Source organism: Xenopus laevis, chromosome 8S (assembly GCF_017654675.1).
Source record: "Xenopus laevis strain J_2021 chromosome 8S, Xenopus_laevis_v10.1, whole genome shotgun sequence".
In the NCBI taxonomy this organism is placed as follows: domain Eukaryota; kingdom Metazoa; phylum Chordata; class Amphibia; order Anura; family Pipidae; genus Xenopus; species Xenopus laevis.
In genome coordinates this window covers 27,803,006-27,868,296 of record NC_054386.1, presented here as the reverse complement: position 1 = coordinate 27,868,296, position 65,291 = coordinate 27,803,006, and the positions used below count along the sequence as shown (strand labels likewise).

At 43.6% G+C, this 65,291-nt stretch overlaps 2 protein-coding genes across 5 annotated transcripts in view; both read right to left on the bottom strand.

The window, feature by feature from the left end:
* Positions 1-5,258: 5,258 nt before the first annotated feature.
* Positions 5,259-50,522, bottom strand: ehmt1.S (euchromatic histone-lysine N-methyltransferase 1 S homeolog). 4 transcript variants are annotated; one of them, XM_018232549.2, is made up of 28 exons: positions 50,375-50,480; positions 46,757-47,003; positions 27,077-27,164; positions 26,447-26,979; positions 24,314-24,485; positions 23,843-23,979; positions 23,584-23,766; positions 23,290-23,376; positions 22,983-23,124; positions 22,532-22,633; positions 21,842-21,999; positions 21,586-21,729; positions 21,156-21,385; positions 20,421-20,594; positions 17,682-17,764; positions 16,883-16,989; positions 16,475-16,597; positions 14,392-14,493; positions 14,153-14,257; positions 13,568-13,722; positions 12,802-12,957; positions 12,549-12,693; positions 12,390-12,467; positions 12,178-12,293; positions 12,000-12,086; positions 10,764-10,842; positions 7,636-7,811; positions 5,259-7,027 (listed from the first exon to the last, which is right to left on the bottom strand). In XM_018232549.2, the coding sequence occupies exons 2-28, from the start codon at positions 46,763-46,765 to the stop codon at positions 6,835-6,837; spliced, it is 3,864 nt and encodes a 1,287-aa protein (XP_018088038.1). In that variant the 5' UTR covers positions 46,766-47,003; positions 50,375-50,480; the 3' UTR covers positions 5,259-6,834. The 4 variants fall into 4 exon arrangements, with proteins under 4 accessions (XP_018088038.1, XP_018088037.1, XP_018088034.1 ...); XM_018232548.2 differs by lacking the exon at positions 46,757-47,003 and having other exon boundaries at positions 50,375-50,522; XM_018232545.2 differs by lacking the exons at positions 46,757-47,003; positions 50,375-50,480 and adding an exon at positions 29,886-30,004.
* Positions 50,523-54,017: 3,495 nt separating this feature from the next.
* The window catches only part of arrdc1.S (arrestin domain containing 1 S homeolog), a 12,113-nt gene continuing 839 nt past the window's right edge, over positions 54,018-65,291 (bottom strand). Inside the window, 7 exon segments of the mRNA NM_001093349.1 lie at positions 54,018-55,920; positions 56,359-56,782; positions 57,791-57,967; positions 58,049-58,231; positions 58,638-58,792; positions 58,897-58,947; positions 59,337-59,447. Coding sequence (NP_001086818.1) covers positions 55,862-55,920; positions 56,359-56,782; positions 57,791-57,967; positions 58,049-58,231; positions 58,638-58,792; positions 58,897-58,947; positions 59,337-59,447 — 1,160 coding nt within the window. The 3' untranslated portion in view covers positions 54,018-55,861.

Below are 65,291 nucleotides of genomic sequence, written 5' to 3'. Positions count from 1 at the left end.
ACAGACTGGAACTTCCTCTATGACCTTCCTCTGAAGATAATCCCGAATTGATCCTTCTAAAAACAGTTGCCTTGGAAGAGAAGAACTTTCTCGGGTGATTAGAAACCGAGGAGGTGGTTCCTGGAAAAACTCTATTCTGTACCCCCTCTCTTATCAATTGCAGAACCAAGGGATCTGCCATTAAAGGGGTTGTTTATCTTTCAGTTAACTTTTAGTATGTTATAGAATTGCCAATTCTAAGCAACTTTTCAATTGGTCTTCAGTATTTTTTATTATAGATTTTTAATTATTTGACTTTTTTGTCTGACTCTTTCCAGGTTTCAAATGGGGGTCACTGACCCCATCTAAAAACAAATGCTCTGTAAGGCTACACAGTTTTGTTATTGCTACTTTTTATAACTCATCTTTCTATTCAGACCCTCTCCTATTCATATTCCAGTCTCTTATTTAAATCAATACATTGTTGCTATGGTAGGTTGGACCCTAGCAACCAGATTGCCAACACTGAAAACTGGAGAGCTGCTGAATAAATATCTAAACTCAAAAACCACAAATAATAAAAAATGAAAACCAGTTGCAAATTATCTCAGAATATCACTCTCACTCAAAGTTAACTAAAAGTTGAACAACCCCTTTAATTTTTTCCACTGAAGGTAGAACAGATAAAGCCTTCTCCCCACCTCCAAACTTCTGGCAACAGAAATTTGTCTGCTACCAAATTGCTGTTTTGCTCTTACTCTTGAAGCCCTTTTAGCTCCTTGACCTCTAAAGGGCTGTGTTCTCTCTCTCTTTTTCGTAAAAAACCTGTACTGTCTTTTTCTTGTCTACGAAAAAAGGATCCTTTCCAGTTCCTCTGTCTTGTGGAAGCAATTTTCCTGTCACCAGAGTTTTTTCCATTAAGGAATCCAGCTTGGATCCAAAAAGTTGACCTGGCTCAAAATCCATGTTACAAAGGTTAATTTTTGAGGTTGAATTCGCTCTCCAAGGTTTTAACCAAATTGCCATTATGGCTGTGGAAGAGAGGGCCAAATTTTTAGAAGCAAGTTTTAATGATTCAATAGAAGAATTAAATTGATTCAGATGCTAATTTCACAGTCTTTAGACTTTTCAGCAAATCCTCCCTCGGAATTTGTTTTGAATGTGTTCTTCCAACTGAACTAACCAGTTTCTTAAAGGGAAGCTGACACCAAAAAAACTTCTTTTAAAAAAATGATTCTTCATTTGAAGTTACCTATATGTCATGCTGACTGTTTTCTCCTTAAAGCTTTCTTTCACTTAATAAACCCAGTTCTGCATCCGACTGTGGCCGACTGTGGCAGCCAGACTCCTGCTTCCTGTCAGAATGTGAGCTCGATGATGTCACAAAGGGGGCGGAGCTTCCCCCTCCTCTCTGCTATATCTCTCTGGCGTCTGTGAACCACGTGTGCTTTAGTAACTGATTTGCTAAGTACTGTAACTTGGTCATCAGTTATATAGTTTCTTTATTATTATATAATGAAGTATAAATGCATATTCATTCTCTTTCTCACAGTGTCACACTGTTTCGGTGACTTGCGGCTGCCGCTGCGGAACTGTTATGTCCTCCTCCTCCTGGGGCTTCTCCGATCCAGCCGGCAAGACTGTGGCAGCAGCTGAGGCCAAACACAGGCCCCTGTCCTGGAGTCGGAAGGGCTCTCCTCCTGACGGGCGAGTTTTGGCGCAGAGAAGATGCGCACGGAACTAGCACGTCTCTTAGCGCCGAAGACAGTCTGCTCGCCGGGCCTTGATACATCACGCGGTGCACTGGTTAGAGGATCTAAGAATACTGTGTTCAAATGATAAGGACAGCAAACAGCCCGAGATGGAAATAGTGTGTGAACTACAGATGTGGGACTTCTCTTCTCATACCGGCTGTTACATCAGCGCGCAAATGACGTCACCAAATCCATCCGCCCTCCACCCAGTGCACCGCGTGATGTATCGAGGCCCGGCGAGCAGACTGTCTTCGGCGCTAAGAGACGTGCTAGTTCCGTGCGCATCTTCTCTGCGCCAAAACTCGCCCGTCAGGAGGAGAGTCCTTCCGACTCCAGGACAGGGGCCTGTGTTTGGCCTCAGCTGCTGCCACAGTCTTGCCGGCTGGATCGGAGAAGCCCCAGGAGGAGGAGGACATAACAGTTTCGCAGCGGCAGCCGCAAGTCACCGAAACAGTGTGACACTGTGAGAAAGAGAATGAATATGCATTTATACTTCATTATATAATAATAAAGAAACTATATAAATGATGACCAAGTTACAGTACTTAGCAAATCAGTTACTAAAGCACACATGGTTCACAGACGCCAGAGAGATATAGCGGAGAGGAGGAGGAAGCTCCGCCCCCTTTGTGACATCATCGAGCTCACATTCTGACAGGAAGCAGGAGTCTGGCTGCCACAGTCGGCCACAGTCGGATGCAGAACTGGGTTTATTAAGTGAAAGAAAGCTTTAAGGAGAAAACAGTCAGCATGACATATAGGTAACTTCAAATGAAAAATCATTTTTTTAAAAGAAGTTTTTTTGGTGTCAGCTTCCCTTTAAGGTCACTGAAACTTTAGAGGCCGCAATCAATGGCTTACATTGCAGAAGCCATATAAATTCTCTTTCAAGATGTGTCCACCTTCCTGTCCATCACATCCTTTAGGCCTGAACCATCTTCCTCAGGAATTGTGGTTCTCTTTGAAAGTAGCCCCACCACAATATCAACTTTTGGAGGATCTTCCCATTTTTTGGATTCTTCAGATGTAGGAAAAATAGTTTTCAAACGTTTGTTAATCGCAGGTGGTCTGTCAGGATTCTTCCTTTCAAATTCCATGAGATCTTTGATCACTGGGTGTAAGGGGAATGTTTTAGGTATTTTCATTGACCAGCCTTTCTCCTGTTCTGGTTTAGAACTCTTCCCCTCCTGATCTTCCATTGCCCCCTTAACTGCTTTTATTAGCTTAGATATAGATTCAGATTGGAACACTGCCATGTCCACTTCATCCTCTGATGAAGAATGAATTTCAATAACAGTATAATCCTGTTCATCCACTGATATAGGCGACTTGTTGGCAAGATTAATCGGGTCCTGAGATAAAGAACCCCTGATTTCTGAAAATTAAGCTGAATAAAGTCCTTAAACCATCTCATTGCCATCTCAGCAGACTGAGGGGGTTCGTTAGCTTTTGCCAGGCACAGCGACCTCTCTTATAGTTATCCCGGAGAGGGACATCACACTGTCTGCAGACCACATAGCTGGTTTTAGACCGCCTTTTTCCTTGTCTAGCTTCCAGACTGGACATCTGTAGAGACAATAAGAAAATATAACCTTTCCATTCTGCATTGGGACACATTGCAATACCTTAATTGCTTCCCCAGGCAACACAGCCCTTGTTCGCAGCATGACCGCTCATATAGAACTCTTTTTGGGCGCCTGCGAAAATACACAACAGCCTTTTAAATCCAGTGCCTCGACAAATCGCGCTCAACGCGCCCCTCCTGAAACCCGCGATCCCAGAAGTGCACACCTGCTGGTTTCTTTGCTGCCTAACTTACTGTTCAAGCGGTTAGCTGAATCCAGACGGATATGAAGCTCTGTTCCCTTCCATCCACAAGGACCACCACCCAAAGCTGGCTCCCTGCTTGTCCCTGAGCTCACTACCGAGACCTCCATGGCAAAAAAGAAAAATCATCCCACTGTCCGCACGTAGGACAGAAAAAAACACGATGTAAGAGGGGAAGGAGTGGGTTCTTATAAATTCTGAAACTCGGTTATTGATCCTACTGTCCTAATTAGGGAAATCTCAGTGTGTGCTGCTGTTGGACGTTAAGGAAACTTTAATTATCTACAGTGATGCAGAGTCTTCGCTACATTTGATCTTGTGATTCAGCCCAATGCTTGCATGGAATGTGGCCACTAGGACAGAAAGGCAATATTCCATTAAATGTATCCATTTAGTTCTGGGGTCATTGAGGGTCCTAACTCGCCCATGGATTCGGCAGCCAAATATCATCGATAGCAGTTCTTTTCGAAATAATGTGCCCAAGATTCTCTGCAAAGTTTGGCATTCCTTGAATGGAGCAGGCCAATGGGATGGACAATCACTATCACTTGCTATTAAGGGTGCCTCCAATCTTCAGGGTTTGGAGTCAGTTTATGTGATGTCACAAATATCAGCAACGGAGGCTGACAAAATATTCTTCAAAAATTCACACTTTTCATCCAAATCTTATTTTAATCTAAAATTTAATTTGGTCTGATTTGGTCAGGTATTTCACCAAGTATTTTATGGGGGAGTCGGTATTCAGTAAGATCCAAAAATTTGGACTGATCTTCATTTTGAATCATTAGATTCTGGTGAAGTGGGAAGATAATTTTCAACTGAAATAGTTTTTGTTTTCCAAACTGAATTTTTTGTGTGTCTTCTTTTAAGTATATATATTTTTAAATAGAAAAACCATGCTGGACAAAAACATTGCTTATATTATTTTTGCCTATATTTAGTGTGATATTTGGCCAAATATTTTTGGAGGATTCAGTATTTAGCCAAATACATGAATTATTGATTTGATTTCATGCTGGAATTGATCTTTTTTTAACTATTTTTATTTTATGCATTCCAAGTTCAGCTCTAGTGAAGAGTCAAGAAGTTAAAAGTGAAGATAATTTCACACTAGAACTATTTTTTTTCTTTAAACCATTTCTTATTGTATTTTTTTTTTTTTTTGAAAAAAATTAAGCAGAACAAAAATGTACCGGTAGTTTAAAATCGCTAAATTTTTTTGGTGAAATCCAGTATTCAGCCAAATCCATACATTATTGATTTGATTCATTCTTACTTGGATGGATCTACGTGACACGTTCAGCTCTAGTGCAGTTGAGAAATTGAAAGTAAAGATAACTTCACGCTGGAATTTTTCTTGTTTTAACCATTTTCATTTTAGTCCATCCAAGTTTGGCTCTAGCGAAGAGTCAAGAAGTTAAAAGCGAAGATAATTTCACACTGGATGTTTTTTTTTGTTTTAACTTTTTATTTTATTTATTAAGGTTTTTTATGGAAAAAAAAGTTAAACTAGGCAGAACAAAAAAGTAAAAATGCTTTAAGTGAGAAATAAAAAAGGCTTGTGCAACATTAATCATCTAAAATGCAAAATATGAAAGCAAACAGCTCTAAAAATTCATGATTCACAAACTGAATACTTTTTTTAAACATATTGAAGGACCTAAAAACAAAAATGAAACACAGAATAAGTCCCATAAAAAAATTGCAATCAGCCATTTTATTTTAGGCAACGGAAAAAAAACAAATAAAATACAAAAGAAATTTTATTCACACTACGATAATACTAACAATTTAAAAAAAAAGTTTCTTCTGGTACTTTATCCTAAAATCAGTTTATGGTACAATTGATAACATTAGATCTGTTCAGCATAAAAATCAGAAGCATTGTCAGCACCTTATTACTCCAAAATGTTTCTTTTTTTTCTGTAAAAAGATAAGTGTAGGAATTTTTTTTTTAGTTTTGAAATTTTTTTTTAGAATTGAATTTTCCACCGTGAAAAATGTGTACTGGAACTGACTTTTTTTCTGCCCCCTTTACAATGTCTCCTCTTATGTAGAGCTTGAGAATAACCATCTTCTGGGGGATCAGAAGTAGCATTAAACAACTTAAAATTGAGAAAATCTTTATGGTTGTAGAAGCAACCATTTAACCTTGGGGCTGCTTATGGTGCCTTTTTGGATCGAACTAGCAGATGGAGAGGCCTGGAAGCTAAGGGAATATCACAATGTCCCACAAATTGTTGATGCTAATGTCTCCAGAAAAAATGAACCAACTGTAACTGGATCTTTAACACAAATTTCTAGAATGAAGAATGGCTCTGACAAGGGCTGCTCATGTCTGGGGCTCTTCAGAACAGAGGTGCCATACTGGTGATGGCATGTACGTCCATGCTCAACTAATCGGGAGGTCTTCATCAGTCAATGGAGCTTCAGCTTTCGACTCAAATGAGCTTGCTTTACAGCCCCCATAGCCTATAGTTTTGCATCCACTGCCACCCTTCTCTAGAAAATAACGAAAGAAGAGTCCAAAGACTGGAGGCCCAGCACACCTGTGACGATATATGACTAGTTTCTTTTTTCGGAATATCTTTTGTGCCACCAAAACCATTGGCTGTAACTGTTTTCAGTCCTGAGATTTTTGGATGATTACAAAATAAAAGGAAACCGATGTTCAATGTTACGGTGTTGTCTTTAGATATTTCTTTGTCCCTAAAAGAATAATACAAAAAAAAAACCCTTTCCAGTGAAACCGATCTACATGTTGTAAGACCTTGTATTATCTGAGGAGAGTGGTCATCCTGCATTTGCCTTCTTCCCCTTCAGTGAATTCTTTTATGCTCGGTAGAAATGTCAATAGATCTTTTCTTTCCTCTTCCGATCTCCACCTTGCCCAAGGCTGACTCCATGCCGAATAAGAGAATAAACACATTACATTTCATTTGCTTGTGTGTAAGTATGAGTGACAAAAGAGAGACGGGGGCTTAATACAATTGTTCCCCCTTGGGGGCAAAAATACTTTTACTTGATAACCTCTTTGCAGCCAGAGCACTGGACTTTGATTTGCTCCAACTGCTTAGTGCATCTTTGCAGAGTCTCTCCGGCAGGGAATGAGTGAATCAGGACAGAAGTTTATTAGAAAAGTCTCCTCTCTGCCAGCGGTTTCTCCATAAGAGTTAAAAATCATGAAGAGAGTGGTGGGTGGTGGAAAGATGTCTGTGTCCAAGTCTGATGCTTTCTTTGATGCTTACAGATTTTCAAAAAAGGGTCCTGTATGTCACTGTGTCTGCGAGGGGCTTGGGGGGGTGCCAAAGCTAATGTCAGGCAAGCCACTCTCCAACTGACTTCCTGCGGTGGTGAATGACTGGCACTCGGAAAGGACTTTGATTGGGTGCTTACACTTGGGGGAACCGCACTGACAGCTGAAGAGTTTGCCCTTAACGTCCCAGAATCGGTCACCGTAATCGAACCTGGGAATAGACAAGCAGTGAACAGTATACCGTTATCAGATGGTGCATTTCCTCCAGTTTTGTTAGGCCATCTCTTATGAATCAGTGGCACTGCACATGCTCAGTGCACTCTAGGCTTTTGCAGAGAAGCTGAGCTTAGTGGTCATTGTAAATCTAGCAGAAAATAAGTAGGGATGCACCAAATCAACTATTTTGGGATTTGCCGAATTCCATTAAGGATTCATTCTAATCCCAAAATCAATCCATAGGAAGGGTCAGACAGAACTGCGTATGTAGCTCACCAAAAAAAAATTCCCTGCTATTTTCTTGTTCGTGCGATGAAAAAGTCATTTGACTTAAAGGATATAGTTTAGCGAGGCACTCAGATTCAGCCAAATCCTGGATTTGGTGCATCCCTAAAAATAAGGCTAGTTACTTAAGGAGAAAAGATTTGACTCCAGTACAGTTGCTACGGAACCTGCCCATACTATCTGACAAGTGGAAATAGAACACTTCTATGCCAAATAGCATCAAACTGTATTTCTATTTTAATGAGGGAGAGTTGGGTAAAGCAATGGGAGGAATAGGGGAGAAGAGGGGGCCCCTGTAAAGAGATTTAATGTTCTCACCCAATCTCTTCTCCAGCAGTGATGTGCCGGCTGCTGAAAAAGCCAATACGGGGAAAGCGCAGATCCTGGTGGGACATGAAAACTCGCACAGGAAGCAGGTTCGGCTCACAGAGATGGTTGATAAAGCGACTGATGTTGCCGTAGAAACGGGCGTCAATGCAATAAACCTCTCTGTCCTGTGATAAAAACAGAAGAGAAAAATATTATAAATACACATAGCAGTGTGTTTAAAAAGTGAACAAAGCTGAAAATCCTTCTAATATGTTTTATTTCCATCCAGGTAAATGTATTGGGAACAATGCACATTCTATTCCAAATCAAAACATGAAGAAAAATGGATGAAATTTGTGTTATTCAGTTATTCCAAGTGAAGAAAATGGAATATTAGGCAGCAGTCCCTGCATTATTCTTTCCCAACTCATTGACTGTATCAAGTGAAACATGTTTCAAGCCAACCAAGATGTTGCTGTTTTACTGGTGTGTTTGGGCTCATTGTCGTGTCGAATCCCCCATTTCAAGGGCATTTCCTCTTCAGCATAAGGCAACATGACCTCTTCAAGTATTTGGACTGAAACTGATCCACGATCTCTGGTATGGGATAAATAGGCCCAACACCATAGTATGAGAAACATCCCCATATCATGATGCTTGTGCCACACACTTCACTCTGAACTATAGCTTGAATTCAGTGTTTGGGGGGTGTTTGACAAACTGTCTGTGGCCCCTACACCCAAAAAGAACTTGCTGAGTCCATAAATGTTGGGCCATTTCTCTTTAGGCCAGTCACTGTGTTCTTTGGCAAACTGTAAGCTCTTAAACACATCTTTTTTTCAACAATGGGACTTTGCAGGGGCTTCTTGTCGACAGCTTGGCTAAAATAGGCGCCTTCTAATTGTAACAGTATCACAGGTAACTTTAATCCTTTCATCTTCCTGGAGCTGATCATCGGCTGAGTATTTGCCATTTTGGATATTCTATCCATTCCAATGGTTTTCAGGTTTTGGTGCCATTTTTAAGCATTTGAGATCATTTCTAGCTGAGCAGCCTATCATTTTCTGTACTTCTTGATATGTTTTCCCCCTCTCTAATCAACTTTTGAATTAAAGTTAGCTGTTCTTTTGAAAAATGTGCGGAAGGAGCCATTTGAGTGAGTTTCAGAGGGAAATGCATTATAACCAGCATGCACAACATTAGCTCCTTCCTTAAATAAGGGTCGGAAATTGACTTGTTTTTTCCCAGAATTAATGAGCTCACTAATTGAACCCCACAATGCTATTATTTGGAACAAGCTATTATTTGAAAGAAGCCTCAATGAATGATTCAACGACACAGAATCAGCAGCATGGCATGCCTGTTGGGTTTATATTACTCTACTACACCTACTAGTAAATTATTTGCCATTTTTAAAATATAATTTCTACCAAAAACAGTGATTGATCAAGTTAATGGTGTCAGACTGCAATTATTCTGAACAAAACAAGCTTTATGACAATGGGTAGTAAAGCACAATTATGCAGGATCGGTCTGGGCCACCGGTTAAATATTCAACCCTAAGCACCACGGGGAGACCGGGAAATTATAATGAAATTCTCAAAGATTTAAAAAAAGACATCAAATGATGCTGAATAACTGGGGCAGGAAACAGTGACTTCCACAAACTTTGCAGCACCAAAGCTTGAAGAATGTCCCACCTGGCATATGAACCCCCAATGCATAAACATTGAAATGCAAAACAAAGGGGAGCTGAAACAGAAAGGGGTCCCAACATTTTTACGATCGACTTGATGTAGCAAAAGCCATACTGTTTTACATCATAACCCAATTATTTGTGGCACAATGGAAGTATAACACATAAAAGCTTTGGTTGGTTTATTCTATCCATGGAGAAAAAGTACAAGAACTGCCTCTGGAAACAGACCCCTCATATCCCGGGGAATGGGAAGAACCTTGCAAGGATTCTCCTTTCTTCTTCAGCAGCAAAAAATCTAGCAGGGCAACGTTAATTACTCAAGCTCAGCGGGGCCCCAAGCGCAAAGATGCATTAAAGGAGCAGACTGTACCTTCTGGGGACAGTCATAATGATGTTTAATGGATGGCCAATGCCGAGGTTGCACAATTAAGGAGGTCGGTGAAGAGTGCACGTTAAATCGACTTCGTCTGCCAACTCCTGTGCTCTGTCAGGCAAACAGATTCTCTTCTCTGCCCAATCTGGGTGCTTTGCTCGCTTCACTAAGTGCTTCTCTGTTCTCAAATTCAGCTCAAGGACCGCCCTCTACCAGGAATAACACAGTGACGTTCTGCTCTCTCCCTCACTGCAATAAATCCACCCTCCAAACTGACCACCAAGGTGCTTGAGATAAAAAGTTACTGTTTTGGAAGTCAAACAACATAGAATGGTCTTCTCCTTGTTTCATGTATGCACATTGGAGGCACTATTAGATCTAGTCAAGGTCAAGGTGGCAACAGCTGTCTTCTGCTTCCAAACCCTCTCCTAAAGTCAGCTCCAATGGATATTTCTAACCATAAGAAATGCTGTTTTCAGGACCACCTCATCTAAGCCCTTTACATCAATCCTTGCTGCTTATCCTTGACTTGGCATCTGCTGGGAAAGGGTCATAGCTACCAACTAAAAAAAGCTGCTCAATCACTTTGATTGGTGATTTGTCTTGATATGTTTGCAATGTACATTTGCTTTACCCGAGGTCTGTTTTTATTGGCACCCCTGTCACCGTGACAATTTTATCTTACAGTAGACTTCGGCCATAATGTGGTCGGCCAGTTTAGCATGTTTTGACCATACTGCCAGACCATTTAGACATGTATCCCAGGCCAGGAGACCCTTTTCAGAGATCAAAATTCCATCATGTTTGATCACACATGATTGGACATGTCTGAAAATGTTCCAGTGCACCATGTTGGCATATGAGGAAGTCAGAAGGAGCTACACTTCCGGTATACAGTATGTCTGACCAATCATCTAGTATCCACCCTTTCAAAGAGACAATTTCCTTTTAAAAACAAAAAATACCACTAACCATGGTTAAAGTACTTTAGATACACCTTTAGATCTTATTTATCTTTATGGACTTCTCTTCAATAGGCTAAGCTCAATATCACCCCCCACATACCTTGTTATCAAGATCAAACAGGTAGGTGTCATCTTCTCGAACATCAGCCTCTGTGTCTGAAATCAGCTCCCCCACATACCTGGGAAGATAATCCAGATGAACATTAGGACTCTGGTGCAATGTAGGGTTCTAGAGAAGGCCAGACATAGTTCAGTTCTCTACATCTCCCATAATTCTTAGCCAAGGTGGCTGGGAATGCTGGGAGTTCATGAGTTTGGTGCCCAAACCCTCTACACTCTAAACCTGAGATTTAGCCTCTTCACTTTCTCAAGTAGAGACTTCTGATGAGCGGATACATGGAAGCAGAGCCGCCATCAGGGGGGGACAAGTGTCCCGGGCCCAGGCATGAAGGGGGGCCCGGCAGTGCTGCAGTTTAGAAAGAGCCAGGCCCCCCTTGCCAGCGCCGAAGATCTGTGGCCAGCCGAACAGCCGAACTCCCGAAGACCCACAAAAGGAGGTGAAGTCCACGAGTTCAATTCTACTGAACACCAATTTGTGGTTTGTTTTTTTTATCCCCTGGCCACCAATGTATTATTTTAATATTCTATAGGCCCCTGCCACCAATGTTTTTTTAAAAATATTTTTTTGGGGCCCCAATTTTTTTTTACTTGTAAGGGGGGCCCAGGCACCAATGCTTTTTTTAAAAAAAACTTTTATGGGCGGCCCTGGCACCAATGTTTTTTTTTAAACTTATAAGGGGGCCCTGACCATCAATAGCTTTTTATAACTTGTGTGTGGGGGGGGGGTTATTTTTTTAGCGCTGATGTCTGTGTGGTCTATTAACTGTAATGTGGAGTGGGCGGGGCTTGGACGCCAGGGTGGGTGGGGCCTAGGGGGCGCCGAAAATGTTGTTGTACGGGGTCCCGTGATTTCTATTGGTGGCCCTGCATGGAAGTCAAAGGCTCAGATATAATTTGCAAAGAAAATGTTTAATATTCCAATGGCCCCACCTTGTGGATAAAAAGGGAGCATTTCTGCATAAAAGGAAGTTATACACAGCTAGGTTACTATGCTTTATACCATGCATAGAAACGGAAGTTGCAGATGGACAACAGGCCTGTCTTTCAAAAACAAGATGGCTCAAGTTGGAAGTTGCACTTTGTGATTGGATATTGGGAAATTATGTGGACCCGTCTGCTGGCTACACAGGGGAGCTTGGGAACTGCAAAACTACACAGGAAACCTTAGCACAAGGAAGTGGCCCAATCAGAGTGCAAATTTATAAGGAGCACTTACTCGCATACAAATGTTCCCTGGGGAATGTCTTCCAGGGATCGTACCCCCCAGCCCTTGCTTTTTGTGCGGAACAGTTGTAATCGGATCCTGGAAACAGAAAAAAGTATTAGGGTGTGTTACTGTGGAAAGGTTACACAAGGAAAGAAGTGAATTGTGAAGGAAAGGTCGCCACACTCACTTCAAGCCATTTTGAACAACACGATTGCGACAGTTTCGCCAGCAGGAGCAGGCATGGTTACATTCAAAGATAAGCGGAGGCTCCACCATATTAAATTCCGGTAACAAACGTCCGTTCTGAAGGAGAGTTGGAAAGATTGGAAACTCATATATGAACCAAAATGGCTGCCCACATGTCTTGACCTCAGGACTGGAGCAAAAAAAAGAGCTTACCTTGTCATACCAGCATCTCATGCTCAGCTGGTTGCACATACAGTTACTAGATGAACAGTCGTCGATGCACACACAGTACTGAAAGTGCAAGAGAACAAAATCAGTCTGGTAAAACCAACTGCTGGCACAGCTCCTGGCACAGCAATAGGTCCCTCTCACCTGTAGATGGGTAATGTTTCTGTCTATGTTCAGGGGGGAGGTCACACAGTTCTGAGAGACATATTTGTAGTTGGTGGGACACGGTTCAGAGTCTTCGGCGTTTACACAGGGAATGGGAATATTCTCATATCCACGGGATATATCCCTGTTGTAAACATACATTGTATGGGAGTTACAATTCCACCATACTGCAGATACTGCCATGATAAGCTCCTGCTGCAGCTAACACCCAACCATGCTTCTGCTGCCCTACCTGTCCACCACTATCTCCTGCAGCGTGGGTTTCTCCTGCAAAGCCTGGCACTCATTAAGAGCAGTCCAAACGGTGGAGTTTGGAGCCGAGCATTCCAGTGGCGTCTCTCCCTCTTTGTTTTTCAATCCTACTTCTGAGCCGTGAGCGAGAAAGAGCCTGAACAAAGAGGAGAAGGAAAAAAAAGTGTTGGCATAATTATCGGCACAAGGTTAATGAGCCGCAGAGAACAATTTGTAGAAGGGAAACTTTCTTAAAGGAGAAGAGCGACTGGAGGGATTAGAGCACAGAGCCTAATTGGACCGGGGCAGAGCGGGAGCAATGTATAACAAGCCTGCTTAACAGAGCGTACCCTTGTTATTGGTGTATACATTTATTTATCCAACCTTAGGATATACAGTGTTATACATCACAGGCACACAATGCAGGGGCAGTAAGAAAACCGGAGACCAAGAGGCCATGTCCAGACAAGCGTCCAGCCTAATTGGGGCATGAGACAAACAGCCATTCATTTCAAGGGACACTGTCCAATTAAGGATAAGATGGCTTCACTTGTAAAGTAAAGAGCACTCAACAAGCCTCACTTATGGCTCACAAAATCCTGAACAAAAACTGGGTGCTGCTGCATCAGGATGAGGGCACCATGTCTCAGCAAACATGGCTGCTCCCACTGATACAAATAAATTGTTAATATGCAGTTCATGGGATGCCCAGTTTAGGACACACTATGGCAGTAACAGCAAACTGGAAAAAAGTGCTCATCACTCACACGACACAATTGTAACGGTTCTCACGGGCGGCAATATGGAGTGGGGAGTCCCCATGGATATTCACAGCTCGAAGGTCACATTTGGAAGCCAAGAGGATTTCCGCAATCTCAACAGAGCCGGCAAAGGCAGCCCAGTGCAGGCAAATGTTCTCCTCCTGTGATAGGCACAAGGAATGTTATGCAAAACACCTACACATATTTATTCATATATATATATAATATATATATATATATATATATATATATATATATATATATATATATATATATATATATATATATATATATATATATATATATATATATATATATATATATATATAATATATATACATCTATATATATATATACATCTAATATATATATACATCTATTATATATACACATCTATATATATATATATATATAATATAATATATAACATCTATATATATACACATATATATATACATATATATACACTATATAATACATATATATACATCTATATATATATATATATATATATATATATATATATATATATAGATATATATATATATAGATATATATATAGATATATATATATACACACACACAACTTACATTATCACGGATATTGACGTCTGCATGGGCGAAATGTAACAGTTTGACTATTTCCACATGTTTGTACTCAGTAGCCCAGATCATTGGGGTCCAGCCTCCATCATCCTTAAGGAGAAGCACAAGACAGGTTAGGATACTAGGTTCAGGCACCGATTCACTGGATCAACCATACTCCTCACCTATCATGAGCGATATATTGGGCAGTCAGGGTAACTTTTGGATTCCTTTTAAAGACTCACCTGACAGTTGACATCTGTTCTCTCAGAGGAGAGGAGATATTTCACCACCTCGTAATGACCCTTCTTGGCTGCCAGATGCAGACAAGTGGAGCCCTCTGAATCCTGGGGAATAAGAGACAAAATGGAAGTGGGGAGGTAAATATAATTACAAGGAAGTTAAAGATTAAAGGAGAACTAAACCCTACAAATAGATATGGTTAAAAATGCCATATTCCAGGACTTCAAACTTGTCACAGAGGGTAACCATCTTGGAAAGTATCTGCGACACTCACTTACTCAGTGGGCTCTGAGCAGCTGTTGAAAAGCTAAGCTTAGGGGTCATCATAAATTATCCAGCAGAAAATGAGGTTGGCTTGTAATATAAGATGATGCTACAGGGCTGATTATTAAATTCTGATGCTAATTGCACTGGTTTCTGTGCTGCCATGTAATAATTATCTGTATTATATACATACAAAAGACAACATCTATCAAGTTCAACCCCTCCAAATGAAAACCCAGCATCCATACAGACACCTCTCCATACTTTCACAAATCATATATACCCATATCTATACTAACTATAGAGTTTAGTATCACAATAGCGTTTGATATTATGTCTGTCCAAGAAATCATCTAAGCCCCTCTTAAAGGCATTAACTGAATCAGCCATCACAACATCACCCGGAAGTGCATTCCACAACCTCACTGTCCTGACTGTGAAGAACCCCCTACGTTGCTTCAAATGAAAGTTCTTTTCTTCTAGTCTAAAGGGGTGGCCTCTGGTACGGTGATCCACTTTATGGGTAAAAAGGTCCCCTGCTATTTGTCTATAATGTCCTCTAATGTACTTGTAAAGTGTAATTATGTCCCTTCGCAACCGCCTTTTTTTTCCCAGCGAAAAAAACCCGAACCTTGACAGTCTACCCTCATAATTTAAGTCTTCAATCCCTCCAATCAGTTTAGTTGCACTTAGTCTCTGCACTCCAGCTCATTTATATCCCTCTTAAGGACTGGAGTCCAAAACTGCACTGCATACTCCAGATGATGCCTTACCAGGGACCTATAAAGATGCATAATTATGTTTTCATCCCTTGAGTTAATGCCCTTTTTTATGCAAGACAGAACTTTATTTGCTTTAGTAGCCACAGAATGACAATGCTGAGAATTAGACAACTTGTTATCTACAAAAACCCCTAGATCCTTCTCATTTAAGGAAACTCCCAACACACTGCCATTTAGTGTATAACTTGCATTTATATTATTCCTGCCAAAGTGCATAACCTGCATTTATCAACATTGAACCTCATTTTCCAGTTTGCTGCCCAGTTTCCCAACTTAGACAAATCACCCTGCAGGTGCAAGTGGCAGCATCCTGCATGGAAACTATAGTTCTGCTCAATTTAGTATCATCTGCAAAAATAGAAACAGTACTTTCAATGCCCACCTCCAGGTCAAATAAACAAGTTGAAAAGCAAGGGACCTAGTACAGAGCCCTAACACCACTAACAACACTGGTCCAATTAGTAAATGTTCCATTTACCACCACTCTTTTAGCCAGTTCTCTATCCAGGTACAAATACTATGTTCCAGGCCAACATTCCTTAATTTAACCAGTAACCTTTTGTGTGGCACTGTATCAAATGCTTTAGCAAAGTCTAAGCAAAGTCACATCCACTGCCATCCCAGAATCGAGGTCCCTACTTACCTTATCATAAAAAGAAATTAATTACTAATCAGCCTTATATCGTGACATTTATATTCTATATATACTGTATTTTGTGACTGGGTCCCTAAGCTCAGTACGTGACAGCAGCACAGAACATGTGCAATGAATCAGCAGAAAAGAAGATGGGGAGCTACTGGGACATCATTGGGGGCACAAATCTTCCCTGCTAAAGGGTTGCCCAAGGTTGCCTTGTGCTGGTACAAAAGCCAGCAGCTACTTCTTTAGTTAGGCTTTAGTTCTCCTTAAAAAGAAAGACCCCAAGATGATAAATTTTAGGTCTAGAGCAGAGGGTAGAGATACATGGCACTTCCTACCAATTATAAGAGGAATGTGTTTGCAGTGGAGATTATTTCCCAACGGTGCATTCGTCTTTACCTTGGGGTCAAGCAGGGCCCCTGCCTTCACTAGGTATTTCACAGTATCTAGATGATTATTTTCAGATGCCTCCATCAGGGGGGTTCGTTGATCCTCTGAGCAGCTGTCTAGGTTGGCTCCAGCCTAAACACAGGAAATACTTTTGATGATAAAGTGATGCAACATTACCTTTTCCATATAAGAAAGTAACACAAATCTTAAACTAAGCTGCCCTATCCATGAAATCTGCCATCAGTGTTTTAGACCCACCCACTGCTTAAATCAAAGACGACCTGCCCCCTTGTTAACTATTAGTGTTCTGGTCTAGCCAGCTGCTTCAGTTAGATACTCCTTGCCTCATCCCCTGTAAGCCAGCATCATAGCTTCCTAGTCCCACCCATTGCTTCAGTCACAGACTCCCTTGCTCACCTGTATAAGCATGTGGCAGATGTCTGTGTAACCCATCTCAGCTGCTGCATGAAGTGGCGTTCTCCGACTATGTTGCTCCATTTTGTAGTTGGGGTCAATGCCATCCACTGAAAGGGAAACAGATTGTCTCAATACAAAACCCATATATACACATTGAAATGGGGCTTCCTGGCTCGGTTTGGTAAGATGGGTAGCACTGCAGTGCATGTGGTAAGCATATTTAACAGTATCACAACTACAGGACATTCTACTTTCACTGGAAGATTGCATGGCATTCTTGCATCAGTGGGGACACATTTTGCAGCACATTATTAGGAGAGCTGTTGTTGTAGACAACATAAGAACCCACATGGTTTTACTGTGGTTCCAAATGACGCTCGGTCAGTGATTCTGGCAGCTCTGAAAGCCGGAGAGGAAATGTTTTCGTAAAGTTGCATCGCTTCGGAGATTAATTCCTTGGGAATAATGTTTGGCCAGCTTTTACCAATGTCAGGAATAAAATCGTGTTGTGCTCCCCCCCCACCAATTTCGGCAGCTTCAGAAAGAAAAGCAAATTCTGCTGCCTTCAGCATTTCCCTGGGCAGTTACAGGACTAACAGGAGACGCACATCAGTAGTTTAACGACTAATACCGTTTACCCAGTAGAAACTGATCAGAAAACATCCGAAGAGATGAATTGGCAACTATAGTGCCCAGGAACCAGCACGCTGGTATGTCTCTGAATGCTAAAAAACTGACGAATAAACACAATCTTATGTAATATAAACCCTATGGAGCCAGAGACTAAACAAAGGCTTACCCAGCATCATCAGAACTTTCTGCAACTCTCCTTGCCGAGCAGAAAAGTACAGCTGCTTTGGGTGAAAACGAAGTTTCTTGGGTCTATAGGATAGAGAGATTGTTATGGTTTGGGTGATATATGCATGGCAGTGATCCTTATTTACATTAGGGAGTATATTATCCCTTAAAATAGTAAGAGTTCCCTGTATAACTCAGCCTGCAGCCTTGTGCCTTTATATGGCCACAGAACCCCGCAGTGACTTCTAATATCCTTTTCATTTACAGTACGGAGTACATTATTCCTTATAATACGTGAGTGATACCCAGATTTTCCTGTATAACTCAGCCTGCAGCCTTGTGCCTTTATATGGTCACAGAACAACCCCTCAGTGACTTCTAATATCCTTATCATTTACAGTAGGGGATACATGATCCCTAATAATACATGAGTGATACTCAGAGTTATCCAGAAGCAAAAGTAAACATAAATAATTATATTGAGAGCAAATTTTATATTTTTTGTTTAAAGGAGACATTTCATTTGATCTTCATATTCAGATATACTCATCCTTCCTCAAAACATGTAATGATGCAGAAAGAAAAACTTTTTGAAAGCATTTTACCTCCTAAAACTGTCATTATATCGGACCTGCAGAGAGATCTTTACACGTCACAAGCTAAGCTGAACTGAGTAGTAGGAGGGTCTCTTCAATCTCCCACAGAAAGTGGTCACAGCACTGACTGACAGGCTGAACTCTGCAGGGAAACCCCTCCCCCTCCCACCCTCTATCCTGTATGTTCCCAGCCTGCACATAACGGTCTTATGCTGCTGCCTGATCATTCACTTATAACAATATACCTTAAATGCTCAAAATAAAGCAATAATTGTGAAGGTTAATACAAAATGTAGTAGCATTTTTTCTTTTATTTAAAGTACAACAGTATGCCCCTGTGTTCCACTGCAAATAAGCATTATTCACAAATATACATGCCCATCTGGACCTAATCTATAGTCCATAATGCATTGTTATACATTGTGCAACTCTCTGCCTCTATTACATTATAAAAGTTATACAAAGTGTACTTTAGTATTTACTGTTAGGATATTCCAGAACAGCAGCTGTAGGTTTGTTTTCCTGCATATTGATATATGATCAGTGCAGGGAGTTGCAACGGAATAAATTCAGCAGTTCTGGAAGCATTTGCGATCAGGTGCAGGGAGTTGCAAGGGAATATATGCAGCTGTTTTGGACATTTTATGACCAGGTGCTGGGAGTTGCAAGGGATAAAAATGCAGCTGTCGTCGAACAGTTTATGGTCAGGCACAGGGAGTTGCAAGGGAATACATGCAGCAGTTCTAGAACTATTTTTTATCAGGTGATGGGACTTGCAAAGAAAAATGCAGCTGTTCTTTTAGAACAGTTTATGGTAAGGTGAAGGGAGTTGCAAGGGAATAAATGCAGCTGTTCTGAAACAATTTATGATCAGGTGCTGGGAGTTGCAAGGGAATAAATACAGCTGTTCTGGAACAATTTATGATCAGGTTCAGGGAGTTACAAGGTAAAAATGCAGCTGTTATTGGGGCAATTTATGTTTAGGTGCAAGGAGTTACAAGGGAATAAATGCAGCTGATGCAGTGAGTTACAAAGGAAAACCCAAAAGATGTTGTTTTTTGTATACAACATAATACGGTGTAAAAAAAATGACTATGGTATTAACACTAACTCCTGATACACTCCCAGAAAAGAATAAAATACTTTTAGTTGCAGATTATGCGTTATTTATACAGCAGTTTGCTTTTATTTTTTTCCCAGTCATAGCAGGGTAAGGGAGGGGAACAAGCAGTGAAGGGAAGGGGGAGGAGGATGGACAACTAACAGGGCAGAGGGGTTAGATGAACAGGGCAGAGAGGGGGTTAAATGAACAGGGCAGAGAGGGAGAGAAATGAACAGTACAGGGAGGGGGGAAACAGAACAGAGAGGGATAGAAAGGAGCAGTTCAGGGAAAGGGTGATCTGATGTCTGTAAAGAATGACTGAGTGTGACATCACAAACACGCCCACTCCTCCCTCATTGGCTGCTGCTCTGTAACTATCGCCAATGTCGCCAAAAATCTGATTGAGATCTGGTCGACTTTCGGCCAGATCTCGATCGGTAAAACCTGTCGGGGGGCCCCATACACGGGCCAATAAGCTGCCGACTCGGTCTGTCGGCAGCTTCTATCGGCCCATGTATGGTGCAGACGGCTTTAAAGCCTGATACTGGAGACTGCTGGACAGGAAGTTGCAAAGGGGTGAGCACAGTTTTCTAATACAGACGTTTTTGACCCAAAGGTATTAAAATAAAAACTATTACTTTTATTTTAAATTATTTTACATGGTTTGACGCATTGTGAAAATGTATGCTATATGTCCCCTTTAATTCATGAGTTTATGGCAAGTCTTTAAATTGGATTATTTTGAAATGTTTCCAGTTCACATTGTTAGAATGTACTTTGTGGGGGGGGGGGGAACAAACCTTTATGAAATCCATTCGGTAGTATTGTCCATAGAAATTATGCGAAAAGACAAATGTACACACAGTGTATAATATGAAAAATGCCCAACAATATAAGGGTATAAGGAGACCTGATTAGTGTCTATGCACACATTCACTGCAATGGACCAAATAACTGGATTAAATTCTCTATTTGTAACATTGAGAAGTGGCATGTAGTGAATCAAGGTGTCCCTAAGAAGCAGATCACCCCCTAAACTTACTTTTCAGAGTCCAAAGCAAGTAGAGCACTTTCCAAGGTCTCCTTGACAGGCCCCTGAGAGAGAGCAGGAGGTTTCCCTAAACTGGGGGTCTCTATGGGCTCAGGAGTTCCTCCAGGGTGGGAAGGTGGTGCTTCATGTTTATTCTCCTCTAGTGTCTTTTGACCTGTGACCTCACTATGGAAAAACAATGCAAATAGTTAGATTGGCATCAGCGCCTTGGCTCATACACCCCTTCCCCGATCAGAATTTATATTCAAGCTTGGGGTTATATGAAATTAAATCTAAACTATAAACCCCACTTCTGGCACTTGTATAACATTTCATAATATGCACATACTTTCAAATGCTCTAATAAAGCCAATAAGCCTATACATTTACAGTTGGGGGGGGGGGTCTTCCCATTCCATAGGTCATAGACTGAGCAGTCAGATGAAATTAAATCTAAACTATAAACCCCACTTCTGGCACTTGTATAACATTTCATAATATGCACATACTTTCAAATGCTCTAATAAAGCCAATAAGCCTATACATTTACAGTTGGGGGGGGGGGTCTTCCCATTCCATAGGTCATAGACTGAGCAGTCAGAAGAACCAAGGTCAAGAATTGACTGCAAGCTTAAGCTATCTACTAGTGCAACCCAACGTAGCTCTCAGTCAACTGCATTCCTTTATATCCCTATTAAGATGACACTGCCACTGACTGGGGAATAATATACAGGGAGGTACAGCTACCTCTCCGTTGTAGTGTCTGCTTGGCCATCTGTCATGCTGCCTTTCTCCTGTTCGTAGGTCACCAAAGACATGGTGGACGTGGTATCTGCCTTTGCGATGGTCACTTCCTTTGCTTTGGAGGCCTCCTCCCCGCAGTGTGGGCAGTAGCTAGAGTTGTTGACCCGAGTGGCACAGTCCTTGTGAAATCTGTGGGAGATTGTGCTGTCCGGCTGGCATTCCATGAAGGTCCCCTAAATGGGCAACAAAATGAGTTTGTAAAGTGCATTTCACAATGTTCTATAAACACTAAGGAGCTGCCGTGTATGAGCGCAGAGGGGGGGGGGGGTCTGGTTCATCTGCTCTTTGAAAGGTTTGGTCGTATCGGACTGCAAATGTCTATGCTTGTAAAGAGACACCTCAAGATTAGTGTGAGGGCACCTAAGCAACTTACTGCCGTGCAGAAGTAACCGCAGCCAGGACAACACTGGTGTTTGACCATCTTGCCCCTGTGATCCTCGCACAGCACCAAATGCCACACCTTGTTAGAAGGCCTCATCAACTCATACTTTGCCACCCTGTTCGCACACCGACCCAGCTGTGGAAAGGAGGGAGGTGATCACTAAATAGAATGATATTTAGACATTGCCAGTGGTCTCTGCTGGTGAGAAACAATTTCAGACAGGATTTCCCACTTCCATCTCCCTCACCTCTTGGCCTGTGCTCTCAACGGCCATGCAATGGTCGCCAGCCTTTGCAGACACTTCTTCTTCTTTGGGGGTTTCCATCCGGCAGCTGCAGAGGGGGATCCCCTGAAGGCCATCCATTTCCATGGTTTCTGAACCATTAGAGAGGTCTGTAAAAACGGCTGCACGTCGGAAGACCATTATTAACGAAATCTCTAAATGTCTGCATTTAAAAGCAATGACGACTATATGCAATCTTGAAAATATGTAATTCATGCATGTTAGCTGTTTAGAATTCTAGTTCCACTTTAAACCCTCCATCACAAACAGATCTGCTTCTTGTTGGAATGAAAACAGATCCCCAACCAATTACAGGGATTAATTGCTAACATGGAAATTGGCCACCAGGGGGCTCTGTGCTGAATGAGGTAAGCAATCAAATGGCACAATGTGGAGAAAAGGACCATGCATGTAATTATGCAGGCACACTCAGGTGGCACTTTTGGGGACCGGCAGACTGTTCTTCTACAAACAAATATTTAGGACCATTAGAAAGAAAAAAAATCTCCTAGATACAAATTAGGCTTATGGAAGCTTTTATTGGAGAGGGGAAACTCAAGCAGGTCCCAGAATTTTAATTGTTACAAAGCTATGCCATGAGTTATTTCCTACTGCTCACATGGCCATTGCTTCGGGCCCTTTGGGCGCACTCACCATTAGACTGTGGAGATAGCATGTTTTTAACACGCAGGTCCAAGGAGTCTAGGGACACTTCTGTGTATTCCATGTTGGCTTCCAGATTCTCTCTTGATGAAGCTGTAGAGAATGACGCACAGTTATTTTCAACCCAGACAATTTGGCTTTCAAAGGGATTCTAAGAGCACCCTCACGTATTCCCAACTCTTTACTTCCCCTTTACAGAGAAGGAAGCAGAACAAGGGAGTATTATGCTAGGCTGAAGCTGGGCCGTTAACTCACACCAGTAAGCAGATAAAGAACAAGAGGGAAATTATAAGTACGCCTAGTTATGTTGCCTTTAGAGAAACGTGAAATAAAAGATGAATGTGTGCGGCTTTAGGTCTACAGTAAATGACTCTTGTTATAAGCTTTGAAATATTTGCATAAAGTTACCCATAACCCCTAGCAGCTGGAACAGAGCCCTTACCATGAAGCGGTTTGGGATTTTCCTTGTTCTTCCTCTTCCTCCTCCTAGAAACTTTCATCCATGAGCTTTCGGCCAAGCTCTTCTTCGTTTCTTGCTTCTTCTTTAAACTCGATTCCGAGCTCTGGAACGGAAGTGTGGTGTGCTTGAACAGGAGTTTTAAAGGACAACTGTCAAATGGCTAATAAAAAAAAACTTTAGAGCAACTTTGCAAATTGGAGCATGTTCTTTATAAATATGAGGTCCTCCAACCCTGGAGATGGTCCTACCACAATGTTTCTGGTCTCAAGTGGAATATGAGATTACTCACTAAATCAGAGTCCTCTCCATCATCTTCCTCCTCCACAGAATCCCCAGACTCCACTTTTTCATCTCCTTCAAAGTCAACCTCATCATCCTGCATGATCACAGAGACAAGAGTGGTAAAAAATAGCTAAGGGCTTGTATGTTTAATAAGTCTATCTGGCCCATAATTGGTGCCAGTTTCCCAAGGAGATAAAAGAAACAGAGGGGAGATTAAATACGGTCTCTACCTCTTCTAGTTGCTATGAAGAACCAAGGAGATGGGGTCAAGAGCAAAATGAGACTATAGAAACATCTGTACCTTCTTGGAGCTGTCTGCTTCCAAGGTGGCCTCTTTAGGAGCACTGGGCTCTTCCTGGCTTTCTGACACTAGCGTCTCTGAACTGTGGTAGTCCTCCTCTTCCATGTCTTCTGAATCCTCTTCTTCTGAATCCATCTCCAAGCTTTCTCCGTTAACATGGGGAACATCAGAATCTTTCTCACTCTGCATCAAATAAAAAAAATAATTGACAATCCAACCCACATTGCACTGTAGGGAAAATAAAGTGGCATGTGCCCACCTTCGGACTGGAAGAGGCATAGGTGATGTTTCGGAACATCTCCAACACACTTCTTTGCTTGAGCACTTTGGTCTTCTTCTTGGGTACAAGGCTGTACATGCCCATCCGCCGTTTCTTCTTCCGACACACCAGTGCAGCTGCAACAAATCACCAGACAGTTCTACAAGGCCTTTGCATTTCACCCCTTTGCAGAGCTGCCCGGAATCTTTTTACCTCTAGCGATTCTAGCCTAAAGCTCTGCAAAGCTGTTTTACAGCAGGTTTGGGAAATGGATTTTATAGCTGCTGGTAGCACTCTCTCTAATAGTAAAGATTGGCCTTTTGTCAGCAGTTAAGGACCAAATGATGAATCCCAAGAGAAAGAAGAACCAGTAGAAAATGCTCTATTAGAGCACTAACATCTTAACAGCCCATGGTGCTACATTCCTGGGGGAAGTTTAGTTACAGGAAGGCAATAGAAAGGGCTCATTACCTGAGAGCGACTTCGCAGAGGTGACCGTGTTTTGACCCTGAGGTAGCAGATGTTGGGGGGCAGATGAGGGAGACTGGGGTTCCTCTATCTCATCGTCGAAACCATTTTTGGGGGCGCTCTCTTCCTTGGTTTCATCCTGTTCGGATGGTTCTTTGGGCTCTTTATGTACAGGCTTTAAAGGAGATAACACAGATAGGGATAAACCAAATATCAGGGCCCAGTCTTGAGTGATGCACCTCTAACAGTATCCTTCAACATAATCTCCCTTTTGTAATATACTACTACACCCTGCTACCCTCTAAGTTTGGCCAAAGCCAGATTTTTTCTTTCGTCCTCTTTGGTGGGCATAGAAAGATTCATATTGCTCCAATGTTCCCACTTCTGACTGCCAAGGTGGCCCTGATTAGAGAAGACTCAACTTTCTCAACAGGTTACATACTCCTCTTACCCAGAACACCTAACTTGGCACGGAGCAAGCTACGCACGGCAGCTCAGGCGGTACGAGAATGGCATAACTACACATTAAGAGTATAAACTTTAGGTTGTTTCTCTCTCTCCCCTAAGACATAACAGTTGGAGAATTTGCAGTTCAATGTCAGGCAGCTGCTGCACAGTTTAACAATTTGTAAGAAACTGAACCCTTAGACATCCAGAGATACCAGATAATTGAATTTTCCTTGACATGAGGGTTTGGTTTTAAAACCTAGAGCCAGGAGGAAGTTGATGCAGTCAGCAGGCAGAAAGAAATATACATATCAGGGAAAGCAGAAGTCAATATCACTTTCAGTCTCCGTTTTAATCAACATTTACCCATTGTTTAGTTTAACACACCAGAAGGAATCCTGGGAAGGAACCCCAGTATGGCGCCTAAAACCATTTTTGTAGACTACCCTATAGGCTAGAGCTCACCCACTGGGTTTTACAGCAGAGCCAAGGGAGTTGGTAATCAGATGCCAACTACAGACTATTTGCCTCCCTTATTGTGGCTTACCAGAGTAGTAGAGGGGTTTTCAAGACTTCCTTTAGACTCCTGGCACCCATTGTTTCTATGCAATACAATGACATCTCTGCTAAAATGAGTAAGCAGAGATGACATTACTTCACAACTTCACATATATAGAAACAATGAGTGCTGGCATAGGAGTCTAAAGGAAGTGTTGACGTTGTGCCCTATTCAGTTTTAAAACAACCTTGCTCAACCCAACAAAACTAATGTGGAAATGTTCTTGGCACAGTGATTTAAAGGGTAATATTCATGTGTAAAAGTGCAATTTATTCTTCACTAGGTGCCTTTTTGGTACCTGCCTTTTCTTAATATAAAATGCCATCTGTAGGCTTCAAGGATTATGGTTACCAACTTTTGATAAATCTGTATCATGGCAGAATACTTGCTTGGCTTTACAGGTTGGGGATGTGCAGCAGGAAAGACCAAATCCCTTTAAAGTGGTTATCAAACATTTTAAGAGCAAAACCCCTTGAAGGACCAACCTTGGGCCAGGGTCCCCCTTGAAGGACCAACCTTGGGCCAGGGCCCCCCTTGAAGGACCAACCTTGGGCCAGGGCCCCCCTTGAAGGACCAACCTTGGGCCAGGGCCCCCCTTGAAGGACCAACCTTGGGCCAGGGCCCCCCTTGAAGGACCAACCTTGGGCCAGGGCCCCCCTTGAAGGACCAACCTTGGGCCAGGGCCCCCCTTGAAGGACCAACCTTGGGCCAGAGCCCCCCTTGAAGGACCAACCTTGGGCCAGGGCCCCCCTTGAAGGACCAACCTTGGGCCAGGGCCCCCCTTGAAGGACCAACCTTGGGCCAGGGCCCCCCTTGAAGGACCAATCTTGAACCAGGGCCCCCCTTGAAGGACCAACCTTGGGCCAGGGCCCCCCTTGAAGGACCAACCTTGGGCCAGGGCCCACCTTGAAGGACCAACCTTGGGCCAGGGCCCCCCTTGAAGTTCCAACCTTGGGCCAGAAACCTCCTTAACTCATTAAATGGGTACATAATACAAGATAAAATATTAGAATTTACATACTGTATGTTTCAGGTGGGACCTTATTTTTAAATTGGGCACATTGTCCCCATATTGTCTCTGCTCTGAATACTATTGCAGCTAATTAGCCACCAAATTCGATCTCACTTACCGAACTGCCGCCTGTTTTCGGTAGAGTTTTTCGCGCACGGTGAACTTTCAGATCAGGTAAAGCACTGTCCTGTTGCTTCGTGTTCTCAACCCGGCCGGGATCCCCAGGGTTGGGAGGGACAGGAGACGGGGCAGGAGGGACATAGACATTAGAAGCTGCTTTGAGTTTGCTGGCAGCCACAGGTAGAGTTTTAGCAGCATGGCCACTTAAAGGCGACAAGCTTGAAGTCCTTAATGGCTGCTCCAAAATGGCAGGTTTGTTTAAAATGTACCCATTACTTCCTGTTACTGATGTCTGTGTGGGGTTAGTTGTTTTTAAAGGGTGCTGTCTGACATCATCCGTGTCCCTGTCACACACCCCATTCTCTGCCACTCGAAAAGCTTTAAAAACAGAGTCTTGGTGTGGGAGCTTTGTGCTATCTTGGGCAGCAAGCGGCAATAAACTGTGATCCTTGGACTCATTTTCACAAGATCCATTGGTTTCACCAACCTGCTTCGCCGGCAGGTTTTCATCACCAGCCATGTCTTCAGATACTGCAAAATAAAAGATCAGCACAATCAACACAACATCAGCACAACATTCCATGACTGTGGACTCCATATTGTTACCTATCAGAATGGAGATGCTTACCTTCCTCTTGGCTGTTGGCGATTGCTTTCAACAAGTCTGTCTTCAGAAATAAGTCGTTCCTGGACTCTGTTTGGCTTGGGTCTACTCGCTGTAGGATAAAATGGTTATCAGTTAGAACAGAGCATCCTATTCCATCTACAAAAGAACATACATAGAGCCTGTCTATAGGGATGAATGGATTCGATAAATGATTGTATAATGATCTCGATCGAAGATGTGGAAACCATGGCAAGACATGGCCTAAAAATTAGGACATTCAACACCATCATGGAAAAAATTAGTAAAATGACGTAAAAATTCTCATCTTGTTTACGTATAATAACTATATCACACAGCAGATGCCAAACAAATAAAAGTCACACAGAGTCCATCCTTGAACAGCAGAAGGGCAACTCTCTGCTCTGCTTCTGTACTATCACCTTCCTAAAAGAGACTGGGTAAAGCCAAAAATGTAGCGCCTGTAATTCGGCAGCATGGCATGCAAAACTGATTGGCCTTGCTACCCCAAGCTAATGTAGAGTGGAGCGGAGCCAAGGCAAGCAAATCCAATTCAGAGGGCAAACAGTAAGGAGATTCGAGAGTTTACAGAACCTAGCAAAATGAACGTCATATGAAATATCTTTTCTTCATTAAAGCCGGTTAGGCTGCCAGGACGGCGCTTCGGCAAACAATTGGTTTCTTTAGGGTTGGTCACGCTCTCTTGGTGATCTCAAAAAATACGTAATGTTTCAGTGGTTGGAGATACATGATTACTATTTAACAGAATCTTAGGTCCTGAAGCTGGCTTTTCAGAACTTGCCCAGGCCCCTGGCAGGGAGAGGCAAATGCTCAGAAACCAACAAGAAGCTTGCATAATTCTCAAACACGTTTTTCTCCAAAAAGACTTTGTAAGAGGAAAAAAGCAATGAAACTTCTATAATTTGGATACTAACCCAGTATCCCTCATGTAGTTGATATAATAAAGAGGGGTTAAATTGCAAAAGTGCACCAAAAATGTATTAAGCCCACATCATACAAATAGGCAACGTTTCGGGCCTACCAGGCCCTTTATCAAGCCCTTGACAAAGGGCCTGGTAGGTCCGAAACGTTGCCTATTTGTATGATGTGGGCTTAATACATTTTTGGTGCACTTTTGCAATTTAACACAGTGTGCTGCTGGTTTCCCTCTTGCATATTGTTATGACCCAGCGACAGGAGTGGGTCTTCCAGTTCAGCACCTGACACTACAAAAAGTGTGTATCAGTGAGTTGAGCACTCCGCATTAATATGTGCCCCTGATAAAATGATATCAAGCTTTTCAAGCATCTGCGCTTTCTTTGATAAGGGAATGTACAAATCGACCTAAAATATTAAAGGAGAACAGACCATCTATTGCCTGTGACACAAAAGAAAACACGTACATGACCTTTCTGCTAGTTCATATTATTGCAATAGTGGTCGGTATTCAGAAACATGGCCAAATCCAGACTGTAACGGATTCAAAATGGGACAAAATACATAAGGTCATCCCCATTGTGCTGAACTGGAGAGTAGACTTAATGGGTCCACCAGGTTTCCATGTCCCCTTTCAGCCTGGGAGAACACTTACCAATGGTTATGGGATCAAAAACATGAGCAGATCCATATAACTTCGGCCAAAGAAGGAGGACGATGAAGCGGTCATAACCTTATAGGAAATAGGTCAAGGCCATCATCTCCTACTAGCTTTGCACACCACCACTGTTTATATTGTATGCAGACCCAAGACTAATCTATTCCTTATTTAGTTAAAATTGTAACCTAAGGAACTCATGCATAGACATCCAGATTGGAAACAAGGTCATATTAAAGGGCAAGTTTCCCTGCCCTATCATCTGGAGAGAATACAGATCAGCTTGATTCAGACACAACCAACTGGGTCGAAGCATCAAGAACCATCAAACAGAAGAAAAGAACGTCAGTCTGTGCTTTCCTCTAAATAAAACAACCGCACATTAAAAAAGGAAGATGCGTCAAGATTCTGTTTTCTATATCTCAATCTTCTATCTGTAGCTTGATAAGTGCTGCTGCTCCGTCACACTATCACATAAATGAAATAAAATTGATGAGTAGTGTTTGCTAATGATAAAAAAAATTGTTCAGTGAGCTCCGGCTTTGGTTCTGGCTATGTGATGTAAGCAGTACCAGAAGCTTTCCACAGCTTTGCTAGATTTTGATTGCTGGGTTATTGTCTGCAGATGCAATGCTATTGCCGAATTCTAAACAGCGACATCACTAAATAGAAACAGCAGCCCTGGCCAATGCGAGGCCTTCACATATGCCACCTAGAGAAGCCAATGTACTGAGCAATCTAGAGGAGTCAAAGCTGCTGTGAAATCAACCAAAAGCCAAGGGACATGCAAATCCTCCTCAAATACCTCCAAGCTGCACATACCCTACACAGCCCACATTTACTGAGCTCTCTGAACGGCAGTGAAGTCCAAAGATTCAAACTGATCCCAAGCACACAGAAAAACCTGTTTTTTTGTGAAGCAACATCTAGACTGGTCTCCTACAGCACCAATGTGCTCCCCATAACCTGGGACGACCAGCTTTCTGGGGCACCATTTGAAGCTCAAGTCATTTCTAAACATGGCACTACCCTTTACGTTCCGCAGACAGGGAGCACGCGCTAGTGGCACAGACTGTTGGAGAAAACACATACAAAGAGCACAGGAGTCATTGATTTCCAACCATATGGGTCAGCTGACTAAAAGCATTAGCCTTCCCCTCCCTTCCACCCAAAGCCTCTTGAGTTAGACTTGCAACTTTCTCTTTCATGAAGCAATACCTTCAGTCTCCCCCCAAAAAACCAAAAGTTTTCTTCTGCTCTGTCTGTCTCTTCCAAGCAGTCACCCATTTGCAGTGTGATTGGCAGGGCTGCATTGCACCCTCCCAGGAAAATGTCGACTAATAGCAGCAGACCCAACAAAAGCCAACCGCACGGCACTGTCTGCTTTCATAATAAGAGTCCCTTGTACCTTCCTCCTACTGCCGTCCCTCCTTCATTCCACTCACTCGATGATTAGCAAAAGCCTTCTCGGCTGTCAGGCTCAAAGCTCAAACCTTGCTCCACGGCCAAGGGGGGGGAGAACTCTACATTAAGGTGCTTTTGTTTTCCAACTAACGCTCTTAATTGAGTAGATAAAGCAAGGAAACAATGTAGTACAAGCTGGGAAGGATTGTAGCAAGCATGGAGCCGTGTCCTTTGCACATCAATCTCATTGGAAGCCAGACAGCTGCTGAAGGCAAAATGTTTATCTTGTGTCACAATTAGCAGCACCTTTTAAATGTGAGTTGTCTGCTCTGTAGCAATCCCAGGAGGTGCCCACATTCCCCCAAAGAACTGACAGGATTAAAGGGAGGGCAACGGTATCATTCAACAAACCCAAACAGAAACATTGGTAGGAAACGATCATCAAAGTTTAATCTGCTGCCTTGCCTCAAATGTCATGTTGTATCGATGCGTTTGGGACAAACATACAGAAGAAACCCCTTTGGAAGACCATCACACTAACTAATAACATGCCCAACAGCTGTAGACATGGTTGGCTTAAAAAATGTCATTAAATTCACAGATCGATGCCTGTAACCCAGAGACAGTTCTGCTAACTAACCACTGTAACTAGTTATAATCCAACATTTGATCAGCCCCCCTCCCCACCAGCTCATAACCAGGTTACAGATATATAGAAACAATCGGGGTAACAGTCACCCCACCCTGCTATAGTTCCAGAAGTACCCAAGGCACAAATAACCACTCACCCCAAATCTCCCCCTAACTGGCCTTCAAGCTGGGCCCCCTGAGTTCATAACCAGGTTACAGATATATAGAAACTTTGGGGTAAAAAAAGTCACCCTGCTATAGTTCCAGAGGTACCCATGGCACAAATAAGCACTCACCCCAAATCTCCCCCTAACTGGCCTTCAGGCTGGGCCCCCTTAGCTCATAACAAGGTTACAGGTATATAGAAACTTTGGGGTAAGTCACCATACTATAGTTCCAGGGGTACCCAGGGCACAAATAAGCACTCACCCCAAATCTACCCTTAACTGGCCTTCAGGCTGGGCCCCCTTAGCTCATAACAAGGTTACAGGTATATAGAAACTTTGGGGTAAGTCACCATACTATAGTTCCAGGGGTACCCAGGGCACAAATAAGCACTCACCCCAAATCTACCCCTAACTGGCCTTCAGGCTGGGACCCCTTAGCTCATAACAAGGTTACAGGTATATAGAAACTTTGGTGTAAGTCACCATACTATAGTTCCAGGGGTACCCAGGACACAAATAAGCACTCACCAAAATCTCCCCCTAACTGACCTTCAAGCTGGGCCCCCTTAGTTCATAACAAGGTTACAGATACATAGAAACATTGGGGCACAAATTAGCAATCACCCCAAAGCGGCCTTCAGACTGGACTCTTCCCATCCACTGCTTTGGGCCCTGAGTGGGGATGTCCAACAGTTTGGGGCCAAAGCTCTACAAAACTTTTTTTATTCCTATGCCCTGCATATATTTTTAGTCCCTTCTATAACAAGATTGTGGCCTTAAGGCTGTATATGATTCTATTCTGCAGCTGCTAGTTGGGAATATTTCTAGAATGTGTGAATTACACGGGCCTAATTTTTGTTGTAGCCCCAGTCTGATGAAAACTTAAGTCAACAGCAAAGGCAGCAGTGCACACAGCGTAGGTAAAGGGGAAGGGGGGCAGGATTTGGGGGAAGGAGTTGTTGATTTGTTTGGAAGCCAGTTGAGTGTCTCAGTCCCACACGCAGGCTGAGAGAGACAATCCTGAGTGCAAGTATACACATGAAGGCTGCATTAAGAGACAACAGCCCAAGCTCAGAGAAGACCCCAAAGCTGCAGGCGCCAGCTTCCATAGACATCAAGCACAACTGAAGGGAAGGAGTTGCAGTTCAATAGACTGGGGGATCCTCAGAGGGAACACACACGTACACACACCAGTATCTACAGACAAATCCATGCAGTCAAACAAAGGGCTTACAGGCCCAAGCACCCCCAGCCACAGTTTGATCTACACAAAGGATATGAGAGCAGCACTAGGTAGGACACTTTCAGGCTGAGGCCTACACTGGAAGTCCCTGTAGTGTTGTTCCTCCTCGGTCATTAGCATGAAGCCGGGTCTTTTTCAAGGATTGCGATGAATTAGATCATCTTTGCCCAACCACCTCCCCCTACAGGCATTTTCCGGAGCATGCTCACATGCGGCCATGTCTGCACTGTATTGTTTACACACTCGGTGACCTACCATTTCCATTCCACAGCAACAATGCAAAGCAGCCCTTATGTTCCTTTAATTCTTCTCTCCCCCCTCCCACCCCAACTTCTTGACATGATAAACAAGCAAGTCCTCTCCTCCCCATAAATACATATGCTGCTATCTACCAGTGGAACTGCAGGACCAGCTCTAACCATTTCTGATGGGCTCCTTAGCTGCAGTCACAAGAGCCATGCGCTCAACTGACCAGGAATGAAGAAGGATGAGGAGGACACAAGCAAAATTCTAGGGTCGTTTATCCCTTCTGTTATCTGCACTGGAAGCATCAACAATTCAATGGATTAATTTAGCAATGTTTAACTGAATTATCATTGGATACTAGTACAATAAAGTATTTAGATCACAAGACTTCCTGCACTATACAGCCCCTACCACACATGCTAGAAGGCCATTCCATGCATCTATAACTCTCTCTGTGAGGAGGAGCTTCCTTAGGCTCCATTCCAACCTCAGAGTCTGTCCTACAGTTCTACCCACCATACTTTTGTGAAGAAGTCCCTCTTCACATCTTGGAAATATCCATATTACCCAGTGCCTCTACCTCTTCTAAGCGGCTCATAAAAGTGCTCTGGAAAGCAGCGTCTATTTGTCTGCTCTTCTTGATTCTCTGCTCTTTTGAAACAATGTAGCAAGAAGCAGCTGATTCCAAAACATTTGAAGAAACACAAGAGGGCTGACTTACAGCTTGCCATCAACAGCAATTAGATTTTCAAACAACTTTTTTGAACTTCAAAATGTGTAAGAGTATCCTATTGGAAAGTTGCTCGGTATTCTCCAATCTTTCATTAGGTAAAATTTTAAAGGAGAGCTAAACCCAAAAATTGAATATGGCTAAAACGGCCATGTTTTATATACTGAACTTACTGCACCAGCCTAAAGTTTCAGCTTGTCAATAGCAGCAATGAGCCAGGAATTTAAACTTGTCACAGGGGGTCACCATCTTGGAAAGTGTCTGTGACACTCACATGCTCAGTGGGCTCTGAGCAGCTGTTGAGAAGCTCAGCTTAGGGGTCATCACAAATTATTAAGCAGAAAATGAGGTTTGTCTGTAATATAAGATGATGCTACAGGGATGATTATTAAATTCTGATGCTAATTGCATTGGTTTCTGTGCTGCCATGTAGTAATTATCTGTATTATTGTGACATTTCTATTCTATGTGTACTGTATATTGTGAGTGGGTCCCTAAGCTCAGTAAGCGACAGCAGCACAGAGCATGTGCAGTAAATCAGCAGAAAAGAAGATGGGGAGCTACTGGGGCATCTTTGGAGACACAGATCTTTACTGCTAAAGGGCTGTGGTTGCCTTGGGATGGTACAGAAGCCCAAAACATATTGTACAACATTTCTAGCCTACTTCTTTAGTTTAACTTTCCCTGTCATTTAAGACCCTAACTTCATATCACACTAACCACATAACAGAACCTCTCTGGTTATCTGCAAATTCATGTACATCCAAGAGATGAGATCTGCAGGATAACATCCAATGTCACCGTATAGTGTTCCATCAACCCAATATTTAAAATAAATGAATAGGTCATCACTTCTTTTTATAGCAAATGCCTGAGGATTTCAAGATTACTGGGTTTTGAACTAAAACTGGCAACATGTATGGTGCAATAGAGGGCTGCACAACTTATTGTACTACAACTCCCAGCATCCCTTATGTTTGCTCAGCAATATCTCAAGGTCTCACCAAAACTTGCTTATCTTTTCTTTTACAAATGTATACACTCACTAGTTTCTAAAAGAAAAAAAGAAAGTTTTATAAAGGAGGCCTTGTGTAGAGGGCTAGTCACTAATATTTGCTCTTAAAGCATCATGGGAGTTGTAGTGTATCTACAACTGGATAGCCAAAGCAATATGAGTAAGTATTATTCAGGCATGGCAACCAAAACTTTAAATGCCTTTAAACTCATCAAGGCAAGTGGTGGCAAAACCAGGCAATTTTAGAGTCTGGAAACCTTCAGCCTTAGCAGCAGTTGGTCAGGGAAATGATTTTAAGTATTAATGGAAGGGGGGGGGGGGTTACTGCAGTACAAACATTAAATAAAACCATCTTGCAGGTGTCATCTTCTTCTGTTCTACACACAGCCTTGTCTTCCCAAAGGTGAACACACCCAGTCCTTGTATTTCTAGGTCAACAATCTGCAGCCCTGCTGGGGATGCTGGGAGATGTAGTCAATCCATATCTGCAAAGGCTGAATTAGAACTTGTCCACGCTCCCTTACCACTTCCTGCTCTGAAGACCTGCAAGCAGTTGTGCTTTTTTGAGTACCCCCCTAGCTATGGTTCCACTGCAGGAAATGCTTGTGCGACTCAAAAATAGAGAAACTAGGCTAAAAAAAACTAACTCTACTTGGATGGGTGCTGATTACCTTCCAGAAAGCCACAGAAGGGTTTAGAAAAAGATCCATCACAGTGTGTGTGTGTGTGTGTCTGGGTGTGAATGGATCAGGTGGTAGGGCTCCCTCTACTGAGCATGCCTAGTGGAGGAGACCATTTCACTTTGCCTGTGAGGCTGCAGCCATTTCATAGACGGAGCAGAATCATTGGAATGGTGTTTGAATAACCAAGAACAAAGCAGCTCCCAACATCTGCACAAGGCACAGGAATGTGGATCACTGTGACGGCTCCACGTAGCTCACTCAAGCCATACTTGATAGGACATGATCCCCAATCCGTGGGATAGTACAGTAAAAAAAAAAAAAGAATTTATAATTTGCCACAAGGGAGGGGGACATCAACTGTTAAAGCTGTTTCCTCTTTAGCCTGATGGGTATTTTAGGAGCCTACAAGCCTGGAGGAGACGGATTGCCATCCGCAGGGCAGTGTTTAGACAAACATTCCTGAGGCACGGCAGAACTTTGCAAGGGTGCAGAGCTAATGGGAAATAAATATGGGAAGATCTTCTGTTCCTAATTACCAACGAATGTGCCGAGAGGAAATAGAGCAATCCCAACATTATTAAGGACCATACCAAGCAATGCCTGTGAATCCCAAAGCCTCGGAGGTCTCCCAATTCCATGGGATAAAACTTCTGCAGAGAAAAAGGGACTCAATAATTCCATTATTATCACTGCTGATTAGATATGCAAGACGAGTGCTACAGTTAACCAACTGATAATAAAGGTGGCGATCTCTGCACAAACCCTGCATTGTTTAAGGTGTTTAAGAGGTTTGCTGAATATCACTCATACTCTGCCCTGGGAATGGGGAAAGTCAGCAGTGCCCATTCATTTTTATGGAACCCAAAGCATGAAAGAGACAAAGTATGCACAATTCCCTCACACTACATGTACTCAAAGATCTTATAAGGCAAAGATTTCTGGTTTTAGATTCCATTCTTGTCTTTTTAAGGTTATATACATATGAATGAACAGTTATCCTGCTATAGTTCACAAATAAACACTCACCCCAAATCTCCCCCTAACTGGCCTTCAGGCTGGGCCCCCTTAGCTCATAACAAGGTTACAGATATATAGAAACATTGGGGAAACAGTCACCCTGCTATAGTTCCAGGGGTACCCAGGGCACAAATAAGTACTCACCCCAAATCTCCCCCTAACTGGCCTTTAGGCCAGTTTTTTCATAATAAACATACCGTTTCTCAGGTAAGATGGACTATATTGGAACAGGTTAATCCACTGAGAGGGGGTAATGTGAGGAAACAGTTACTGAGAAAGGAAGCAGCATGGATACAAATATTAGATTCTCTAGTACCTAAGGGATTAAATGAGAGTTTTAGTTTAGGATGCTTTTTGTAAAAGTATAATATGTATTTATTGATAACGTATTTAATGGGTTCTTAATTATTGTTATATTGCAGGCAATTCAATTGTATGCATCACAATGGACTGGGACTTTCATGCCGATTAAATGATGGACTTTTTTGAGATTTTGAATAAATTGGTGGTGAAGGGTTAATTGAAAAATCAGCCAATAACATGGGAGTGAAGGGTATTTAATGCAATGTGTGTAATGCACCTGAGGAAGGGGTTGTCCCCGAAAGCTTGTGCCACAACAATTCTGCTGCAATAAATGTTTTAAAGGCAAGAAGCCGAAGTATGGTGTGCTTCTTTTCTCCCTTTTCTTCAGGCTAGGCCCCCTTAGCTCATGACAAGGTTACAGATATATAGAAACATTGGAGAAACAGTCACCCTGCTATAGTTCCATTGGTACCCAGGTCCAAAATAAGCACTCACCCCAAATCTCCCCCTAACTGGAATTCAGACTTGGCCCCCTGTTAGGTGGTAACAGTCTGCTAGTACAGCTCATTGGACCTAGGCCCCAGAATAATCTTTGCCCAACCTACTTGCACCAGGTATATAGATATTGGTATTGGTGCTGAGGCTGAGGCTAAAAAAGGCAGACGGGGGGGATGGGATGTTTCCATGAAAGAAAAAAAAATGTTAAGCAATGCCATGGAAACTGCTAGAATTGTGCCCTACTTTTTCTAGGTAAAATATATAACTTAGCTAAGACTCTAGTGTTCTATAGGCGCAGTCATTATGGCAACAGCACAAACCCATTTCAAGAAAATCCAAAAGAGCAGCATTCCAGAAGAAATCTAAATAAAATATCCAACACCCAATGCAGCTTACACTCCGGACGCAAAGCGAGCAGGTGCTTATGGAACCTTCCCTTCGGCAGTGTACCAGTAGGTTCTGTAACATATACACAGACATGCCAACACAGCAAAAATGCCAACAGAGCTATATTTACATCATGGAAGCAAGGCAAGCGTTGCCTATCTCTGAAAGAATACATATATTTATATGTGTGTGTGCTTTTGTGCCATTACATGGAATAAAACTAATAAGAACCCCAATAGAAATTAGAGGAACCCATAAATGAGGCTGGCACAAAGTAATGGTGGACTCTAAAAGAAAAGGCATTTATCTTTTAAATGAGGAACCCAAAGGGAAGACCCAATAAAGTACAAATTTGGTGGAGAAGTAGTTAGTCCTAACTTGAAATTCAATTTTGCCAAGATTTGAGGCAACCCTTATTTGCTCTTCTAGATGTACTGGAACCATGACTAAATGGCAGATACATCTAAGGCAGTGATCCCCAACATGTTGCTCTCGAACCCCTTGGATGTTACTCCCAGTAGCCTCAAAGCAGGTGCTTATTTTTGAATTTCAGCTTGGAAGCAAGTTTTAATTGCATAAAAACTAAGTATAGTGCCAAGTAAAGCCTCCTGTAGGCTGCCAGTCCACATAGGGGCTACCAAGTAGCCAATCACAGCACTTATTTGGCACCCAAAGGGACTTTTTCATGCTTGTGTTGCACCCAAATCTTTTTATATTTGAATGTGACTCATTGTTTAAAAAAGTTTGTGGACTCCTGATCTAAGGGAAAGGGGGGGCTAAGGGAAAGGGGGGCTTGACCAGAGACCAGTACTTAGACCATGAGTGCCCATACTTTACTAATGTGGGATCTACTTTTAGTGATATTGCCCCATTATGATCTACATCCATAAAAGCATTTTTAGCATTCTGTTGCATGGAAAATATTACTTAAATATTGATTTATGAGAAAATGTATATTGCTATATTTAAACAACAATTTCTCCTGTTACCTTAATGTAATAAATATCTAAATGAAAAGCATGAAATAGGAGGTTGATTTAGAGAAGCTGCTTGTTGACAGTGTCTGGAGATCTACTGATCACAATCTAAAGGCCTACTGGTAGATCCCGATCTACCTTTTGGACAAGAGGCTGGAAACCATCAAATGTAGCTTGGAAATGCATCATCACCTAGCCAGGTCTCCATTGAGCATCATTTAGCGCAGAGAAAGCACTTGACAAAAGTTGGCTTTGGAACAGGCCTTTTCCTCTCAATCTCATAATCACACCCATCCCCAAACCGCAATGCCCACTAAACATCCCCATAGGACATGTCATGCAGGTTATCCATAGAGTAAAGAATGGCTGAACATCATCTGAGAAATAACTTATTCCCGCAGCAGCTAAACCAAAGAAAATGGTGAAGACCAGGGTCGGACTGGGCCGGCGGGACATCGGGAAAAAACCCAGTAGGCCCGCGGCAGTTGTGGGCCCAGCAGGCCCAGATTCGCTGCATTCTCCCTGCCGTGACCTCACTTTTTCGAGCAGTTGCAGCAAAACATAGTGCGCGTCGGCGGTGGCGCAGCAGGGTTGGTGGAGGGAGGCACTGGACAGCAGCCCAAGTGGTCCCCGGGCCTCCCAGTTGGACATTAGAGTCGGCCACATAGTTTCAAGTTTTGTCTCCAAACTTCCGGGTCTCTAAAACAATGTAGCAGAAGCCAGAGGCCTACAGAACTGCTACATTGTTTCACAAAGGGATCTGCAGATAATGCTTTCAAGGCTTGAAAAAACGTTACAGATGTCAGCCGGTTACTTCTTTCTTTTGTACTTCAGGTTCTGAGTTGGAACCATAAGTACAACGGATATAAGTATATATGTTAAACATTTGCAAATAGCTTTTAACGTACAATGGAAAGTTGCTTGGAATTTTCGCCTTGGAAATGACATCCATAGACTATGTAAAAAAAAAAAAAAAAAGCGCAACAAATTTTTTTTTGACGCCCATAGACTTTAATGGGCGGCGTGACAATTCGCCTGTGGCGAATTTTTGGTGAAACAAAACAGGTCAAATTCGGCCATCCCTATCAGAAGGCATTTTCTTTCATTATGCACAAACAGTGCTGGAACAGAGACCCCCTTTTAAATTCTTTAGCTTTAGACGAGGGCCAGATTGAATGATTTTGGCTTGCGGAGAAATGCAGGATGAAAATCCGCCCCTCCTCCACTCCTACTTGACTGCACCCGGAAGTATAGTTTATGCTGCGGCCCAGGCGTATTTAGGCACCAAAATGCAACATTTTGCAATTTGTGCCGAAATCTTCCCTGACTGATGAAACCGAAGGAGAGCAGCAAGCAATCTGTAATTGCCTGGCCCTAGCCTCATAAAAGACATTGATCAGCAAGTCAAGGATGTGTAAAACTATGGCAATCTGGCAATTGCAGAATACAACTACCAGCCTCCCTTCGACTGAAACTTCTTGAAATTATTCTTGTCCTAGAAAGTAAAACACTCTATGTTAAAGGAACTGGGTTAACCCTCTGAATTCCAGACTTGGCACACAAATTAATTCATATGATAGAGCTAATAACCATACTGGGCATGCTGTCATAGAGATATGCTGAATAACATACGTTTCTATAACAATACGCTCTCCATTACGTAAATCCATGTATAGACCCTTTCAAAGCCAGTCTAACTTGTGCCTTTCTGGCTGCTGTTAAACTCTAATCCCATCTTGCCTAAAAATCCGAAGCCTAGAGTTCTTGGTCAGCCATAGCCAAAGGGACATTCTTATTCTAGAACATGCAATGGTTTCAGTGGCCAGAGACCACCTCTCTGTATAGAGTGGAATGCAAACTTAAGGTGGCCATACACGGATAGATCCGCTCGTTTGGCGATGTCGCCAAACGAGCGGATCTCCCTCCGATATGCCCACCTTGAGGTGGGCAATATCGGGCTGATCCGATCGTGGGCCCTAGGGCCCAACGATCGGATCCTAGCGTTCACCAAACGGGCGGTCGGATCGCGGGACCGCATCAACGAACAGATGCGGCCGCGATCCGACGGGATTTTTAATCCCATCCGATCGAGATCTGGCCGACTTTCGGCCAGATCTCGATCGGGGAAGCCCGTCGGGGGCCCCCATACACGGGCCAATAAGCTGCCGACACGGTCTGTCGGCAGCTTTTATCGGCCCGTGTATGGCCACCTTTACACGGAAAGGATTGAAAGACAGAGGATGAAATTAAGATTCCCATCCTGACCATAGACACACGGAGGGGGTTTCTTTCTGACCCCTACATGAAATAATTCATATGAAAAAAGAGACTATTGTTACGTGCATTTCATGAGCCAGTGGCCTGGGCTTCACACAAGTAAAGAACTTGCCCAAGAAGCTAACATTTCAGAAGGCCGGATTGACCATAGAAGCAGATAAATCAGCAGCCGTACGTAGGAATAAAAAAAAATTGAGATAGTAAGAGTCACTTTCTAGAAGAACAATCAATGGGTCACTAAAATAACACAAATAATTACCAAACAGACTTCTTAAGTATGTGCAGCCACCGCTACCAGTAAGTGTTAAGGGCACCTGCTTAAAGTTGGACAGTAGCATTAATAGAGAGAGGATCGCCTCCTCAAACTAAGGCAGGTCATGGGTACATCAGCAGAATAATATCGGGTCAAGGCTGGACACAAGCAGCCTACAGACCCCCCCCCCCAGCAACACCTGGGTCAGAGGAAAAACCCAATGTACCCACCAAGCCACAAACAAGATCTCCTTGTTCTACCAGCAGCGGCTTCTCCTCTTACACAAGCAGCAAAGTCTTCTGAGTCCCCCCCCTCAGCCAGACAGGAGCAGGGTCTTCAGCAAACGTCCATCCTCAATACACTTCTTCTCAGAACTTGCCATGGATTTGCTCTCCGTCTGGATTCGGCTTGGAAAACATTCCCTGCCTCTTCCAGACTTCAGGCCTAGAACTCCACACACACACGTTCCAATCACACTGTGAGTGCAGCCGAGCTTGGGGCATGCTCAGTGGAGACGGATCTCCTTCCATTGTAAAAAAAAAAAAAACATCTTTCAAGACCAGAAAAGGAGGAAATGTCATCTGCACAGAGCAAAAAGTCAGGGCACTGGGTGAGTTCACTAGCCTCAATATTGATCCACTGGGGCCTGTCTTCCTCTCAGGGACACACTACGTTTGCCTTCCTTTATCCTCTCCTGAGCGCAATACTTATACCAAACAAAGCAGCAGGATTAAGCATTAGCTGGGACAAAACAATGGAAGTCTTTCAGATATGTGTAACCAACATGCTATTTCCCTAACAAAATGCAGAATGTTTTGCTTTATGCATTTAATTCCTCTTCTTGGAAAACTCGAGGAATCATCACCAAGGCACAAGCCTTTAAAGCAGTGAACAGATATCCCAATGCAGGGCTGTCTATATCTAAGGCCTTTGGCTTTCATTAAACTACAACTCCCAGCTGTCCGAGGCAGGCGACACCCCCAAACAGGGAGCCGAGCAGGGCAGTGTTTAAGGGTTCCGATCTAGACAGTCGAATGATGGATTATAGATAGTTTAATCTACAAACTGGGAAAGATCAATTAACAACCCCTATTCTATAATTAATAGTTCAACTTCTTTTGGAAAAATATTTTTATATATATATTTTTACAGTGGAAGTAAAGGGTGCAGCCCATTACGATTTAGCTAAAGAACAATGAAATATTGAGTGCGTTTTACCCAATGAGCTAGGAAATATACATCTCTTCGTAAAAGGAACTGCAACCATATTTTATTTATCAGAGCAAAAAAAAAAACTCTCCAGTGCAATGAATCAAATGTATGTATATATATATATATATGTATATATATATATATATATATATATATGTATATATGTATATATGTATATATATATATATATTTTTTTTTTTATAGAACTCTTTCCTTCTGAAGAATCAACATAGACAAAGCGGAGGGTTGCCTTGGCAACAAAGGCTAATTTGTCAGAACTATTATAGGCTTTTTTGAGGGGCAGGGAGGGCATGTGAGGGTGGGACGCCAGCTTGGGGATATTGGGTATAAGAGTCACGATGGTTGGACAAGGAGTGCGACTGGACTTTAGTGTGTCCTTAAAGAATTAATTTGCCATTTATTAGACATGGAGAGCTAAAACGAGATATTTTAAGCCTATTGTATCATGCCAGTACGATTATGTTACAATAGTGGGTAATGCAGTCTTCAAGGCTTGAGTAATAATCTAATGCACAGGTTTCAAGCCAATAGAAACATAGTATCCTTAATATTTTCTATAGTATAGTAATTCCATTCTCAGGCTTGTCTAGGCCTTCATGCTGGGCTTTCAGACGAGTAATACTTTATCCCCAGTCTCAAGTGTTCTTTAGGCTGTTCCCCCGTTCACTGGTTTAGTGCCACATTCTGAGAACCTCTGGAACTATAGCAAGGTGACTGTTACCCCAATGTTTCTATTTATCTGTAACCTTGTTATGAGCTAAGGGGGCCCAGCCTGAAGGCCAGTTAGGGGGAGATTTGGGGTGAGTGTGTATTTGTGCCCTGGGTAGCCCCGGAGCTATAGCAGGGTGACTGTTACCCCAATGTTTCTATATAACCTTGTTATGAGCTAAGGGGGCCCAACCTGAATGCCAGTTAGGGGGAGATTTAAGATTTTGAGACTGAGATTTGTGCCCTGTCTAACCCTCGCAGACTATAGCAGAGTGACACCCCAATGTTTCTCTGTATCAGTAACCTTGTTATGAGTGAAGGGGGCCAAGCCTTAAGGCCAATTAGGGGGAGATTTGGGGTGAGGACTTATTTGTGCCTAGAGTACGTCTAGAACTATAGCTTCAAACAGAAAAAAAACTTTATAAGAAAACGGAAAATTGTCCTAGAACTATTTAATCTCTTTCAAAGACCATTTTTTTTTAGAAAAATAGCCCATTGCTGTTGAAATGCACGGCCTTCCAGCGTCTAGAACTATAGCTTCAAACAGAAAAAAAACTTTATAAGAAAACGGAAAATTGTCCTAGAACTATTTAATCTCTTTCAAAGACCATTTTTTTTAGAAAAATAGCCCATTGCTGTTGAAATGCACGGCCTTCCAGCTTTAACTCCAAATCTTGAGCATGTTCATCTATCTACTGGCTTACAGAGGACACAGAGTTGCAGTCCTCAACAGTTTAAAAGATCTGATCTATACAGTGTGAAAATCTTCTGGATACATTTATATTGATGCAACTTTGCCATTGTAGAAGAAACAGGCGAGTACATCTACAATTAAAGCAAATGTCAGACATTAGACAGCAGCTAACAAAGTAAAAGGTCGTCAGTGGTCAACACAAGACAGGCCAGTCCCACAACTTGCAGCATAAAATAACTGAACCAACAAAGGACGACAAACAGAAAGTTACATTAAAAGCAAGGGTTTCAGATGCCTTTGCTCCCGGTTATTCTTGCTGTGCTGGTTAAAGCAGATATGTCACCCTCAATATTGGACACCGGGTTTATCATATAGGAAGCGGTGAGGGTGTGTGTGGGTGGCTCATAGTGAAGATAGTTTATAATCTAGCAAGGAGCCTCATAAAGATCAGACACTAAAGGCAAGATATAATCTATTAAACCATCAAGGACAAGTCTGGAAACCCAGACCCTGAGGAAATTTATATTCCTTAAATATGGCAACAGCTCAGATATTCAAAGATGACCCACCAGTTTAAGCCTCCTCTTCTACCCACCTTCAATGATCACAGTCACCTTAACAAGACTTCCGCCTATAAGAAATTCTATACAGGAAGGGTTAACACAAAAGCAGTCATTCGGACCACCCAGAACTGTGGGTGACAGCATCAGGCGATGTCAGATTTATAAACAATAACATGCCCAATGCAGACGTGAGCAGCCCCAACACAATAAAGATCTTTGTCTGCTCAGAAATCAAATATAACCTACATGGGCAGTGGTTCAGCAGCCACGTTTTCATAGACCTTCTACCTTGACCTCCTCTGGGTTCCCCGAGGCCCACACCAGACTAGTTATTGGTTCCATCTACAAATCTCTGACAAGAATGTCAACTGAAGAACGTCTAGCCTTTATCTGTTATCAGATGTGAAGAGACAATGAAAGCTTCCTTATAACTACTGGTCAATACCTTAAAAATTACAATAGATCTCCACTAAAGATTCGGGGGGGGGGGGGGTGGAAGGAGGGCAAAGGTATCAGATACAGGAACGTCTAGATAAAATCTTAAAGGAAACAACTAGGCAGAATCTGCACAGATGATATCAAGAATTCCTTCCTCTATTTATGGATGCAGTCACGCAACTGCTGGGCAAAAAGCAATATGTCCTACCTGAACAAAAACACCAGTCCTCCAAGAGATTGAAAGGAGAATTTGCCCAGGACACTGGGGACTGCTGACTGATTGCTGTGGCCTACTCTACTGATCAGGAGCTACAATAAGCAGTAGGCATGGAGGAGCATGCTCAGTAAGAGCCTCTGATCTTCAGCAGGAAGATCAGCCTCATGGATGTCATTAAGGTTACATAAAATCTAGAAGGGATTTCAATGCAACAACAAAAACAAGGAGGCCCATTCTACAAGAACACCCCATCATCCAGCAGAGACAAACAGACCCACCCTACGCAATTAGAGAGAATTCCAACGCATGCTCCGAAATTGCTATTCAATTATGCTATTTCTAAACTCCTTTTTGAAGATTTCACTTCAATACCCACTGAGCCTACACAAAGTGCTGAGATCACTGTTAACGTTTTCAAGGTGACCTTCCAGGAATTTTAATCGTTTTCAGATTTCCCTTCAACAGCAGAAATATTTAATGTGATAATCATTTTTTTCCAGGTTAATTCTAATATTCACGCCAATCCTGCCAAGCATTAAAAAGCCTATCCAAGAGGTTTTATTAGGGAGAAGAAAAGAAAAGAAAAAAAAAAGATATTTGGATCGGAGCCGTTTGTATCTCGCCCAAGGTCCAATCTAGAGCACACAGAACAGCACATTCTTTATAGGACAATGAGTTATGGTGTTGGGGCTATAATATAATGATGTGTTGGACAGGAAAGTTTTGTAGGATTATTGGAACATGTATGGCCAATAATGGGCCTGCCGATCTGACCAGTATCCAAGTACTGTTGGTATCAGTCTGTTTAGACAATCTGGAGGTCTGGAAATTTCATCTGCCATTAGATTTGATAAAAATCAGCTTTGTTACGATTGGACAATTGAAAAGTGACCATACCACTGTGTGGGCATCAGCATCCAAAGCAACCCATAGGCATATCTAAGTCTGCCCATGTAGTGACTTACGGAAGTTTTATGCACCCCATTTTGATTCAACAGCAAAAAAAAAAACAAAACTCACTGTAAATGAAGCCACAGAATATAGATATTTTGGTTACCTGTTAACTACAGCTCCCAGAAGCCTCAACAATTAGGGCCACCCCTGCTAGTGACTGGCCGATTACCTAGGTTAGTTGCAAGATGAGTTCTATGAAAGGAAAAAACCCCACAGAAGAGCGATAGTATAAAAGTTTTACCAATAACAAGATTTGTTCTACCAGACTGATGTCTGTTGGGCTCTACAGGCAAAACAAGCCATGTGTAAATATAATTGTCACCCTGATTTGATTATAGAAGACGCTCAATCTCAATCCGTTTCCTCTAGCGATTGTCCCCCCAGCCACTGGGATCTGGTGCTCAACGTTTAATTAGCGTGAAACAACCTGAAACCATTTCTCATTAAAGATTTATCCTAAGTGACAACGGGAGGAAGGCGCTGGCCATCGACCTGTTCTATTATGTTTGATTTAATGCTGCCACGTTTGCATTTGCAGATTCCGATCGAGCACGGATCTGCCACTGATCCAGAAGTTTTTACTATGCTGGCAAAGCGGAGGAGCCGTTAGCGGCAGCCTGTCTAGGACACCAAGTGCCATCTGCTAGAGAAGGACCTGGGCAGAAGATGCGTAAATTCTTACTAAACACAAACCATGCCAGACTTGCGACTCATTCCAAGCCAATTCCTGTTGCTCATGGCGAGCACAAACGGCAAGCCGGCCTGTCGTTAAAAACGACACATTTCGCCTTTAGAGGAAGTATGAGGGACTTCCTTAAAGGAAAATTATACCCCCAAAATGAACACTTTAGCAACAGATAGCTCATATCATATTAAGTGGCATATTAAAGAATCTTACCAAACTGGAATATATATTTAAGTAAATATTGCCCCTTTACATCTCTTGCCTTGAGCCACCATTTCGTGAGGGTATCTGTGCTGTCTCAGAGATCACCTGACCAGAAATACTACAACTCTAACTGTAACAGGAAGAAGCGTGGAAGCAAAATACAGAACTCTGTCTGTTAATTGGTTCACGTGACCTAACATGTATGGTTTGTTGGTATGTTTGTGAGTAGAGTGAATCCTACGATCCCAGGGGGTGGCCCTTATTTTTTTTAAAATGGCAATTTTCTATTTATGATTACCCAATGGCACATACTACTACAAAAGTATATTATTATGAAAATGGTTTATTTACATGAAGCGGGATTTTACATATGAGCTGTTTTATGCAATATCTTTTTATAGAGACCTACATTGTTTGGGGGGTATAGTTTTCCTTTAAGGGATCCATGTGGAAATAGCAGACCTGAATGGAATACTTAGAACAAAACTTTAACTTCAGATATTTAATCGTTCCTCCCCCTAGACCCTAAACAATTTTATCGATATATGACCAATCATACATACAGTGGCCATACAGGTTCCAGAGCGACAGTTGCATGCGTTGAAGGGCCGGCTATCCTTTATCAGAAAGAGTCAGGTTCATTAGCAACACTGCTGCTTGTAAAGATCTGTAGCTGATTTAACAAGGATAGTGGGAGAGATAAGACAGTTTGGCTGAGGCAGAGCAAACAAAAACATTGAAGCAGGCCATAGACGTGCAGATTTCACCCTTGTGTCAGATGAACGTTCGGACGTCCCGATCTCCCACCAACTATTCAGATGAAATAAAGTAGTAAAAGAACAAATCAGACGATGTTCTAGCAATCATAAGAAAGTTGTGTACGACAAACAGAAGTGACAGTCGGCCATTGATAGTCAGACATGCAGAGAAATTATCATTAGCCAACAAATCTTTTAACCTGTCTGATCGATTAAACAAGCTATCGACATGGTACGATCCACACACGGCTATCGACATGACGATCCACACACGGTCCGGAAATTGTATGAAACTTTTATTCATAGGACTGTATCTAAAGCGTCTATGGCCAGCTTTTTGCAGATTGCAGATCTCGGCCTATGGAGAAACACAGGCCTAGAATCCACTCCCCCTGCACCCAAAAGCATTGTCTCTGCTCGGGCACAGGCAGACGCAGTGGATTTCGGTGCCAAAACATAACAATCGGCAATTTTGTGCCGAAATCCACCCTGCCTACGCAGAATACGCATAATCTGGCATTAGCCTTAAACATAGTAAAGCCAACCAGCGTTCCCTTAATTACCACAACCCCTTCACACACATTTTTAATTGTTTTTGCCAAATTCCTGCCACCGCCCACCCATAAAAAAGAGGCAGCCCAGCTATTCTAGTAGCAAATCTCAGTTGCCCTATCAGACAAGAATCAGTGCTGCCCCTATTGCTGTAAATCTGCTCCCTAAACACGGTAATGAAAAAATCTTTTCTGACAGATAACATGGAATGATAAGGAACAGTCGCAGAGTGCTAGCCATCATTAAAGGTGTGCAGCATGATTGAGGTTGGCTCTTTGTAGATGACAGAACCACCCAAGCGAAAGCAATTTCAGGAAACATCTTATCTTCTGTCCCAGCTTCCCCACGTGGGTAGAAACTTACAGGGTGCTCAAGCTGTCAGAGCCACCCTCCCATGGGTTGATATTATCCCCACAAACTAGGCAACTGTCATCAAATGTCTGCTGTATTGTAGCTTGTGTAAACAAGCCCTTAAGTTTCCATTATACTTCCATTCTTGACCAAACGACAGTCGACCGTGCTATCTACATGCCAAAATCAATTGGCTTCGCCACCGTTATCTGATCAGGGGTGACTGATACCAATCAGGTCAGACAATAATACCCATCACCCAAGCACAAAGCCATCCCATAGCATCACTGCCATCCTGCCAACTACAAGGGCCCATTGTTGCCTCCATCCCTGGAGCTTTATATGGAGATGACACTCACTGGTATGGATGCAGCAACAGAGACTGATGGGGAAAAAACTTCAGTGATTTTAATAACTGCCCCCCTCCCCCCTTTAGAAGCTGATAATGGGCCAACTCTCAAATGTCAGCATTAAATCAAAAGTGATATTGTGTTATAGAAGTCTATGGACGACAGGGGTGTAGGCCCATCGGCTCCCGTTTTAGGTGCCATTTGGCAGAAGGTAATTGACTTAGCTACACTGTTTCAATGTTTCAAGCGTCAGAGCCAGAGAACATAAAGTGCTATCCATAGCACAGATAAGCTCCTGTGACAGTTACACATAACTATAAACAGGCGAGTATGAGGAATGATACTGGAAGTTGCTGCCATTTTGTACCATGATGGAATAGGCCCCACTGTGTTAGACAGGCCCCAGCTGCCATATTGGATATGAATAAAACTGGGAAAGAGACATGGCATGGGGCTGTTATGCACATCATTTGACACCAAGTTGAGTGCAAGCTCAACAGAACAGTTTCAGCTATGTGGAAGGCTGAACCAAGACCCAAAGGGGTTCTCTAATAGCCATGGGGAGGAGACAGAGGGAAGGTGGGGGAGCACATAAAACAGACATGGGACTCATAATAACAAAGGAAGCACACAGTTGTGTTTGATTGGCACCTTGTGTGTGACCCCAAGAGTTTGTGGGACGGGGGTATAAGATCTCAGTAACACCCTGGGGATAAGAGAAGTTGAGTAAGGACAGAATGGCAAGGGCTAAAGGGTCAGGGTGGGCAAGACCAGGCAGGGGGCAGGTTAATATAAGGGGGTATAATAAGAGAATGAGGACAGAATGGGGGGCTTAGAGCAAGTTACTGCAGAGCAAGGCAGCCCCAGGAATAGGGGCAATAAGGGTAAGAGGAGGCAACAGAAGGGGTACAGGGCAAGTAAAAGGGGTGGTTTGTGGAAGGGGCCGCGGGGAGCAGCAAGTGGAGGGGCCGCGGGGAGCAGCAAGTGGAGGGGCCGCGGGGAGCAGCAAGTGGAGGGGCCGCGGGGAGCAGCAAGTGGAGGGGCCGCGGGGAGCAAGTGGAGGGGCAGTTGGGAGCAAGTCGTGGGCAGCGGGGAGCAGGGTAAGTGGGGGGGCAGTTGGGAACAAGTGGGGGGGCAGTTGGGAACAAGTGGGGGGGCAGTTGGGAACAAGTGGGGGGGGGCAGTTGGGAACAAGTGGGGGGGGCAGTTGGGAACAAGTGGGGGGGGCAGTTGGGAACAAGTGGAGGGGCAGTTGGGAACAAGTGGAGGGGCAGTTGGGAACAAGTGGAGGGGCAGTTGGGAACAAGTGGAGGGGCAGTTGGGAACAAGTGGAGGGGCAGTTGGCAACAAGTGGAGGGGCAGTTGGCAACAAGTGGAGGGGCAGTTGGCAACAAGTGGAGGGGCAGTTGGCAACAAGTGGAGAGGCAGTTGGGAACAAGTGGAGGGGCAGTTGGGAACAAGTGGAGGGGCAGTTGGGAACAAGTGGAGAGGCAGTTGGGAACAAGTGGAGGGGCAGGGCAGTTGGGAACAAGTGGAGGGGCAGTTGGGAACAAGTGGAGGGGCAGTTGGGAACAAGTGGAGGGGCAGTTGGGAACAAGTGGAGGGGCAGTTGGGAACAAGTGGAGGGGCAGTTGGGAACAAGTGGAGGGGCAGTTGGGAACAAGTGGAGGGCAGTTGGGAACAAGTGGAGGGGCAGTTGGGAACAAGTGGAGGGGCAGTTGGGAACAAGTGGAGGGGCAGATGGGAACAAGTGGAGGGGCAGATGGGAACAAGTGGAGGGGCAGATGGGAACAAGAGGAGGGGCAGATGGGAACAAGAGGAGGGGCAGATGGGAGCAAGTGGAGGGGCAGTTGGGAGCAAGTGGAGGGGCAGTTGGGAGCAAGTCGTGGGGCAGCGGGGCGCAGGGTAAGTGGAGGGGCAGTTTGGAACAAGTGGAGGGGCAGCTGGGAGCAGGGTAAGTGGAGGGTCAGTGGGGAGGAGGGCTATACAGAGGGCATTGTGTAGGGGCAGGAGGGGGTATTATTTGCAGGGGAGACACGTGAGTCGGGCCGGTCTGTACGGCACTTCCCATGGGGCCCAAGGTCAGCTCAGCCCCTTCCAGTCCACCTCCCCCCTCACTCCCCGGCCCTCGAGGGCCCCCTCCCGCTACCCGCGCTTCTTCCTCGCTCACCTCAGCATCCAGTGTGGCCATGGCTCCAGACCCAAGCGTAGCCCCGCCCCCTCCGGCCGCCACGACATAACCACGCCCCCGTTCTTAGCCTCTCGGGAGAGAATGAGGGGATCTAAGGATCCGGCGCATGCGTGGGACTAAAACCCTTTTCCTGTCTCCGTACAACAACATGGCGACTCGGTATGATCGTGGGTGTAACAACATGGCGCCCCCCATGTGCGGCTTCCGTACAGTAGGTTCATTGTGTGGGGAAACAGCTGTGAGTGTGGCCCGTGCTTTGTGTGGCTTTGTTTTCGTATGTGCACGTCCTTTGCCTTTAGGCACTGGGTGGCACCTATTGTTCCTCACACTGGGGCTCAGGCAGCCATTTCCACCCACTGACTGGGCCCAGCCCCGCACATTGGCCCTGCCCTCTTCAACTCCCATCACCTTACGCCTCGTGGGGGATGTTTGGAGTTGGACTCTAAACTGCTGGCGCCTTAATATATATCTTTGTGGTGTCCCCATTGTCTGCCACAATAACCTCAGCAGCTTCGCATTCAGGGAATTCTGCCTCCCCCCCTCATCTATCTCCCACAGTCCAAAACTGGGTCTGCTCCATACAAGGCTACTCGGCACATGGGCCACAGGGCCAGTGGGGGAATGAGTTCTCTTTTGTGTCACTATCAGGGCAAGGTGGAGACCATAGGCCACGGAGACAGTAGGACAAGATGGAGATGTTGGGATAAGATGGAGACAGTATGGCCCAGTGGAAATAGTAGGGTAATATGTAAACAGTAGGAAAATATGGTGACATGACCTGCACATAGCATTGTCACCTTTTCTGGAAAAAAATACAGACCTTCCTATATATTTATCTTTTTCCCTCTAATAATAACATTGGGATCAACCATCATTTTTACTGGCCGGGCCGGTAAAATATCGGCCAGGTGGTCACCCTACGACACCTCTTCAGTTGTTGTTGTTTAAAAAAACCTCAGCGCCTTCCAACAGATAAAAGGCCATGAGTGTAGCATTAGTATTTAGTAACAGCTAAATGGCCACGGATTAAACTGGGCCCTGGCCCCCACACATTCCTCCAGCTTTCATAATATAAACGCTGTCTGAGATTGGGCCTAGATGTCCAATGGCTGCTATACACACAGACACAATTTCAAGGGCAAATTCTTAGTGACCCAGGGGCTGAAAGGCAAATCTTCCCCTGACTCAGTTTCCTGTATAAACAATTGCGGTTGTGCTACCAGCAAGTCAAACTAGCCCATTAATCTGCCAGTGTTAGGTATCTGCATGAGTGGCAATGTGGCCCTGGAGTCAAAGCAAGACATTTCTTTTCTAGGAATTCGCTCTAAGGCATTGCCAAGAATCTGAAAGGCAACAATGGCTAAAATGAAAGTGAGGATCAGTGAGAGGCCAGGGAGCAGAATGGATTTGGGCAGGGGCTGAGCCTCATTGGAGCAGGTAGTGCTGGAGTTCTGAAGGCCCCTCTAAGGTCCAGAAGAGAGAAGAGTCAAGAGAATGGGCGACAAGAGTGATAAGACAGGAGGCACCATGGGGAAACCTCTCTGCAAGCCCAAGAGCAGGGTAGAAACACACAGTTAAAGGCTTAACGCCGCCATCTCCTGGCCATATGGCAGCGCAGGCGGAAAAAGAAAAAAAAAATCTGCCTTCCAAAATAAAAGTCTCCCATGATTAGTGAGCGTCACAATGACAAGGCCAAGGGGGGAGCATCTTTCGTCTTGTGGAGCCAACTTGTGGTGTCCAGCAAAACACAAGAAGGGTGTGGCCCTGCAGGGTCACTAGTGGAGGCCATGAGCCAGTAGATTAAGGAGGAAGAGGGGAGTGGCAGGTAATTAATGGGCTTAAGGTAGAAAGCCTGGCAATTCCTGCTAAAGCCACAGCCAAAGACTCCTCCTTGGGCTTACTTCTGGGCTACCATCCTTATAGGAGTCAGGGTCCAACTCAACCTCCAGTTCCTGTTCAACTACAACGTCTAACAGCAGATGATGGGAGTTGCAGTATCACAGCTGCTTGAGGGCGTCAGTTGGAACAATAGACTTAGAACAGTCTTTTTTTTGCTGGCGTTGTCCTTCGTTTCCTACACTAGGCCAACAAGCTTAGCAGGATGCAATAATTAGGCTACAACTCCCAGCAACATTTTAATAGCCAAAGTAGGCCCTGTGGAATCCAACTAGAATAGAGTTTTTTTATCTACTAATATTGTGATTGGCACTATGCATTAGGCCAACAACCAATTGGTGTGCTTTTAGGTAGACTGTAAGTTGAGAGGTTCATGAAGGATGATGGGAATTGTAGGAAAGCAGCTGCTGTAAAGCCCCAGGACATCGTACGCCCACAGGACAGCAGAGTTATGCACGTCATAATCATTATGGTGCTATGTCTAATGCCAAAATGCTGTAGCTGTCCAAGTAGGCAGGTTGGAGCCAGGAGGGTTGATGGGAGTTGTAGTCTAACAACCACTCTACGGCTTTAGGTACTTATGCCAGGGGCTATGAATCAAAGCCCCTTCTAGTAGGGGACACTGATCTCTTTGGCTTCCATGCCACATGCAATTGGCACCTCTAATTCTGCAGGTGGCACCCACCAGCCTTCAGATATGCCTTTATCAGTTGTGCTTCCTTTATTTTGGAAGCTATTAGGAAATGCAGAAGTTGTTTGGAGTAATATCCCGCCTGCAGGTGTCAGTGCAGCTGTCGATTCTCCCCACCTTAAGGAAACGAGGGAACACTTCAGCAGTCGCTCCCAGGACCCAGGTCTAAGGGTGGACACACCTGTCGGACTGATAAGACATCGGCTCAGGCGTCGACGCTGATACTCGAGCACAGGTCGCAGGAGCTGCCATGTTTGTAGCCAGGCAGCCACAGAAACTGCATTTCAATTCCTCATTCACCATTAAAATTCATTTTCTGCGCCAAGTTTATGGTCCACAGGATCCAACACTAAAGGAGTAATGGTATCTTTTTTTGTGTAACTGGCCCTTCAAGGCAATTTTAAAGGAAATGTAAACCCTTTAAGAAAATACATTTCACACCTATCTTCTGAGCCCTTGTGCAATTTAAAATTTTGTTTTCTAGTTCTCATAACATTAGCGCTGCTATTACGATAAAAGGGCAGCGCCACCTGCTGTTCATTCCAGCCGACTGGCGCTCTGTAGAATTAACCTGGGAAACATCACATGACCCACCCAATATGGCCAGGGGGGACCTGCCTAGGATGTTACTGTGGAGAAACCATTAGAAGAAACAAGCAACATGGCAGCTCCCACTAATCTGTATATGCACAGGATACTAGATCAGATTATAGCTATTAATTGTAATATAGTTGCCATCACTGTTCCACTGGCCCGCCAAAGAAACGATCCACAGGGTAACAGTGCCACCAACAGGAGGTTGCAAGAATTTTATAAATATATTAGTTTTAAAAAAAAAATTTCTTTTTTTTTTGAATACGGGGAAAGTTCTATATGAATATCAATGGTAAATTTCTAAGCTGCCATACTGCCACGCCAATCAGAAAAGAAGCAGAGGGGGCAGGGCACAGCCCATATGTTTGTATCCCACCATATGTTTGTATCCCACCTCCCAGGGGTTATTTAAAATGGTTTAGAGAAGGCAACACAATGGAATACGAGGAATAAAAGCTTTTATTTACAAGTGAAGCAGCAATGTTATTATTATTAAGGACAATAAAAGAGATCACATAGAAGCAGCGCCGGTCACATGATGGGAAATCTCTTGAGAGAACGTGAAACCCCCCCCTGAACAAAAATATTAATTTATACACACACACAACAATATACACAGACTCGCCCCCGCAACCAAATCAGTGACGCTTCCGTACATATGATATTTCCTAATTATACGTTCAACACAATAAGAGTTCTAGATGAAACCTACAAGGAGATTACAGGTGGCCATATTGGGTGTCCAAGGAAAGGAAGAAAAGTGCCACTGTATTTTGGTTCAAAGCTTCTTAAATCAGGAAAATCTACTCAGGTAATCTGGGGTGAGCTGTATTCAGCCAAGGAAAGGTTAAACCTGTTTGATATGGTAAATATTTTAGGGGGATATTTGATTGCAGGAACGGAAAAACGTTCAGAAGGTACAGAGAGGGTATTGGCAGGGGGTGTGTGGCCAAAGAAAGGTTCAACCCATCTGATAAGGGGGCAACTGTATAGGATGAGCTCTATGCAACCAAGAAAAGGTTAAACCTGTTTGATAAGGCAATGTAGAAGAGACAACATATGCTCTCCAACCGAGATTCAGTGTATATGACTAAAGCTATCAATTTTCCCCAAGTCTCCAGAATAAGCCCCGGCCTTCTATGTCTCAGGAGCGTAAAGGACCAGTACCATTTAGAGCTATAACATGGAAACAGCTGGGCGTATGAGTGCATTGCTTAAAGTGCTGGTTACTTTGCCTCAAGGCTTGTATTATAGATCAAATGATAATGTCCATCTGTTTTATATCGGTGGTCAGAGGTGCCATCATGTCCGACCTACCTACCCATAGCCACTGGGCCTGCTAAAAGTTTGGGTTCAAGTAGAACTGTAGGGTGGTTAACATTTTACAAGGATGAGCCATTAGAGACTCATTAGGACCTTCCTAACAAGCCAACCAGATCCTGTATAGATAGAGTTCCAGGTAGTTGGGTCGATACGGTCACTTTAATTGTGCAATTGGAGCATGAGATATGGTAGAAATTCCCCCTCCCCCCAAATATAAAGTGCATTGCTTTTCCTGAGTCAGGAGGGAGTGTCAGCATAAGAGATCCAATCTAAACCTGCCTTGTGGACCACTTCGGGGATTGGTCGCCACAACGACGAGGCGATTAGTCGCCAGGTGACCTTACCCTAATAAGTATACTTTATACAGATAACAGGGGGCATAGTAAACCTTTCCAGCTGTTTTTGAATTCCTTGTGGCTTTTGGGGAATGCGGGGGAATTGCAGTTTAAACACTGTTGAAGGGCCAAAACGTCATGAAAATTAGAGACTTCCCTGCGAGCGAATTCGCTAAAATCTAAATTCTGTAGATTTCTTCTTATTTAAAATACACCTATTTTATTCTGATTAAAAAGAGTCCCGTGTGCTTGTAACTGCCCCTCCCTCCCCCCGGGAAGTAACAGACCAGTTAACCCTTTGGGCAAAGCCATAATTCGCCACTTGACAGTAAAGTTCCTTGCAAACAAAATGCAGTTTCTCCGCCAGAAGCCAATCAGATATATTGGAAAGAAATAATAGACTTTATAAGGCATTGCAGGTATATCCAGTATAACCCCTTCGTGCACATCCCAATATAAAAGATCCGTATCTCCTGCAGCGCCAGGGACACAGGTAATGTAGAAAGAGTCCGACAGGCACAAAGAGCATTGGAGGGTCCAGAAAAGTTGGGCTGGGGCAGGAGTCCTTGAGAGAAGGTTTAATCGAGTGATCAGATGTGCTCTTCATCCAGTGCAGAAGGTCAAGGGTTAATTGCCATTGCTGACAGTGGCCTCATTGCAGCTTTGCTCATATGATGGAGGAGCATCTGCCAATAAGAAGAAATATATAAAGGTTTTTGTTCTATGGATCTCTGTAAGTACGCATTCAATCACTGTCACCCTTCTATTGTTACACTACTTCTTGCTTCTGGGCTGCTCTCTATCCCATGGTCAAACAGGAAGTCACTCTTTCCCCTAGTTCTTACCCAGGTACAGGCTTCTGAAAATGTATTCTCCCTGCTCTTGGGCTACTCTCTTTCCCATGGACTGTCTCAAAGTGCTGACCAAAGTTTTCCTACTGCATTAATTGCTACATTAAAAAAGTTTAATGACTCCCTCTACTGGCAAGATCTATGCATTACACTACCACTGAGGAAAACTCACTAACCCTTCAGAGTCAGGAGCGAGTTCTGCTGCTCTGCCTGACCATGGTTAAGAGAACAGCCAGCTCTAGGAAAATACTTATGGAATACAGTTTGACTTACCGTAAGGATAACCCCATGTGCTGTATTCAGGTGGTAAGATCAATGTGCTGGCGGTTGGTACCGGTACCACTGCACCATCGGAAAAGTAAGGGACTGTAGCTCCAGTGGACAAACAGAGGGCGGGACGTGATGGGGATCCAACGGATTGTCCTTCTCCATCATCAGCACCAGGGAAGTGAAGCTCTGGGGCGTAACAGAAGGGGGCATGCGGCTGCTGATGCTGGGAGTGGCACTTGGTGGGGATAGAGACACTGTCCATGGGCTGGACGGTGCCAGATGCATCACTGTCCTCTGGGGGAGCTGATGGTACCACAATAGGGGGAGTCAGCGGTGCGGCAGAATGACTGAGGCGCATCTGGTTTACCGGAACATTCCCAATATATATCGGTAATGTGACTGACACCTCGGGATTCTTCACTGAAACCTGTTGGAAACCAGAGAGAAAATCGATTCTATACTCTCATATGGCACCTCCCTCCTCCCATATGTAAACAAATATACAGAGAAGGAATGTTCTGGGCACACAATAAGCTATAACCTCATACTGTACTGTCTAAGGGAAACAATATTGCACCTCCCTCCTCCCATATGTATAAATACAAATATACAGAGAATGAATATTCTGGGCACACAATAAGCTATACCCTCATATTGTACTGTCTTACTCTAAGGCAATCAATATGGCACATAACAGAAACCAAAAAAGTTGTGAGTTTTTCTCCAAAAGTAATGACCAATAAGTATAATTAAAAGTGCAAACCATTTATTATTGCGGCACTTACTAATAGGCAGGCAGAAGCTTCATGTTCCAGAATTAAATGAATTAGCAGCAACCTGTCAGTTCCAGAGCCCATCCATTAACTGCTATGAAAACAAAAAGCTATACCCTCATACTGTACTGTGTAGGGAATCATTATGGCACCTCCCTCCTCCCATATGTATAAATACAAATATACAGAGAAGGAATGTTCTGGGCACACAATAAGCTATACCCTCATACTGTACTGTCTAAGGGAATCAATATGGCACCTCCCTCCTCCCATATGTATCAATACAAATATACAGAGAAGGAATGTATGAGCAGCACAAGGATCATGCTTGTGTTAGACCAGAGGATCCATAATCTCAGCTGTTGGATGAGGATATTTGGAGGATTGGGAAGAGGTATTGGCAATCGACAGTAATGTCTATCACTGCGCAGTCTGTATACAGTGAGTCATTGCTAGATGATCAATATGTTCCTTCCAAGCTAGAACGTCACCATGGATACTGTATGGAGTGCTGTAGGAGCGATGTACCTGAAGCTGAAACATGGGAAGACCGTAATGTGCCCCAGAATCCCCTGCATCTTTTGCTAGTACACTAGTAACAAACAATATAGAAGTAAAGTTATGCAGTAGGGCAGCACCATCACCAGGTATAGGTATCTTACCTGAATGTAATAGTCGACATGGATCAGGTTGCACCCCTGCAGAATGGACTGTGGAAGTGCCGGGACCAGGATCTGCTCATCCCAAACAGCCCGTTTCCAGGCCTTCACCGGGGCACCTTCCACCTCTGCGATGGTCCTCAGGTCATACACCACCCTCTTAGATTTGTAGGCAATTTTCTAACAGCGGAGAAAGAAACCAGTGAATTTACAAAAACCCTACAAAATATTTTGGTTCTATCCAGTGAATTGCCTGCTCACCTGGATGAGAGAAGCCACAATTGAGCTGGTGTCCCGGCCGGACTTGTTCTCCAGTTCTGTGTGGATCTGTATGGCCTGTCCCACCACGTAACCTCTGAGGTCGGAGCTTGCCGTCAGGAGAACCTGCCCTGACTTCACCAGCAGGTAGTTGAATTTCTTAGCAGCCGACGAACAATTCTGTTGCTGGAAGAGAAAACCAACACTTGCTTGTACTGACAAAACTAGGTACCACCATGAGCACCAACATGGCACTCACGTCTACAAGGTACCGCTATGGGCACCAACATAGCACCCACGCCTATCCCTATCAAGATCTCTGCAGAGTCACTGTGGGAGGAAATGTGATTTAATCCCTTCTCTTTTCCCAATGCACCATAAATTCCTCTTAACAGACTTTTTCTGAGAGCTCAGGCAGCAAAGAAAGGGTAAGAATTCATTGTGCAACTCTTCCCATCATCCTTTGAAAGGGGAGGGCCCTAAATCTGCAGATTGAAGCTGGTAAAACTGTGCGCACTGACTAGGCCATTTGCTAAGGAATTAAAAACCTTAATTAACAATAATCGCTGACCCTAATTATGGTGCCCCTCACCTCGATTTCCGGAATTTCATTCAGGTCCAGAGGACGCAGGATATAAAAAGGTCTCGTGCTCTTATAATCTTTGGAGAGTCTCTTGGTTTCTATCACGGCTCGAACCTGATTCATCACCTTCCCAAAGGGACCTTCGAACGATGTGGGCGACGACACTGCACCCGACAGAGACAGAAATGGTGGGTCAATCGTGGCACTTGCCAAAAACTCTACGAAGTATCCCCATTCTAGCGATGGTTACCAGCCCCCCCCCCATTACCTGGGAGTAAAAACTGGAACGGGAAGGTGTGTTCACCTGGTGGCAGAATTCCTGTAAAAAAAAAAAGAAACAAAGGGAAATGGTTATACCAATATCTCATGACTGTGAGTTAGGTCCCCTTGAAGTGCTTATATTAAAAAAAAAAAAAAAAGCTCTTTACAGAGGGAAGGGGATCAATTAAACCTTTGTCCTATGCGGACTTATGTCACAGTTCACATGGAAGTAGGGGTTAGAAGTCCAATTTTTTTGTATTGCGGATGACATCATAAGCCCTGATGATGTCATCAGCTGACACATTACGAGTCCTAAGAGACTGACTGCACAAGATCCATTGCCTTTATTGTATTTGGCCCAGTAACAATCACAGGAAGCCATATTTCTCTGCAACCTTTATGGTCAAGAAGTTGCCACGTTGCTCATACCGTAGGGGTCCCACTTACCTTTATCCGCCAGGGAGAAGGTGCTGCTGAAGTATTGCTCCTCCACATTCCAGGATGTGTCGTTCACCTTGTTAGAGACCCCACAGGAGCCCACACAGCTCACCTTGATGGCTGAAAAGAAGTGAAGGAAAAGGTAACTCCCATATCGTGTCCTCAAACACAGCGCCCCCTTAGGGCGAGACACCCACATGGTATTTAGGAAATCAGTAAAGGAAACACACCCCTCGATACGAGGACCACCCCTCCATATAAATTTGTTATAGCCCCTCCCACTTCTGCAGTATTCTGCTTGGGTTCCACACCCCTAGATAGAATGACAAACTCATTTGCATAGGAATTCTATTTCCTTTATTCCAATCTGTTTTTGGTTTTCCCCATCACAGAACCTAATGAGCGTATAACGGGGTGATGCCCTGGATTGGGGTTAAGTACACAGGATCTGAATGAGTTTGGCGTTACATATCTGAGTGAACTGTGTGATAGGGTCAGCCTCACTGGCTCGCTCTATCTGCTCCACATGCACCTCACAAGCTCAGATCCGCATGGAACAAATATGCGTAATAAACAGTAATGATGGGAAGTTCCATTTCCTCGCCGATTCCAATTTCTTCATTAAGTTCAGGCAGAAGCTTCATGTTCTAGAACTAAATGAATTAGCAGCAGCCTGTCCGTTCCAGAGCCCACCCATTAATTCAACTGATATGGAAACAATTAGCTATACCCTCATACTGTACTGTCTAAGAGATTTAATATGGCACCTCCCTCCTCCCATATGTATAAATACAAATATACAGAGAAGGAATGTTCTGGGCACACAATAAGCTATACCCTCATACTGTACTGTAAGGGAATCAATATGGCACCTCCTTCCTCTCATATGTATCAATACAAATATACAGAGATGGAATGTTCTGGGCACACAATAAGCTATACCCTCATACTGTACTGTAAGGGAATCAATATGGCACCTCCTTCCTCTCATATGTATCAATACAAATATACAGAGATGGAATGTTCTGGGCACATAAGTTATACTCTCATAATGTACTGTAAGGGAATCAATACGGCACCTCCCTCCTCCCATACGTATAAATACAAAAATACAGAGAAGGAATGTTCTGGGCACACAATAAGCTATACCCTCATACTGTACTGTAAGGGAATCAATATGGCACCTCCTCCCATATGTATAAATACAAAAATACAGAGAAGGAATGTTCTGGGCACACAATAAGCTATACCCTCATACTGTACTGTCTAAGGGAATCAATATGTCACCTCCTCCCATATGTATAAATACAAATATACAGAGAAGGAATGTTCTGGGCACACAATAAGCTATACCCTCATACTGTACTGTAAGGGAATCAATATGGCACCTCCTCCCATATGTATAAATACAAATATACCGAGAAGGAATACTCTGGGCACAGGATAAGTTACACTTTGCCTGAATACTGCACTTGGCAGGGCAAGGGTTACCTAGTCTGTGCCAGGCTCTATGATAAAGGGCAGAAGGCGCAGGGAAAGGTAAGAGAGGAATCTGAGGAGGAGGAAGGGGTCTGTGTGAGTCAGATATTGGGACGGCGCCCAGAATGCTTCTTTGTTTATGCAGGGAGATGAGTACATAGAAAACGTGTGATCCTTCCTGAGCCGAAACATGCAGAGCTTAATGGTGTCTTTGTGAATTCCTGGGGCACAACAATCATCTTGGATCAATTTCCCCCTGGGGTACCATTGGGTTCTTGCCATTAAGTAGCAGTCCTTGGTAGGACTTGGGTAGTGGTGGTGAGATCAAATGCTGGACCTTTAAGGGGGCCCTAGCCAAGGAATGGAACAAAAGGATGAAGTTCAGAGTCTCTTTTTAACCTCAGCTACTATGTAGCAAAGTGCAGAGATGCTGGTGTGACTGCAGTGTCTCTACTGGATCTGGTTTTGTCTCCTCTAATCAGTCTGTGGACTTGAGGTTTCGTAGAAAACAAGAGAGTTCTAAAATATGGTTTCTTTACACTTTAAAATGCAAGGCTCCGATGTCAGATGCCGCTTACAAAATGAATGCATTTATGAACATGCCACTGTTCCCTCTGACATGGGTTCATCCTAAAGGAAGGCTTGTATTTCCCCGTTTATATCTAATTTTTGTGATGTTTAAAGGGGAAGTTAACCCATCGTGTTGTTGTCAACATGTGGTGGCACTGCAACTTCTAGCGACATTGTGTCGTTTTTAAACACATTGGAACATGCAGTGACTGTGCTGTCGTACAGCGGCATTGCAAAGCAGTTGGGGAATGTAGGCTGGTCACGTCACTGATATGACCTCACCTGTCAGCTGTGCACTTTGGCTCTATGCAATGGAATGTGTGTGTCAGTTGTTACATCATCACAGGTGTAATTAGTGAGCGAGATGCCATAGCCTTCTGTTTATCTATAGGGAGTGTCAGGACATGTCTCATGTGCCTCACGTTCTGGGCCAACACTGACTATGGCACCGACACATCTAACTCTGTGTAACGTGATTTCTTATAATAAAGGGAAGAATGATTGCCTTTAATTAGCATTTTCCTTCCCACACTGGGAATTGTGTTACATGTGGTCAGTGATAATTGTTTTTATAAAGCAAAAGGAATGTTAATCTTAGAAAGTGCAGAAGACTTTACTGTGTGCCCAGAGCATTCCTTCCCTGTATATTTGTACTTATACATATGGGAGGAGGGAGGTGCCATATTGATTCCCTTAGAAAGTACATTATGAGGGTATAGCTTATTGTGTGCCCAGAACATTCCTTCTCTGTATATTTGTATATGGGAGGAGGTTAATTTAAAGTTGAGTCAAAGTGCAGAAAGAATACAAGTTTATAATACTGCAACAGTATGCCACATATGAGCACAGACCCTTATCTGCGCTTTCCCATTCATGTCCCTTTCCTGTGGGTAGATGAAGCTGTGGGACCAACTTCCCCATTATATAAAAGTAAAAAGCTCCAATGCCATTTGATTTTATTCTCTTAGCATAATTCCCAATGATCCAGTAAGAGACCATTATCGGGGGGCCCTGCAGAACAGTTTGTACTTTTATCCCTGAAATAATTAAGTGTCAGCGTTTATATTCAGAGCCAACAGATCCTCACGGCTGAATGGCACCAGCACCTCCATAAACTCAAACTGACCCGCCGACTGGAGCCTCCGCAAAGAACCACTGTGCCCAGAACTTTCACTCTTATCTGAAACCCGACCCAAATCCCACAGAACAGAAATCGTCTGAAGATGAATGGGCGAGTAGGAACCAGAGACATCGGCTTTATTTTATACACCTGAAACCTCATGGTGGAGCCAGATTTGCTCCCTCTGGGGCCACTGTGTAACCTACATAAAATGGGACAATATTCCTGGTATTTAAATGGGAAATCTACCCAAAAACTGTTATTTGCCTCTAATTCTAAGCAACTTCCCAATATCCATTCATTCCTCAATCTGACTGGGGTTATAGTTCTGTGTAACTGTCAGTGTCTGTCTGTTCATATTCTCTGCACTGCTGCTTCGGACTCTTGAGACAATGTAGCAGAAACCAGCTGCTGAAGAGACTGCTACGCTGTTTCAAGAGTCACATGCAGAGAACAGAAAGGGACAGAGGCAGTTACAAATAACCAGTGGCGCAACTAAAATTCATTGGGCCCCCTACAAAAAAATTGTAAAATTGGGCCCTGAGTGAGAAAATTGTTATTTAGGTGGGGTTTCCCTTTTAAGATGCCTGCCATGACACTGGCCCCCTGGTTATTATCATGGTTCTATCAGTGTGTGGCAGATTGAAAAGAAGAAGGAAATGGATGAGTATAACCCAAACCTCTCACTCCACTTTGTAAATACCCGAATTTCAGTCCCAGATATGCTCATATGTGTATATGTTCATACAAATTGACACTGCAGCAGGGCCGGAACTAGGGGTAGGCAGAGTAGGCGCCTGCCTAGGGCTTAATCATGTGGGGGCGCACTTTTAAGGGGATTTTTTTTTTTAAACCCAGGTTTGCTTGGCCCTTAATAGTTTTTCAATTTTACAAATCCTCTATTCCAACCCCCTCTTGCCAGTGATTAGTACTGCGGGCAGAAGTACTCCCCACCTCCCTCTTGGCTCCAGCTGGCACAGATACATATTTGTTGCCAATATCTTGATTGCTGGTTGCACAGGTGAACAGATGATTAGGGGCAATATGATGGATTTTTGGCTGCTGCTGGCACAAGTACATATTTGAGGCCAGTAACGGAACTAGGTGGGGGCGGGCCCTGGTGCGGGCCGTGCAGCTGGGCCCCCCCCCTCGTTGATGCACGTTTTCTTTGCGGCTGCAGCGCGCACGATCTGCCGGGGGGGCCCTGCAGGGGTGCGGGCCCAGTTGCACCCCTGCTCCCCCGGTAGTTACGCCACTGTTTGGGGGCAAAAAATTTTTGGCTTCTGCTGGCACAGGTACAGATTGGGGGTAACAATATGATGGATGTTTTGGCTTATGCTGGTACAGGTACAGATTGGGGGCAATCTGAGGGATTTACTGCTGTTGGCACAGGTACAAATGGGGGCAACATGATAACTGCTGGCACAGGTACAGGGGGCTATTTGAATGGTAAGGTGGGAAATGATAATGCAGGACTGGGTGGGGGGCACTAATTTAAGCCCTTGCCTAGGGTGCAAAATACCTTGGGCCGGCCCTGCACTGCAGCACCCTCTTTTTTTCTAGCCATGTGCTTGGGGGGGACCTGTCTCCTCTGCACCCAGCTAATCAAAGGACCATGACAGTTCAGCAGGAAACTACAAGCGCCCCATAAATCCCTTCCCCGAATAAAAGGGGTAGTAACTACAAATGCCTTGGTAAAGCGTCTCACACAAAATGACAGCTGGACATTAGGGTTAAAATCATCCAAACTACCCCACATAATCCAACCAAAGGGATGGGGCTTTGTTTAGACAAGGGATAAACAATAGAAACCCTTAACTGTACAAATAAAGCAGAACTAACTGTTCAACAGGATTTGGACTCCACAGGCTCATTTACCTGACATCACCCTTTGGTTAATGGGATATTTGGGACCGGCAGGAGCGTACTGATTGGCTGAATGATGGCAGCACGAGACCGCTGAGATGATTGCTTAGCAATTAAGATATCTGGCATGCCAGTCCTAAAGCAGGACGCTGCTGTTGTTATTGTTGCCGAGACAGGAAGTTGTGAGTCACTGGAAATGCATTCCTCCAGTGAGCAGAAAGAAGTGGCACTGAATGTGATACATTGTATCCCTGGCAATAAGAGCAATTGTCTACCCCTGACATACACACAGCAGCCTCCTTGTTCTCTGGAGCTACATTATTGCACATGTCCCCTGTCAGCACCTGAATGACTAATGAAGCGTGTAAAGAACAATACACAGTCGCACACCTTGGCACAGGAACCTTTAACCCAACAAAAACATTAGGCAGTTTCCCCGCCCCAGGCCTCAACTGAGCTCACTGCAACATGTTCCCCCATTCTCTGCTCATGGGAAACACTGGGTGAGTATGGGAAATACATAGGGAAAGAAAGAGACAGGAAGCAGCAAGTGCAAAAAGGAAGATTATTACTGACCCCATATTGGGTCAATGCACTTAAGTGGTAGCGCCCAGCACTGGCGCTATTGGGGTTAAATAGGCTTTGAGGAAATAGACTAGTTAACCAATAACCTATTCATGGGAGGGTTTGTTGCTTCTGGCAGTGTCATGGTTAACTCTGTCTTTGGCAGAATAACGGTTAAGCAATGCAGTGGGGTAACTAGATGTTACTGGGCCCCACAGCAAATTCATTTTAGGGCCCCAAAACTTTCAGAAGTTGTCATGTTTACCAATATATGTTGAAATCGCTCATGATTTAGGGCCCGATATACCTCCTGAATTCCCTGCGGCCTCAGGGTCGGTCTCCTCTGTAGTTACACCCCTGAAGCA

Excerpts from the sequence above, each read along its gene's own strand:
- ehmt1.S (XM_018232545.2), bottom strand. The coding sequence starts at position 29,954 with ATGGGTGACTGCTTGGAAGAGACAGACAGAGCAGAAGAAAACTTTTGG. Across the intron at positions 24,486-26,446 it reads CGAAAACAGGCGGCAGTTCG|CCTGTACATAAAGAGCCCAA; the intron begins GTAAGTGAGATC and ends TCTCCTTTAAAG. Across the intron at positions 12,958-13,567 it reads AACCGTTACAATTGTGTCGT|GCTCTTTCTCGCTCACGGCT; the intron begins GTGAGTGATGAG and ends CTCTTTGTTCAG.